The sequence below is a fragment of the Phoxinus phoxinus genome, assembly GCF_949152265.1.
Source record: "Phoxinus phoxinus genome assembly, chromosome: 6".
Taxonomy (NCBI): domain Eukaryota; kingdom Metazoa; phylum Chordata; class Actinopteri; order Cypriniformes; family Leuciscidae; genus Phoxinus; species Phoxinus phoxinus.
This window is the reverse complement of record NC_136881.1, coordinates 19,483,485-19,544,432: the sequence shown is the minus strand read 5'-3', so window position 1 is coordinate 19,544,432 and position 60,948 is coordinate 19,483,485. Positions and strand designations below refer to the sequence as shown.

The following is a 60,948-nucleotide window of genomic DNA, read 5'->3' as shown; positions in this document are numbered from 1 at the left end:
TTAGAAGAAAATAAACATAATCCTAGGTATTTATTTGAAACAGTGGCTAAACTAACGAAAAAGAAAGCTTCAAGCCCAGAAGTTTCCAAGAAACACAGCAGTAATGACTTTATGAACTTCTTCACTTATAAGATCGATAATATCAGGGACAGAATTATAACTATGCAACCGTCTAATACAGTATCGCATCAGGAAGTGCATTGTAGTCTCTCTGAGGGAAAATTTGATTCATTCATTGTTATAGGAGAGGAAGAATTTTGCAAACTCGTCAAATCATCTAAATCGACAACGTGTATGTTAGACCCTATACCGACTAAGCTGCTGAAAGAGATGCTTCCAGATGTCATAGATCCTCTTCTTAATATCATTAATTCACCTTTGTCTCTAGGATACGTACCAAAAACCTTTAAGCTAGCTATGATTAAACCGCTTGTTAAAAAACAGCAACTTGATCCTACAAAACTAGTCAATTACAGGCCGATCTCTAATCTGCCATTTCTGTCAAAGATATTAGAAAAAGCAGTATCCTCACAACTGTGTTCTTTTCTTGAAATCTGCGAGGATTTTCAGTCCGGATTTAGACCGTACCATAGTACCGAGACAGCTCTCGTTAAAGTCACAAATGATTTGCTCTTATCATCCGATCGTGGTTGTATCTCTCTATTAGTATTACTTGATCTTAGTGCTGCATTTGACACCATTGACCACAACATCCTTTTAAATAGACTCGAACATTATGTTGGCATTAGTGGAATTGCACTAGCATGGTTTAAATCATACTTATCTGACCGTTATCAGTTTGTAGCAGTAAATGAAGAGATGTCTTATCAATCACAAGTTCAGTATGGCGTACCACAAGGCTCAGTACTAGGACCGCTGCTGTTCACTCTGTATATGCTACCATTAGGAGATATCATTAGGAAACATGGAATTAGCTTTTACTGTTATGCCGATGATACTCAGCTGTATATTTCGAAACCTACCAATTCACAAAATTAACGGAATGCATAGCTGATATAAAAAATTGGATGACTAGTAATTTCCTACTACTAAATTCAGAAAAAACAGAGATTCTAATTATTGGACAAAAAACTTCCACACGTAATAACCTAGAATACTGTCTAACACTTGATGGCTGCTCTGTTAAGTCTTCGTCGTCGGTTAGGAACCTGGGTGTGCTCTTTGATAACAATCTTTCATTTGAAAGTCATGTGTCTAGTATCTGTAAAACCGCTTTCTTCCATCTTAAAAATAAATCTAAATTACGTCATATGCTCTCAATGAATAATGCAGAACAATTAGTTCATGCGTTTATGACCTCAAGGCTAGATTATTGTAATGCTATACTCGGTGGTTGCACTGCACGCTTAATAAACAAACTACAGCTGGTCCAAAACGCAGCAGCTCGAGTTCTTACCAGAACCAGGAAGTATGACCATATTAGCCCCGTTCTGTCAACACTGCATTGGCTGCCTATTAAACATTGTATACATTTTAAAATATTGCTGATCACTTACAAAGCACTAAATGGTTTAGCTCCACAGTACTTGAGCGAGCTCTTAATACATTATAGTCTTTCACGTCTACTGCGATCTCAAAATTCCGGCCAGTTAATAATACCTAGAATATCAAAATCGACTGCTGGCGGTAGATCCTTTTCCTATTTAGCACCAAAACTTTGGAACAGTCTTCCTAACATTGTCCGGGAAGCAGACACACTCTGTCAGTTCAAATCTAGACTAAAAACACATCTCTTCAGCCTAGCATACACATAACACATTATAGACTTCTATAATTTAATGTTAGGCTGCATAGTTTAGAACAGCCGGGACCGGGAACACTTCCTGTAAATCCTGATGTACTTGGTACATCATAAGAAGGATGGCGTCTACGCTAATATTAGTCTCTCTGTCTATCCCGAAGTTTACCGCTGTACATCGGAACCAGGCCGGATCCAGATCTGATGAAGGACCAGCGCCAGGACACGACGACACCGCTGACCTGAAGTGTCAACCAGTCCCTCCTCCTCTCCACTCCGACTTCAACCAACCGGAACTGGACAAATACTCTGATTCATTCTGAACTTCTGACCTGTAATGCTCCGGAATCATAATCATACACTGTTCACTCATTGGCCAGAGGAGAACTGGCCCCAGACTGAGCCTGGGTTCTCCCAAGTTTTTTTTTCTCCATTCTGTCAACTGATGGAGTTTTGGTTCCTTGCCGCTGTTGCCTTACCTTCTGGCTTGCTTAGTTGGGGACATTTAATATTCAACAATATTATAGATCTGCCTTAAAGGTGGATGATGATGAAATTGTTTTTTGTATTATTTTCATGTTATCACTGTGAAGCTGCTTTGATACAATCTGTATTGTAAAAAGCGCTATATAAATAAAGGTGACTTGACTTGACTTGACTAGGTAATGAAGATAGCCTATTAACAAAAATACATTTTATAATATATTATATAAAAAAAACGTATAGGCCTATATAAAATAGCCAATATAAAAAAAAAAATGGCGTCATTGATTAATTTTGCCTGATTGGGGGCTGCTACTATTTGCTTAAGCTTTTTGAACGTAGAAGAATGATAAAGGCGTGATAGGCTATTGGTTTTATGTGGATAAAGGCATATTTTGTATGACTACACATGCCCTTATAAGGCCAAGAAAATATGTCGTTTTAACGACATAACATCTCGTTATTACGAGAAAAAGATGTAGTTTTAAAAACATAAGATCTCGTTATTACGACATAATTGAGGGGGAACAATTATAGGCTTGTTTGAGATGCGCCGCCTGAAATGTATACGAGAGTAGGCGGCTGCAGTGATGGGAGGAGTGAAAAAAGTGCAGGCAAGCCGGACAGATCTCTCTTCTCGTAGTGGATCAGACACCTATGAGATCAAAGGCGAATATCGAGTGATTCACGCTCGTGCACGTGTAGCTAATAAACTGGATGCAATTTAAGTTCTGTAGCTTTTATAAGAAAATAAATATAATGACCAAGACACTCAAAGTTGTTGTTATTACATACCAAAGACGTGTTTATCAATCATTTTTTACTTTAATTACATATGTTTTATATATATTTTTTAATAAATATGACAACAACCAAATAACCCATATAGAGATCACACTGTCAGAGAGTTTGGGAATACTCACATAATTTATACACATAAAAACATGAAATCAGAGTTTTAAATTCAAACATTTCAAAAGAGAACAATACATCACGGTTGTTTAAACCAATGAGCTGTGTCGCCAAGCTGTGTCGTCAGCAAGTCGTTTCCCATCATGCTTTTGATCAGCGCAGTCGGTCGAGAGCAACTGCAGAATCCGACATGTCCGCCTTGCTCTCGCAAGATTTTTGGATATATGTCAGCATGACATCAGAGCAAGGCGGACCGCACTCGGACACTTTTCTAACCGGCATGCTAATGTTAATGCCGGTGATCGGTTCTGCGCAGATTATGCTCATCTCAAACAAGCCTATGTATGTGGCAGAAATGCGTCACCGTACTACGGTGACAAATAGGCGTCTGAATATTTTGTTATTTTTCCACCATTACGGTGGAAACCACATTAAATATTAATTTAATTATATAATATAGCGCTAACAGTAACAACTCTGCACAAACAATAAGTTCTTAGGTTAACCTATATTACCAACTGTATTAAACCAATGCGCTCATTAAACGTGACTGGCGATGTTGTACGTGGATAGGCACGATATTAAATCACTGTAATAAACTACTGTTGCTAACATATTTCTTTCGGTCCAGGTTTATATAAGCCTATTTATTTATTGATTTTTCTTCTTCTAACGTTACTCTGGTATAACGTTGGTGCTGCATGTTATGACCGTTCTAAAAGCTTGCCTTTTATTTTGATAGGCTATATTTACTATTACTTCCGGGTCACTTGGCCAACCTATCTTTCTTTTAAGGTAGTTTTTCAAACGGAGAAATTAAAAAAGGAATTTCAAAAAAACTAAATTGGACTTGGATTCAGAAACCAAAAACGGGAGAACGGCTCTTTTTTTACTGTTTCTTTGTTTTTGGTTTGAAACGACAAACGAAAATAAGGTGGTTTCTCGAAAACAAACTATCAAAACGTACACAGACATTTGAAAAGCTTTTTTTGTGAGCTTTGACAATTCCTTATTAAAATAAATATTTATTTTAACTATCTAACTATTGAGATTTTAAGTAACAGAGAACAACTAAGTATCTACTACTTTTTTGTACAACATACATCATAAACCACTGAAATCAGTTGAAAAAATGTAAACGTTATTTAGTTTTTATCCAGAAAAACCGCAGCTCCCCTGTTTACTGCATTTGTTTAGCCTACAGCGCAGTCTTGCCCTGAGCAATATGGCGGACGCGTTGACGTATTTATTATGTCTATGCTCAAGCCTATCGTCTATGCGCCGAAGTTGTTTCCGCGTCAGAGGGGTAGCGCCAGAGCGCGCACTGTAATTACGTCAGCGTCCACTATTCTCTCATCTGTTATGTTTTCATATGACATTATGTGCCATTCAGAGTACAGTTAATGTTAACGAGTGACTGATTGCGGACGCAGCTAATGTTCAGCAGAATACAGCATCCGAATTTCCCTAGGAACCCCGACAACAGGAGATGACAGAAGACACAGAAGATGTCCATTGAAAAGGTTTGTTTAGAATGTGTAACTGTACATAGCCAGGCAATGACTCTGTGTGAGGTGGGACGCTTCTGATATCGTTCCTCGTTCAGTTTCTCTGATTTAATCTTAAAAACTGATATTCGTTGCATTAACTCGCTGGTGGTTATAACGTTAGTTAGCGAGGCCTTTGAGTATAGTTTGGGTATCAAGTTTACTCTTACTGAACAGTGAAACTGTTACAGATAGCAGCAGACTATTGGCTGCCACTGTTATTATTAAAGGGGAAAAAATAATGAAAAGACTGACCTCAAGAAAATCATTTATTATGTGTTTAAATGGGTAGCAATAATTGTAGTAAATATGGCATTTAGGCGAAAACTATGGTCCACAAATCAGTCCACAGAAGATGTCTTCTTTTAAATGGTTCTCCAAAAAAGGAAAATTCTGTAGTCACCCACGTATTTCTTCAAACTTGTAGACTATATGACACAAGGCTATTTGAAGAATTTTCCAGCTGTTTTTGTCAAAGTTTCAAGCTGATAAATGGACGGATGAATAAACGTATTAAGTGTTTACCATGGTTACATGTACTAACGTTATATAGAATACTGTCTAAAATTAAGAATGGTTAACAATTTCAGTGGTGTGTGGTGGTGTTTTCTGGGCCGACCCTGACCAATTTGCTGCCCTAGGCAAGATTTCTGCCCTAGGCCCATTTCACCCTTGTATTCTTGATTATTTAGCATAGCCTATATATATATATAAATAATACTCATAAACACAATGGCAGGGTGAAATGGGGGTGGTGATATATCTAGCCTATTACACATTACAGCCTAAACACAAATAGCAAGAGCATTACATCTAGCCTTCAAGTCAAGTCCCCTTTATTTTTTATAGTGCTTTTTACAATACTCAAGGCAGCTTTACAATGATAACAGGAAAATGATGCAACAAAGTTTGCTTCTCCTGTACAGCAGATCTAGAAGAAAATAGTGTCATAGTCCAGCTTAAGTAAGTTCAGTGTTGGTTTATTTTTGTTGTAAAAAAGTTATTGATTTAGGGGTAAGCCCACTTTCAACTTTGAAGTCAAGTTTGAAGTCAAGTCATTTTTTTCTGCTCCTTATTTTAACCAATCCAGTGATTTGTTACTTCCCTGACATTTTTTATTGCATGTTAAACACATTTGGCAATGTGAGGGGGACCTCAAACAAAGACACCCAAAACCTTTGGTGTTTCTGGACCTTTCAGAAATCCACACATTTCTGCAATTTTCAGCCATTCTTTTGGTAACTACATTGATATTATGTCAAATAAGAGATACATGTATTATTATTTTTTTGTATGAACAAATAATAATTCATAATTTTATATAATTTTCCTTTAAATGAAAAGATGAGTTTTATTAGCTTGCGCTCAAACCTAATCTCAAGGTCAAACCATTAGCCTTACTGGAAGATAGACTGCCAAAGAATTAAGCATGTGAACTACAAACACTAAATATTTTGTGATTTATTTTACATTCATTTACAAATAAATACATCATAAATTGTTTTGTAGGGAAGATTATTTTCATAAATTAACTTTTTTTTAAAGATGGGCTTAAATGGTACAGCGCCATAAAACGCATGCAAACTAGAGCCAACACAAGCTAACCTTGAATGAACTAGGGCTGCAACAACTAATCGATAAAATCGATAATAATCGATTATGAAAATCGTTGTCAATGAATGTCATTATCGATTAGTTGGTCTGCTCACGTGACGGGGAGCGTGTATTGATGACGCCACTTTCATGACAACACAGTCACACGTGAAATGGCAGAGAGTACAGATCAATCGGCGGCAGAAAAAAGTGTGCGCCACAAGTCTAAGGCATGGGAGCATTTTACATTAAATGCAGCAAAGAAGAGTGTAACCTGCAAGTTATGCAAAGCTGAGCTTGTGTGGCATGGTGGCAAGTACCACAGTGATGCACGAACACATGAAATGGAAACACGTTGGTGTCACGGATGAAGGTGAAACATCAGCACGGTAAGCAAAAACTATATCCTCATATGAAGGTGCGAAAATGGTATAGTCTAGTTTAATTCAATGCTACTGTGTAAACAGCTTTGTTTACTTTTACTAACTTCGGGACAGTCACACTAGATCTATTTTGTCCCGAGCGTCAGGTTGCACAATCAGTTTGCTCGCAACATAAGTGATGGATTAAAATAGCGCTACCGCAGAAATAGGTTAAATTAAATGGTGATTACAAAGTGAAGCACTAAATATAAAGGCAGTTAATAACAGCAGCAGTAAAAGATAAGTTTTTTAGTCACTGTATTCAGTGGTTTTCAGCGGTGTGCACTAATGCATAATTTTTCCTGTCATTTTAATCAAGCCTGTTAGCTTGCTGCATACCTCCATTCCGCTCTCTTTTTATAGCATTTGTCTACTATTAAGTTTTAATTGTTTTTCAAACGCGATCTACTGTGGCTCTACTACGTTCACACGCTTGATTTCATTCTTTCTATATTTAATTTATCAATATATCCTTATAATTCATTTAATTTTAAATAAAAATTAAATGATATATTTGAGATGTTTTTGGTTTATATCTTCACATCTGAACAACATGTCTGTTTAAAAATTATGTTAAAACATAATATGTTGTGTGTATATATATATATATATATATATATATATATATATATATATTACATTAATCATGGTTGTCAACTTGCCATCAGCAATTATCATTAAAAACAATGCAAATATTGATTTACACATAAATTGTTTCTCCTTGCATACTCAAATGCAGTTTTTGTTTTGTTTGTTTTTGCAGAAAGAAACAGCTCACCATGAGTGAATTTGTTCAGAGGAGAAATCCCCCATGCACTCATCAACAAGCAGCCATTGTAACAGATGCCATACTTAAAGGAACACTCCGACTTTTTGGGACTTTAGCCTATTCACCTTATCCCCCAGAGTTAGATAAGTCCATACATACCTTTTTCATCTCCGTGCGTGCTATAAGCCTGTTTGACGCACCCACCGCTAGCCTAGCTTAGCACAAAGACTGGATGTAAATGGTTGCAGCTAGCATACTAATCCAAATAAGTGACAAAATAACGCAAACATTTTCCTATTTACATGTTGTGATTTGTATAGTCACAGAGTGTACAAAAAACAAAGTCACATGAGACACAGACATATTTTAACCGTATAAATACTGGGAACTGTATTCTCTGAAGGCGAAGCACTGCTACTTGGGCGGAGTGATAACCGCAGCACCTGAGACGCGCCGTTGGTTTTGTTGACAGAAGAAACAACGCCGCGTCTCAGGTGCTGCGGTTATCACTCCACCCAAGTAGCAGTGCTTCAAAAAGACCCCAAAAGTTGGAGTGTTCCTTTAATATGTTGGTAACTGACATGCGGCCAATGTCAATGGTGGAAGATGAAGGATTAAAAAAAATGGTCAGCATACTCAACCCAGGATACATTCTTCCCTTAAGGACCCACTTCACAAAATTAATGGAGAGGAAGTACCAGGAGGCATTCCAAAAAATTAAGAGTGCTATAAACACCACCAACAGCAGAATGGCTTTAAAGGGATAGTTCACTTTAAAATGAAAATTCTGTCATCATATACTCATCCTCAAGTTGTTTCAAACCTGTATGACTTTCTTTCTTCTGCTGAACACAAATGAAGTTATTTTGATAAATGTCAGTAACCAAACAGTTACCAGGTCCCATTGACTTCCGTAATAGGAAAAAAAAATACTATGGAAGTCAATGAGACCTGGTAACTGTTTTGTTACTGACATTTTTTTTTTAAATATCTTCCTTTGTGTTCAGCACAAGAAAGAAATTCATACAGGTTTGAAACAACTTGAGGGTGAGTATATCATGACAGAATTTTCATTTTAAAGTGAACTATCCCTTTAACTACTGATATATGGACAAGTGTTGCCACTGAAGCTTACCTTGGCATTACATGCCATTACATTGGGAATGACTGGAAGATGACATCTGTCTGCCTTACCACCATGCCACTCGAAGACAGACATACCGCAAACAACATTGCAGAGTGGTTGGAAGAAGTAGCAGTCAAGTTTGAAATCCCTTCTGAGAAAATTTGTGCCATTGTACATGACAATAGTGCGAACATTGTGGCTGCTGCAAAATTACTGGAAGAGAAACATGGGTGGACCAGTATACACTGCACTGGCCACACCTTGCAGTTGGTGATTAATGCTGCATAAAAGAACACAGGCATTCAAAGAGCTGTTGGAGCTGCAAGATGTCTTGTGGTGCATTTAAAAAAAAGAGGTCTAGCCTGCAGCAAGCTGAAAGACAAACAGAAACAAATGGGCACACCTGAGCATAAGCTTGTTCAGGATGTAATTACAAGATGGAACAGTACATTCTACATGATTAGCAGACTGATTGAACAGAGGTGGCCTGTAACTGCAACTCTATCTGACCCATCCCTCACTCACAGAGGCAAACGCTATCTTGACTTGAAACCAGACCGGTGGAGTCTGCTTGAAGAGCTTTCCACTGCTCTTAAGCCTTTTGAATGTGCCACTGTTTTTATGACTGGGCAGGAATATATAACAGTCTCTTTATTGCCTCCACTTGTGAAAGGGCTCTTGAAGTCCACCGAAGGTGCTGCCTATGATTCAGCTTCAGTGAAGTCCTTCCAAGTCACAGCAGTTGAGCAGCTTCAAAACAGATGGAAAGAAACACTCTTTGATCAGGTAGATAATCCTGTGATTCTCTCCTCTGTTCTGGACCCAAGATTCAGAAGACTGAAATTTCTGTCACCTGACAAATTATAACTGCAGCAGATGGTGCAGCAGCAAATTACCACTTCAACCATAAGAACCGTAGCTGAACCTTCAACATCTTTGCTTGACTCACTCCTTGAGTCTGGAGGCAGCAGTGACGAAGAGAGCAGAGAGGAGAAAGCTGAGGAGGACCTCAACACTCAAATAAGAAATGAAGTCCTGGCTTGCTTTGTTGAGAGGCCCCTAGCCAAGGAAGAAAATCCTTTGGATTGGTGGAGAGATAATAAAGATAAATATCCCACCTTGGCAAAATTAGCTAAATCCTACTTGTGTGTCCCAAGCATCTCAACACCATCTGAGCGTCTGTTCTCTGCTGCAGGTAACATAGCTTGCAAAAAGAGAGCCAGCCTCAGCCCGGATTATGTGGACATGCTGACATTTTTGCATTCCAATTCAAAGTTTTTGGAAGAGTGAATAAGAAACATGTTCTTATGAACAACACTGAACAGTGACAGTTTTCCTCTTCTTCTGCATTCTACCTCAGTATCAAACAGTAAATTTTTTTGTTTGTTTGTTTATATGGGGTGTGCATTGGCACTGCCCTCACAATTCGATTCGATTACGATTCACCAGGTAACGATTCGATTCAATTCGATTCTACGATGCATTGCATCAAAATTCTACTGCACACAACAAGGCAAATTTTTCATCAGTCATGAGGCAATACAAGCAGTCATGTATTGAACAACATATTTTATTGGCTGCTATGTGTATTATCACTCTCCTGTATCTTTGACATAAATGTCATTAAACAAAATAAAATTGAATGGTACAGGGTATTGGATATGGCATTTTCAAACCTGAAAAAGAAAACATAAATCACTGCTTTCTAGGGCTGTAATCTCCCAGTCTATTAGTCGATTATTGGCTTGACCAAAATTAAGATTTTTTGCCGCGTTCATTTCATCAGTTTTGCCGTGTTCATTTCATCAGGTGGAAAGCACTAATTATTAAATGGGGGTGTTTTCAGAGCACCCCTGTTTCACAGGTAACAGTCTGTCTTCAGAACACCCCCCTTGTTTTCACTTCTTTTGGATTAGCCCAACCCACCGGAGAAGAGAGACAGATTGAAGAAGGCTACTAGAAGGTTTGCTGAATATTATTTATTTAATTGAGAGCGTTTAATTCATAGTCAGTCCTCCTCTACCATGTCAACAAAGACATCGGTAGTGTAGCAGCATTTTTTTTTTTTTAGAAGACGGGAAAAGGTTTGTAGTTTTATTTTTCAGTTATGCACTTTATTTCGTTTTTGCTCTTGATCTGGTTTGTTTAATAAATATTTTTTATTTTATTAAAATGGATGTGCCTTTTGTGTTTAAGAGTAAAAGCTTTATGTTAATAGTCTATTCGTGTCTCAGCCGTGAAGCTGCGCTCCTGTGTTAAGCATCATCTTGTCTAGTTTCCCATTAACTTCATAGAATCTGAAATGTGCCCAGATGTCCGCTTTTCCAAGCTTTGGTCAACTTAAAGCTGCAGTCCGGCACTTTTTTGGGTTTAAAAATATCAAAAAATACATTTTTGAAAAAAAACGTAACCAGACAGTGTTCAAAACGATCTGCTTGCCTTACCTCGATTCAAAACGGTAAGCTTGTAATAATGATTTTAATTCTAGTGGTACTGGTGGATTTCCGCGGGAATTTCGAGCATGTCTTTGCGTCATTACGTCACTTCTGTACACATAGAGAAGGAGTCTCGGCTAGTCGGCTATTATAGCGTGTGTGGATGATGGTGGAGATTTAGCTTAGCACTTGGTATGGCGGATCCCGAAAGTTTAAAGCGACAATCACGAGTGACAACTGGAGATTCACCAGTTGTAAAACCCAAAGACTTCGGACTTCAGAAAAAATATATTTTTCACGTTTTGACGTGATATAAGCAATCGTTAGATTTAATCAGCATGCTATAGCTACTGCAATGCTTCCCCCCACCCCCCGAATTTGGTCAGAACAAAAGTGAATGTTACTTACTTGTTCAGATGACATTTTTCGATGAAAATTCTAATGTTGACACTTTCAAAAAGTATACTCTGAGATTGCTGATGACAGTACAGTATCCACAGCGACGCGGCAGCGACAGGTTCTCCTCAATACATTGTGTTCATCCGTGCTGTTTCATGCCGATTTACTACCCACGCACAGTTAATAATTCCGCGAATAACTGCAATTGCAGATTTTGAACAGAGATGGCGACAAAGAGGAAAAACGACGGACTGCAGCTTTAAACAGTGACATAATCGATTATTGCACTTTGCCGCATCGATGCTGAATCGTGCATGCCCCGCATTGCGATGCATCGCTGAATCGATTATTGTTGACACCACTATTTGTTTATTATTTATAATTTTGATATTTCAATAAAATCTGTTGCTTAATATGTTATTACAAACATGTTTGTGTCCTAATTTCATAATGTGAAGTTTATATGAGCACAACTCAATATTTTATTTAGTTTATTTATTTTTTGGATATTTAAAGAAGTTTTACTGTTTAAAAACTGGACAAACTTTTGTGTTTTAAGGTTTAAAATGTAAAAATTAAAGATTATATTAGTAAAACTCAATGCGTGGCTTTTGCACTTTTTAAAGTACACTTTTACACATAAATACCCTGATTTAGAGTTTTATTTAGTTATAATAAACAAAAAATCTAATTGAATAGTAAAAAAACAAAAAAAACAAACCTGATTAAGCGGAAAAAATAATCGTCCGATTAATCAATTATCAAAATAATCGTTAGTTGCAGCTCTAAAAAAACCATAACATTTCTCAATGTGGGCACAACGGAAATTACTATGATGCTTAGTCCACAGTATATTTAAGCTCCTTGCATGTCTGTGTAAACATATATTATATTTTTAAAGGAAAACTGTCTTTTTTTCACCTTTACTGACTGTGGAACCATTTAAGCCCACCTTATGTGTTTCAATGAGGAATCCCTCAAATTACAAAGTTTAATCAACTTTGTGAGATAAATTGTTTGAGTGTTTTTACCTTTTTACCTCTACTAACCTTTTACCTTACTTACTACATTCATTTACAACTATATTTAGATATGTCAACAAATTGCACACATTAATTCAAATGAGATGGGGCCCATTTTGTCCTAAAGTCCCTTATGTATAAACGGGCATATCTCAGGAGCTGAGCTGAGTTAAAGGATTAGTTCACTTTTAAAATAAAAATTCTGTCATCATATACTCAGCCTTAAGTTGTTTCAAACCTGTATGAATTCCTTTCCTCTGCTGAACACAAAGGAAGATATTTAGAAGAATGTAAGTAACCAGACAGTTTTTGGTTCCCATTGACTTCCATAGTATATTTTTTTCCTACTATGGAAGTCAATGGGAACCAAAAACTGTCTGTTTTTTTTTACTTTATATATATATCATAAAGTTGTGAGGAGAAGTTGAATTTTCTCTGAAGTTTAAATGAGTCCCTATGGACCTCTATTGGATATATGTGGTCATTGCACTGTCTTTAACTATAATTCCTAAAGTTTTTCCACAAACCTGCAGATGGCAGTATTCTATCCCTAACACAGAGCAATGTCCAAAAACCATTTAGATTTAATTAAGATCATTTAAGTGATTTTTTCATTAAAAAAGAAATAATAATTAATGAGCTATAATTCATAATTTATGGCGTAGTTAAGTAATTGTGCAGTAAATACGTAAAAAAACTTCAAAATATCCACAAAAACACACTAAATGTATAGTTGAGAAGTAAATTAAAAAAATTATATAAAGTTTGTCATGTAAAAAAATTATATTTCCTTATGCAATCATTCTGTAAAAGTTTTGGGTCTATCGGACACCAAAAACGTAAACCCTACTTGAACACTGATTAGGGGTTAAAAGTGGAGTTTCCAATCTAATTATGCTTTTACACAAATGTTTGACTCGGGTAGATTAACAAAAAGAGCCTAGGTTCGATTTTGGCGAGAGTTACCCTTTAATGTTATATAGCCTATGCAAGAAATTAATTAAGCACAGGTAGAATTACAGTAAATTAATATGGGGAAGAAAAGGAAAACCCGAGCTTCTTTAAGATTCACTTGAAGAATAGTTCCCTGAAACAAATGAAACCTTAAATAGCAACAACCTTGCTCCAGCCGAAGACTGCAAAAGGCATTCTGCAGGCACAGGTTCAAGCGTTAACGTCACCGTTTCCTTTATTTTTGGACAAATCTATGGAATTTTGCCTGCTTAAATGATCCCTTAAACAGGAATGAAACCATAGTCTATGACCAATGGCAACAGTCTCTCCATCCACGTCATTGTCTATAATATAAAAGAGATAATGAAATGTACAATTTAATTACCCATCAATTAGAACCATGCACTAAACCAGTGTTTTTGAGGGTGAAACACTGCACCAAAGCCTGTAAGGTAAAGTACACACACAAAAATAGTAACCTGTGGGGAACACTTTACAGGGCTAACAAATAAATTCTGAAATAAAATGAAGATTAAAATAATAAAACATGAAACATACATGAACACAGTAGTAAACAGCTGAATTTAATAATTGCAGTGGCATAATTCCAAACAGAAGTCCAAATGGCAGTCAGTGATTTAACAGGACACAGCTTTGGCATTACTGTTATTTTTGTTAGTGGATAATGCGAATAAAAACCTAACTATAATTAAAAAAAAAAGTTTTTGCATTTATTTTGGATGATGAAGTGTACTTTTAAAATCGAAAAGTCATTTTTATATAATTTTTTTATTATTTAGTGTTTGTTAGTGTGTTTTTAGCAATGCAATACATTTTCATACTGATTCTGTGCTGTCCATTTTACTTTAATTAGTAATCACTTGATTTTCCGTTTGATGGCCTTGTATAATCAAGAGTCGGAGCGTTGCTTTTGGGGAAGTCTCGTGCGGCCTAACAAAATGTCGCAATCCCAGCGCCAGGACATTTTTGGTCTCAAAATGTAAAAACTGAGATAACCACAAATTACAATGGCTAGCCCTGCAAATATATAATGTTTTATGTAAAAAAACAAGGTATAAGAAGCTAAGGTCTGAAAGTTTATAGTCTATGGATAAAGGCCGTTGTCACCAAGAAGAATCCTCGAGAAAAGCCTAGATTAAAAATAAATAAAAAAATCTCACAATTGTGACAATGTGACAATTAACATAGCCTACTCACCCTCACAATTTTTCTTCTCCTCTTCAGAGACTTCTATGCCAAACTGCAATAGCTCCTTTCCTTTATTAATTGAGCGGTAGACATTTTCCCCAACTCCATTTTGGGGAAAATGGAGTTGGGGATGGCAATTCAGCCAGTCTGACTTTTTGCGGGCTTTAAGCAGGGAAACATAAAATTAGACAAAACCAACAGAACTTGCCATCACACGTGAACAAAGAAGAATCTATAACATCATGCCGCGCATTTACCTGAAAACTGTGTCCTCCAAAAATGCTCGACGCTGGAAATCGTGTTCTGAAGTTCTGTCAGAAGAACAGGGCCATTGCTCAATATGCGTTCTTGTCTGTACTTGTGTTCTTGTGGACTTGTGAAACGTCATCAATCGCTGCCCATGTACTGTTCCAATTCAAAGTTCACACAGAGCCCCGTCTACAGAGAGCCTGGCCACTCCCTATTAAGTCCTCTATCGTACCGAATTTTAGTTGTAGTTTCACCAGAGTCCCACTGGGGGCGATCGCCCGAGTGCAAAATAAATGGGAATCTATGGAGCTAGACGACTAAATTTCTCTTTCACCCGATTGCCGTTGAGAAATCTCAGATTTGATTGTAGGTTTTGCAAGTTCAACATGGGTTATAGGTCGAAAGTTGAATAAACGAGTACTTATGTCTTTTCGATTTCTCACAGGTTGAGTTATTGTTGCCCATAACACGCTAGCATTCTGCTAATGAACGCTGATTGGTCAGTGAATGACTGATTACGACCAGAGATACCACTTGATGGCGTCGTGGCATCCGAAGCGGGACCAGAATGTCTTAGCAAAAAATCTTCTAGCACGTGTATTTACCTGTCAGCTGTGTTGTTGATGCCTCGAGAGAAAAGAAAGTGCAGAGCGCGAAAGCACCAAAGTGACTGAAGGATTGCCGTAAAGCAGTATCTAGTCGTACGATGTGTGAAAATATATTTTCATTGACATTTTAAAGGACTTTTTAAAGCAAATAACTGACTCTAAAAAATCTAACACCCAGCAATGTGTAATTTCTTTGCATCTCCTTTCGAATACAACAAAACATTATATCCTGAGAAAAGTGGATTTTAAAGGGTATAGCTCCATAGACCTCCATTCATTCTGCAATCGTCCTGTGAGCGCCCTCATATGGAACCAGAGTGGAACTGCAACCAGTTCAGAAGCCATAAGTTTACTGAGAGTGGCAGTTCTCCCCTTATTAGACATTCTCTGCGCACGTTCTCCTCAAAACATTGGATTCATCTGCACATTTAATTCACGTAAAGTTGATAATTCTGCGAATAACTGCAATTGCAGATTTCGAACAGAGATGGCGACAGAGGAAAAACGGCGGACTGCAGCTTTAAGTAAACTTAATTATAATAAATGTGACAAACGTACTCGGTTACTAACGTAACCTCGGTTCTCTCTAGGAGAGGGAACGAGTACTGCGTCGAAAGAACGCTACGGGAAAGATATTTCTTTGTCGAGATTGAAGCCTAAAATTAATCCTTAATTTTGTAATATTGTAAAACGCTTTTCTGAAGCATACAACCTAGGCGGAGCAATACAGCTCACCCATTGGCTGCTCTGCCAGAAAAGCACAGCCTATGCGAGGCCAGAGACGCTGACCAATGAGGACGCTTCGCGCCCTTCTGCGTCACCTCCCGCCCAAACAGGCGTGGCCTAGGCCTATAAATACGAGCATAGCTGTCTAACACGCCGATTTTCGTCAATGAAGCGACGCAGCGTGGGCACGCACGGCCATGAGACGCAGTACTCGTTCCCTCTCCTAGAGAGAACCGAGGTTACGTTAGTAACCGAGTACGTTCTCTTACGTAGAGTTCTCTCGTACTGCGTCGAAAGAACGCTACGGGAACCCTATGCAAACCGCCGTGCGTGCTCTTGGATCGACACAGACACCTAAGGGCGCGCGCGCCCTGGTATACAAGTGCCTACCCCAAGAAGTATAGGGAGAGCGGCTAAAATAGCATCATCCCTTATAGTAGTGCCTCTTAAGGCATAATAGCATATATATGTAAATATAGATATATATGAGGGGTAATAGCATGCTCATGGGACACATTGTCAGTGAGTGATGCTTAAACATTGAAGTGACCTGGGCCGCAGCGCGGGGCAGGAACACTTATACATATTAACATTGAAATGACCTGGGCCGCAGCGCGGGGCAGGAACACTTATACATATTAAACATTGAAGTGACCTGGGCCGCAGCGCGGGGCAGGAACACTTATACATAGTCTTCTAGACCGAGAGCAGTTTAGCCTGCAACGCAGGAACCTCTAGGTTATAGAACCTAATAAATGTAGACGGGGAGGCCCAGCCTGCCGCCATACAGATATCTTGTAACGAGATTCCGCTATACCAAGCCCATGAAGAGGCCATGCCTCTCGTGGAATGTGCTCTGATGCCCAAAGGGCATTCCAAGCCTCTAGATGCGTAGGCTAGCGCAATGGCGTCCACTACCCATCGAGACAGACTCTGTTTCGTTGCGGCTCGTCCCTTGGAGCGCCCGCTGAACGAAACAAAGAGCTGCTCCGTCTGTCGAAAAACAGCGGAGCGGGACACGTAAGCTCTTAATGCCCTGACCGGGCAAAGGGAGCTATTTCCGTCCTCTGAGGCCGGCAGGGCCGACAGGGAGATGACCTGAGCCCTGAACGGTGTGTTGAGGGACTTAGGCACGTACCCATGCTTCGGTTTCAATACGACTACAGAGTCGTTTGGCCCGAACTCCATACAAGAAGCTCTCACTGAGAGCGCTTGCAAGTCTCCCACACGCTTCACTGAAGCGAGAGCCAAAAGAAACACGGTCTTGAGAGACAGGTGTTTCATGTCAACTGAGTGAATAGGCTCGAAAGGGGCCCCTTTCATAGCGTTCAACACTGTAGAAAGGTCCCAAACGGGGACTGAAGGAGGCCTTGGAGGGTTTAACCTCCTGGCGCCTCTCAGGAAGCGGACCACCAGGTCGTTCCTGCCTAGTGAACGGCCAAGCGTTGGATTAACGAACGCTGATATGGCAGCCACATAGACTTTGAGCATGGATGGGGTTCTTCCCTTGTCCAATAGCTCTTGCAAGAAGGAGAGAATCTCCGGTTCTCCACACTGAAGTGGTGACAGACCTTGATCTGAACACCATCCAGAGAACACCGACCATTTGGAAGCGTAGAGCCGTCTAGTAGACGGAGCCCTAGCTTGTTCGATCGTGTCTAACACTCCTCTTGGGAGGTTAGTGGGTACCCGTTTATGGCCCATACGTGTAGGGACCAAAGCTCGGGGTGAGGATGCAGAATCGAGCCCTTGGCCTGTGAGAGGAGGTCTCTCCTCACTGGAATCGGCCACGGGGCAGTACTTTTCAGTCGCATCAAAGCTGGGAACCAGGTCTGATTCGTCCAGAATGGAGCAACTAGCAGTACTGAGCATCCGCTCTCCTTGATACGCTCCAGCACTTGAGGCAGGAGTGAGACAGGAGGAAAAGCATAGAGCGGGCGGCGGGGCCAGACTCTGGCCAGCGCGTTCGCGCTCTTCGAAAAGAATTCTGGGCAGTTAGCGTTTTCCTGGTTTGCAAACAGGTCTATTTCCGCTCTGCCGAACGTTTTCCACAGCAGACGCACTGTCTGTGTGTGTAGGGACCACTCTCCCGTAGGAACGTTGTTCCGTGAGAGTCTGTCCGGGCCTACGTTCAAGTGGCCTGGCACGTGCATTGCTCTTAACGAGCGCAGGTTGTGCTGGGCCCACACCAGTATGCGTTCCGCTAACCTGAATAGGTTCCGGGATCTCACGCCACCCTGGCGGTTTATGTAGGCTACTACCGACATGTTGTCCGAGCGGACCAGGACGTGGTGTCCTTTTATCCGGGGACAGAAGCGCCTCAGCGCAAAGTCCACTGCCATCTTTCCAGGCAGTTTATGTGCGGTAGTTTGGCTCGCTCTGCCCACTGGCCAAAGAGCGGTCTGCCGTCGAGCAGTGCTCCCCAGCCTGAGGTGGACGCGTCCGTGGACACCACCTTCAGGCTCGAGGAAGTCCCCAGGCTTACACCTGACCGGTACCAGTCTGACGCACTCCATGGTGTCAGGGCTGAAATGCATTCCTGAGTGACCTTGAGGCGATAACGACCGTGTAACCATGCTCGGCGCGGTACGCGCGCTCTCAACCAGAACTGTAGTGGGCGCATGCGCAGCAGGCCCAACTGCAGCACTGTTGAGGCTGAGGCCATGAGGCCCAGCATTTTCTGAAATCTCCTGAGTGGCACTATGTGGCCGCTGCGGAAGGATTTCGCCATTTGCAGGGTATTTCGCCTGCGCTGTGATGACAGCTGTGCTGTCATAGACAGTGAGTTCAGATCCAGTCCTAAAAAGGAGATCCTTTGACTGGGAAACAGTGAACTTTTCTCCCAATTGACTCTCAGACCTAAGCACTCGAGGTGATCGAGTATTAGTGTCTTGTGGTGAGCGAGTTCTGACGGCGATTGAGCCAGAATTAGCCAATCGTCCAAATAGTTCAGAATTCGAACGCCCCGGAGTCTCAGGGGTGCCAGCGCCGCGTCCATGCACACTGTAAATGTACGAGGTGCTAGAGACAGGCCGAATGGCAGGACTGTGTACTGATATGCCCGGCCCTCGAAGGCGAATCTCAAAAATCGCCTGTGACGTGACGCAATTTGTATGTGAAAATACGCGTCTTTCAGATCTATTGCCATAAACCAGTCTCCTCGGCGAATTTGCGCGAGGATACTTCTGGTCGTGAGCATTCTGAACTTCCGCTTTGTTAGCGTTTTGTTCAGACGCCTTAGATCTAAAATGGGTCTGAGACCCCCGTCTTTCTTCGGTACCAGGAAATATCTGCTGTACAGACCCCCTTCGCTCTGAGCTTGAGATAAAGGCTCTATGGCCCCTTTGCTCAATAGCTTCGCTATTTCGGCTCGAAGTAGATGTGCTACTTCTGTTTTTACCGTGGTTTCGACTTTTCCCGTGAAACGGGGAGGGCGTCGATGAAACTGTAGCGAATAGCCTCTTTTTATAGTCTCTAGCACCCATTCTGAGACCCCGGGTAGTCCTTCCCATGCATCTGCACGTGTGACTAGGGGTTGAATGTAATCTGGGCTCTGGTCGCGAAATGGCGGCGACACGAGAGCAACCGTGTGCTGTAACATGGACGCCGTGGCGTCTGAGGCGGGGGACATGTTTAACACAGTATGCGTCCCGCGCGCGCTCGACTCTCTGAGTTGAGAGAGAGCACGCGGGGCGAGCCCTACGGGGCTCGTTATGTTTGTGAATAAACGTGGGCGCTTGGTAGCGGGCACATTTATAACACCGGGGACACTGTGTTTGTGTACTGACTGACCGTTCGTTAGTTTAGTTTTTACAGAAAACCGCGGAACGTGCAGTGTGTAGTGGTTGTGGGCACTTGGCAGTGGGTCACGCTCACTACATGTAAAACACAATCGGCATGAGCCGATTTTATGTGTGCAGACCCTGTGTTGTTCAGGGCTGTGCTTGCACGGGTTGAAAAACCGGGCTCTGGTCGCGAAATGGCGGCGACACGAGAGCAGTCGTGTGCTGTAACATGGGCGCCATTGCAGCGTGATGCGGGGGCGCGCTTAATCGAGCGGGCAGCCCGCGCGCGCTCTCAGCTCTCTCAGCTGAAAGAGAGAGCGCGCGGTGCGAGCCCCGTACGGCTCGGCATGTTTGAGAATAAATGTGGGTGCGTGAACGCGGGTACATTTATAGCACTGGGAAGTACTGTCTATTAGAACTGACTGACCGTGCATTGGTTTCGTTTCATAGAAACCGTGTGACATGTAGCTTGTAGTGATTGTGGGCGCTTGAAAACGGGCACGCTCACTACATATAATGCACAATCGAAATGAGTCGATTTATGTGTGCAAGCCCTGTATGTGTAGGGCTGTGCTTGTGTGTACGAATGGGCACTAGGTCGTGGGCATTACGGATACACACATTACATCATCGGCTGTGGCCGGGACACCGTGTAGCACAGAGAGTACTGTCTATCAGAACCGACTGACCGTACATTCGTTTCGTTTTTACAGAAACCACGGGACATGCAGTGTGTAGTGATTGTGGGCACTGAAAAGCGGGCACGTTCACTAACTTACATGTGAAGCACAACCGACATGAGTCGATTTTATGTGTGCAAGCCCTGTATTGTGTAGGGCTGTGCTTGTGTGTACGAATGGGCACTAGGTCGTGGGCATTACGGATACACACATTACACCATCGGCCGTGGCCGGGACACCAGTAAATACATTTTCAGATTTACCTGGGGCGTCGTGAAAACGGCGTCTGTGTGCAGGCAAACGGGCATTGATGCCGATTTGGTGACTGCAAAATACACTGGCACGGTCGCGAATGTTGGGACTGTGCGAGCGAGACATTTTAGTGAAATCCGGCCGCGGCGGGATTTTAACACTGTAGCTTTCCTCGAAGCAGAAATGCGCATCCTGGCTGAAAACGGGGCTTTCCGGGACTCCGCGATTTCTTCGTGAATTCAGGAAGAAAAAGGCGCGGGTCGTGAGGACGGTAACGTACGTTCCTCTGCAGAAAAGCAGCCATCCAGCCGGTAAGCGCATCGATGCTGGTCTTTCTCCGTCGACGCTCACGAGCGGCGGGGGAGGGGAGATCCTCGGAGCTCGCCCATCCCTCGCTACCCGAAGCGAGGAGAGAACAGCAGTCGTCCTCCACAGACACGGCTTCATCTTCCTCGTCCATGACGGACGCGGCGGCACACAGCGGCCCTCGTCCGTCGGTCAGAGAGTCGAGCGAAGCGGGCGGAGAAGCTAGCGGCAGCAGCGGCGAGCACCTCGTGGTGAAGGGAGGTTCCGGGCTCCGCTGAGCACGGCGCTTTTCACGGCGCGGCACTACAGCGGGCGGAAAAGATGCAGCTTCAGTAAATGAACGCCAGGCGAGTCCGCAGAGTCACCGTAGGCATCAAATCACAGTGATGGCAGCCGCCATCGACGAGAGCTGAAGCTGCGTGATACTCACAGGCAGGAAACACAAGCACGTGGTCCCCGTCGCTGAGCGGGGCTCTACACGAGCCACAGGAGGTGCGAGAGATCTTGAGAAAGACGCTCGGCTCTTTTAGTGTGGAAAAACTGTGTGACGCGACGGCGAACACACACACAAAACACACACACATAATGTAAAGGATATTCCACGCCGGAGAAGCGCAGCAGGGAACGGCGGCTGAAGGCGGCGATGACCAGCGGCTTCAGGTAAGGGCTCGTCCTGCTGAGGTGCTTGTTCCAAACGGCTGTGGCGGCTCGAATCAATCCAGCGATGCGTGCAGCTTCGTTGAATTTAAGAAAATCGGCGTGTTAGACAGCTATGCTCGTATTTATAGGCCTAGGCCACGCCTGTTTGGGCGGGAGGTGACGCAGAAGGGCGCGAAGCGTCCTCATTGGTCAGCGTCTCTGGCCTCGCATAGGCTGTGCTTTTCTGGCAGAGCAGCCAATGGGTGAGCTGTATTGCTCCGCCTAGGTTGTATGCTTCAGAAAAGCGTTTTACAATATTACAAAATTAAGGATTAATTTTAGGCTTCAATCTCGACAAAGAAATATCTTTCCCGTAGCGTTCTTTCGACGCAGTACGAGAGAACTCTACGTAAGAGAACTGCCTTTTATAGTGTTATTTCTTTGTCAGTATTCTGTCAGATCTACCTTTTTGAATGGGAGCTGTTTGTTAACTTTTCCCTGTAGTATTCAAAAGTCAAATCACCTTTATATAGCATTTATACATACATATTGTTTCAAAGCAGCAGTGATAGAGTGATACAGAAATAACAGGAAGATGATTAAATGATAAAAAACAGAGTTCATTTCGGCTGTACAGCAGCTCTAAAAGAAAACAGTGTCATTGTTCAGCTGAAGTCAATTCAGTGTTGATTCAGTTTTGTTGTAAAGATCATCAATTATTAAATTAGGTAATTTAATCTACAAAGCAGTTCTACAGAAAACAGTGATGTCAACATCCAGGTCAGTTCAGTTCTCATCCAGTTGTGTCAGTGCAGTCAAATCAATACTATTGTTGAATATTAAGTGTCACCAACTAAGCAAGCCAGAGGCGACAGTTTTCATAAGTAATACAAAATTACTATAGTTAAAAACTTACACCTGCTTGTCTTAATCACAGAGACAAGAATGCTACTGTGTGAAGTAAGTGTGCCAAAGAGGAGGATGAGGCTTTGAGCACATCTGGATACATGCAGACTATCCTGGCTGACCTCTGTTGAGCTGGTGAGAAGCACACAGATAGCGTGATATACTGTAATGTAAAATCAAGAGTGTGAGAAAATTAGTGCTGGGTAACAATTAATTGAATCCAAAAAATGTTTTTTTTGTGTTTACATAATATATGTGTACTGTGCATAATTATTTTATATATAAATACACACACATGCATGTAAATGTTTAAGAAAAACGTGTTATTTATATATAAGATATTTATAATATAAAAATATATATATACATGCAAATATTACATGCATGTGTGTGTATTATATATATATATATATATATATATATATATATATATATATATATATATATATATATATATATACACAAAATAATTATACAAAGAACACACACATATATTGTGTAAACACAAACTTTTTTTTTGGATGCGATTAATCTTTGCCCAGCACTACGTTTCAGGAATTGAAAAGATGGATGCTGTGTTAATTATGTTAATTATTTTTAATGCGTTCAATGCCAAATAGTAATCATAAATAGTAACTCATTATTTTCTCACCCCAAATATGTTTTTATTGTAGGAGTTTTTTTTTTTTTTTTGCCTGTCCATGTGCCAATAATGCGTCGTCATTGGTTGCTGGTTGGTGCTTGTGGCTGGGTGCTACTCATCCTTATGTTCGTCAGCAAGTTCATCAACTTCAGCTTCAGAATACCAGGTGGTATGTGTTTATCACATTATGTCAGCATTTCCGTGTAGAGAAATTGGTTTTAAAGTGTCTACCTATGTTGCATTTGTCATAATAAGTCCCACAATATGCATTTAATATTCACTGTCCATAAGGCACTCTGACAGTTTCTCCTCAATATATTTTCAGACTTTGGGGGCAGGACAGACATGTTTGTTTGGACCATGCCTTCTGTTACGACGAAACTCCCTTCTGTTCAGTGGCCAGACAAGGGAGCATCACAGCCATATATATTGGTGAGTCAGTTTGTCTGTGTACATTGGGTTCGCTTATTTGATTTATTTAACAACAACTTGAATTGTTAAGAGTTATATATGATGTGCATGTGTGTTGATTGTGTTGTGACTATTAGTCCTCAGTTAGTCCCTCTGTGGTGGACCCCATAGACTGGCAGTCAGTGAATGAGAAGCGTTTGGAGCTGTTAACAACTGTTTGCAGAAATTCATCTCTTTGGAACCTCACCCACACAACTGTGCGCAAGTTTGTCTTGGACCGTATTTTTGTGTGTGACAAGCACAAGATTCTCTTCTGTCAGACACCCAAAGTTGGAAACACACAGTGGAAGAAAGTTCTAATTGTCCTCAATGGTGAGAAATGTCTTCAGGTTAAGTAACATTTGATAAATCAAAAACTAACCATAATAAACCAAATTAGACCTGTAAAATTACCCTAATTCAGCATCCTATCATAGGCATATTGGAAAAACTGTATATCTTTCTTGAACTTCAACATTTCTTGTGTTTCAGGAAAGTTCTCGAAGGTTGAAGCTATTCCAGAGAACATGGTTCATGACCATGAAAGAAATGGCTTACCTCGCCTGTCCTCTATGACTGACAAAGAAATCCATCAAAGGTTTATATAAGTTCACTTTACAAAAAATTATTGTTTCTTGGGATTGTTTCTTTTTTTACTAAACAGGGATCAACAGTCAACATTATTATTGATTGATTGAGTAGCTGGCCAGTCATGTTAGTAGTTTAGATTCCAACATTTTCGGTGGGCTTGGCAAAAAAAAAAAGAATCATCAGTCTTAATTTTTTTCTCCAACTAGCCTCAAACTGTCTGTTTCTTACACTGGCTCCAGACCAGTGGGCAATCCTTATTGTTGAGCCCTACTAAACTTTATCAAACTAAGAAAAACAATTGGTACAAAACAAATTACAGGTCTGCAAACATAAATTGTGTGTTCATACAAATGAATTACCTACATTTTGGTGCTATCTCCTGCTTAGGGCTGGGCGATAAAATGGTATCGGTATTTATCGACGGTACACCATTGTCAGTAACGATATAAATTTTTTCCGATATTCACCTTATTTTCCACGACAACAAGGGTGACGCCATTACGTTCGTTTTGTCATCTTACTTCCGGCTGAGAAGGACTTCAACTTCCGGCTGAAAGGATCTACGCTAGTTTCTAGATGTAATTCTATAGCTGTAACGGTGAAATATGTTGAGTATTATATGCTCAGTTAGGGGCTGCCATAACAATTGGATCAGGAGGAGAGAAGAATTGAACCAACGCTGTTACGAACATAATGTAAAGCGATCGGAGTGTTGTGGTGCACTCTACGATTTACACCCACCATCTAAAGACGAGGAGCACCTGAGACAATGGCGGAAGGCGCTAAACTTGAAGTGCCCACCCAAGCGCGCTTTTGTGTGTTCTTACCATTTTATGGACAGGAAGCCGACTGACGAACACCCTTACCCCGAGAAATGGCTCGGCTACGATGTTCCGGTAAAGAAGTCCCGCCGGGTGCTGAACAGGTTGTCAGATTCAGGTAAGCTAACTTACCTAACTGATAGCTATGTGCTTGCTAGCCTGTAGCTATGCTTTCCTGTAGCTCAGTGGTAAGAGCATTGCGTTAACAACGCAAGTTTGTGGGTACGATCCCAGGGGATTGCACATACCTATGTATAAATGTATAGGATAATGCAATGTAAGTCGCTTTGGATAAAAGTGTCTGCCAAATGCATAAATGTAAATGTAGCCTAACGTTAGATTTGTGAAGTCCATTCTATGAATACATTTAAGATCAGTAACGAGCCGTTAACAAAATACAACAAATCTGGCATGATTACCATTGTCCACCTATATATGTCATATTTCGTTTACTTTGTGATGTGAACATAAGGGTCTGAAATAAAGAATGAATGAATATTCATGATAGTACAATATATGATGGTACATTACAGTCTTACAATAGCTTATTCCTGAAAGCAGGCCAGCTAGCTCATTCTCATTCAGATATTGACCTACGTAGAGTTAGGAGATTGTGTTTATACTGTATCGTTTTTAATGCATCTCTCTTTTACACACTGTTATGTGTAAGTATGAGTGCCATCATAAATTAATTCTCATGATCTATTTGAATTACAAATGTAAAAATGTTTATGGTTATATTATTTCCATAGATGCATCGATGACCGTCAGGGATGCAGTGGACAACTGTGAGGAGGATCACATCCACATACCCCAGACCTGTGATGCAGAAACACAATGGGAGGATCCAGCTGTCTCTGACCACAACTACGCGTCAAAATCTCAACTCAACCTGAAGCCACAAACATCTGAAATGGGAACACAATGCGTTGAGCCGGCGCCATTGTACATAACTCTGCTGAGAAATGACCACCTTTGTCAGCTCTACACAGGGTTGACATTAGATGCATTCCATTCAGTTGCCACCTTACCAGTTCATACACCAACAGCTTTCAGCTACACACTTGGGATCAGCTCCTGATGACTCTGATGAAGCTGCGTCTTAATTTATTGCAGGGTGATCTTGCTGAAAGGTTTGGTGTTTCTCAGTCCATTGTAAGAACGGTGATTTCATGTTGGCTTGACATCATGGAGGAGAAGATGAGGTGTTACATACCATGGCTTCCCAGGGAGACAATCCAGGCAACAATGCCTCAGTGTTTTAGAGAGCAATTTCCAAACACAACATGTGTGATCGACTGTTCAGAGACACCCCTTTAAAAGCCACGCAACCTCGACTCGAGAGGTGAGTCCTACAGCCATTACTACGGCCAGAACACCATCAAATACCTGGTCTCCATTGCACCATGTGGACTGATCATGTGCATCTCACCAGCGTATGGAGGAAGGTGCAGTGATAAATTCATAACTGCAAATTCAGGGTTCCTGGAATACCTTCGTCCAGGCGATGAAGTAATGGCAGACAGAGGCTTCACTATTACCGATCTCCTCTCTGAAAGGAAGGTGAAACTTGTCCTTCCAGCATTCACCTAGAGAGGCATGCAACTCTCTGAAGAAGACACCACTAACACTAGGTGCATCGCCAATGTACGTGTCCACGTTGAGAGGGTCATATGTCGACTTAAAAACTTCAAAGTCCTCTCTCAAACGGTTCCAATTAACCTCACCCCTAAATAGCTAATTCTAAGAATTTGTGCAGCCCTTTGCAACCTTCGTAGCGACATCATTTCTGATATTGAGTATGAATAAATGTTTAATTGTTGGTGCGTTCCACGTCTGTCCATACTTTTTGCTTTGGTTTTGCTTTAACTAATCAGTGTAAAAGTTTATATTTTTATAAACTTTTACAGTGTGACCAGATGTTACCTGTTGTAGTTATTTTTATAAACTTTTAGTGTGACCAGATATTACCTGTTGTGAAGTTATTTTTATAAACTTTTTATTTTTATAAACCTTTACATTGTGACCAGATGTTACCTGTTGATGTTACCTGTTGTGAATAGTTATTCTTATAAACCTTTACAATGTGACCAGATGTTTAATAAACCTTTACAGTGTGACCAGATGTTTAATAAACCTTTACAATGTGACCAGATGTTACCTGTCAGTCATTTATTATAAAATCATATAATGTGAGCTCTGTAGATTCCCGTTAAAACTTAAAGGGTTAGTTCACTTTAAAATTCAAATTCTGTCATCATTTACTCACCCTCAAGTTGTTTCAAACCTGTATTAATTTATTTCTTCTGCTAAACACAAAGAAAGATATTTTGAAGAATGTCAGTGACCAAACAGTAGTCTGTACCCATTGACTTCCATAGTAGGAAAAAAAATACTATGGAAGTCAATGGGTACAGACTACTGTTTGGTTACTGACATTCTTCAAAATATCTTTCTTTGTGTTCAGCAGAAGAAATAAATTAATACAGGTTTGAAACAACTTGAGGGTGAGTAAATGATGACAGAATTTTAATTTTAAAGTGAACTATCCCTTTAAAATACTTATGAAAATTAAATGGTGAAATTTATCTACATGAAGGTCAGTAGAAGGTGTCTCTAGCTTCTTGAAAACTTCAAACACTTCTTACAACTGATTTTATACAACTTATTTAATCATTTATATTTTCTAAAACACAAAATCACAAATTTATCTTGTTTAACACAGCCAATTTAAAATGCATCCCATCCCAATTACCTAATATCCTATCTTTAAAAGGTTAGTTCACCCAAAATTTAAAATAATGTCATTAATGACTCACCCTCATGTCGTTCTAAGCCCGTAAGACCTCCGTTCATCTTCGGAACACAGTTTAAGATATTTTAGATTTAGCCAATCCGCGTTCACGACTCCACAGTGACGCTGCTGACGTTTTTACAGTGTGCGTCTCCCTCAGTCTATAAATGAAGCTTGGGCGCACAAGATAACACGTCATCAGCGTCTTACGTCAGCAGCGTCACTGTGGAGTCGTGAACGCGGATTGACAACAGACCCGGAAGAGAATACAATGCTGAATAAAGTCTTATTTTGTGTTATTTTTGGACCAAAAAGTATTTTTGATGCTTCAAAAAATTCTAACTAACCCACTGATGTCACATGGACTAATTTGATGATGTTTTTATTACCTTTATGGACATGGACAGTATACCGTACATACATTTTCAATGGAGGGACAGAAAGCTCTCTGACTAAATCTAAAATATCTTAAACTGTGTTCCGAAGATGAACGGAGGTCTTACGGGCTTAGAACGACATGAGGGTGAGTCATTAATGACATTATTTTAAATTTTGGGTGAACTAACCCTTTAACCCTAATTATTCTCATTCCTGCTTATTTACAAATCTGCAAGTATCTTGTGGAAACCAAAAGACGGCCTGCCTGAAACTCATCTGACACATGAGGGAGCATATACCTCAGACGGTCTTCGTTTCGGAGTCACCTCCTGGGCCTTCCCGGGAGCCTTTACTTAAAAAAAGAAAAATTTGTGAATTTTTTTGTGTGAATTTTTGTGTTTTTGTCAATTTCCCATTAATATCCTATGGGGGTCATTTTTGACCAATGACCACAAGTCATTTTTTTTTACGACCACTTAGCATGCTCGGATCATGACCTCAATGTTTTTTGTGTGTTCACATATATAATGCCATAAAAGTCACCAAGTTTCGTAACATTCCGATGAAGCTGTGATTTGTAAAAATTCAAAACATATTTTTTGTAATCAAAATTTATTGGTGTGTATGTGTATAAAAGTGTCTTTGTATGTGTGTGTGGGTGGGTGTGTCTGTTTTGCACTCTTGATGTTGTAGAGTGTAACCCCTCTCCTGCTGTGTACGTTTTTTTAGCATTGTGGCCAATTTATAGATTGTACACAATCTACAAGATGTGTGGGCATATAAGATTGGTTACACTGTGATCTTGTTGCACACTGAAAGAAGGCACGCGCCGAAACGCGTTTGTGCAAATAAAAAGACTATTTATGCATAATGCGGCCTCTCTCCTGTTCTAAATATTCCAATTATTCAGGCCAGCACTCTTAAAGTTTACTTTAATCACTGAGTGAAGCCCGCTCCTATTCCCATTTAGATTGTACACACAAAAATTCGGAGAATGCCAAGCTGCACTTGCACATAGAAGCCCCGTGGACCATTTTCCTGCAGCTGAGGTGTCCCCTCCACCATCTTCACATCATGACTTCTGAACAGGTCCTCTAGAGCAGGGGTCGGCAAGTAACTTTGGCCGCGGGCCAATATTTTTTTTATCCAGTAGATGGCGGGCCAGCTACATGGAATAGGCCTATTGGTTACGGTGAAATCACAAAATATAATGCATACAAACGTGTCCCTACTACTTATATACAACCACCGATGAGCATAATCGGTTTTGATGAAGAAAAAAAAAAAAAGAAAAAAAACGATACAAATGCAGATTAGAACCCAGAACCTTTTACAAGTCAAGTCAAGTCATCTTTATTTATATAGCGCTTTTTACAATACAGATTGTATCAAAGTTACACACTTGACGAAAGTTCTACCACTGGACCATTTAAGCACACGAGAAAATGCCGCGAATACATCTTATTAACGATAAATTAAACCCCATGTAGGCTACTATTTAAATCGATTGTTGGACATGTTATTGTACATATATCTGATTTAGTATTGTATTACCAATGGACTGTACAACTTTTGAACTTTATTCCTTTTTTTAAATTATTATTTATTCTGGACACAAGAGGGCTGCGCGGGACTGTTTTTTTTCCGTCCCGCTCCCACAAGGTTAAATTCAGCTACCGCTTAAAATACTTAAAAGTAAAAGCTTAAAAGTGTTCACCTGCGTTAAAAATTTAGATCTCGTTTTCAGAATCTCAAATCTCAAAAACAAGTCGTTTTTCATTTTTGGTTTTAATTTGAAAAATAAAAAACGATTGAACGAATGATACACGGCAGTGATGCGCGGGTCAATGTATAAACAACCCGCACCCGACCGACGTTTTCAACTCGCCCGCAACTCGGACCGCAAACAAAAGAAAGAAAATATTGACCCGCTTCCTGGCCCGCATATTGGGCCATAGACGTAGGAACTAGGGGTGCGCATTTTTCTGAATGCTGTGTTTTGTAATAAAGGCTTGATTTATTCATTTATTTCGTTTCATTTTCTTAACAATTAAGATGCTGCATGTGTTTATCCAGTCTAATCGACGTGTGCGTCTCTCGGAGGAGGTGTCTCTCCTCCGAATTTCCCAACAAAATCCCCCCCGCCCGCTCTCAGAAAATACATAAAACTGCATTACAAACACGCTCAACATTCAAAAGGTAAATAAGGATTTCCCACTGTCATCTCTGACTGAGCTCGTGCGTCATCCTCGTGCAGTTATTCAGACAATAAGTGTAGACCTATGTATTTCATAGAAAATTGTGTCTAGTACTATATAAATTACAATGGTTTAATTGGCATCTTTATTTCAAACGACCCGATCGACCGCGACCCGAATATCATTAAAAATATTTTTGGATGACTCGTAACCGCGGGTGACCGCAGGCACTCGTCGCTCATTTTGGATCATCCCGCGCATCACTGATTCACGGGGCCTATTTGTAAACCGTTATAGTAAAAAAAAAAAAAAAAAAAAAAAAAAAAAACGGACTTCCAAAATAATCCGGCGGGCCAGAAAATATTGCTGGCGGGCCAGTTTTGGCCCGCGGGCCGCCAGTTGCCGACCCCTGCTCTAGAGTCTCATCACTTTTAAGGAGAGGGTATTTGATCTCCAGCAGTTGCTCTGAGTTCAAAACTCCATCGGGGCTTGCTGACAGTCAGAGCTTGCTTGCACACACGACTGTGCCTCTGCGGCTGACTGTGAACCCACAACCCTCTAGCCACTGTATGGCAGATGCCTTGCTTTCTAAGCCATGGTGAGTGGCCATATGCATTGCCATGGAACCTGGGGTAGAGGTGCTCTCTGAGAAATGTCTGAGGGTTGACTGATGGGGACCTTCTTTGCAGTGCTTGGAATGATTCTAACTTTACGAGAGTCATGCCACAAGTGAGAGGAACTCTGTTCAAGAGATACACGCTCCAATTCAGATCAATGGCCACGGAACTGTCATAAAACAACATGCACCTCTGGCAGATGTTGGTGCCATCATGGTCAGCATGTGGTGAGGATGTAGGCTGTTCTGGCTCCTGTGTCTGAGCAGCACTCAGACATTTGTGTAGAAGGCTGCTTCAGTCAAAGATGCTTCAGACTCTCTCTCAGCTCACCCTGGGAGCAAAATGAAGGAGTGGGAGGCAGAGGGACATTGTTGGGCATTACCTCTGACGTCAGTACATCAGTGGCTCAGTGGTGGGAAAAGGTGATGTCCATTAACCGCTTCAGGCAGAGGTTCATCTGGTTCCCCACATTCCAGAGCCGCTGCTCATCTGTGCAGGCAATGCACAGATATTTCAAAACTTTCACTGTTGTCTTATTTAAAAATCATTTATTATTATAAAACTTAATGTTTACTTACCTTATTCCTTATATCAGGTGATAGCGTAATTAGACTTAATGTTACACTTGTACATGTAGGCCTAGCAAATTTACCTTTACCTTAACATTTTCATATTCAGTGCATGCATATTTCTTTCCTAGCATATTTTACCAATTCCAAGTTGTTCCAATTTTTAAGGCGAGACACGGCAGGCAAAAACATCGGTTTTTTTTCACTGGTCAATTTTGAGATTTTGGCCTATTTGTCTTCAATAACATGTCTTCTTTCAGACTTGTGGTGAAAAAAAGTCCAAAATACACATTTAGGTCTTTATTTCACTACACTTTGTCTATTTCACCTGTAGATTTCTCCGAAATTCAACAAAAGTTGGCGTTCTAAATCAACGCGCTGCTCCGCGATCTCTGTGTTCTTCCTTTAATCACGCACATGTCTGGAAAGCTCTCTCTTCTGTACAATGCTGTCGGATCCAAATATGGTAATTTCCTTTTAATCAGCAACCAATCGTGAAAGTAAAATGGGTATTTAACCCTAAAAGCGAAATCTCATTGGCTGATGTCAATTTCTGACAACGTGATTGGTTCAGATGCATCACGTGACGCGCTCTGACATTTAGATGTGTGTTTTTGACTGTTTTTCTGCTCAGTTAAAGGCCATAAATGCTGTGTTTATAAGTTTTGATGTGATTTAGGTGGTTTGTATTGTTGTTGCTAATTATTTGATAAGATATTGTGTCAGTAAATAGTTGTTTCTACTAAAAAAGTATGATTTTTACATTACAAATCTTTAAATGCCTTTTTCTCAAAATGGTTTTTTTGTCATCCTCCAGTAGAAACATCTCAGCCTATGTAGCACCTATGTACACCAAATTTTCCAGTTATACACTTAGCAGTATTCTGAAGATATGTTCAGAGGGATTTGTTAATAAATCATTCCTGGCCTGATTTATGGGACATTTTAATCCCAAAAATATGGCGAAAATCGATTTTTTAAGGCTATGGACAGTATGTTTTGATTTCCTAGGTAATGAAAGCATATATCCTGAAATCCCTCTGAACATCTTTTTTCATCTTGTGTGTAAACAAAATTAAAAAAGAATTTTGCACCTAGCTTTATCATATGTTCAGATCTATCTACCGAAAATATATGCAAAAGTGTGCATATTTAATGAGATAATACCTAATTTGCATAATTAAACATACAAATTTCAAAAACTTGTAATACATTTTTTTTATGAACTTGTGTAAGTAATCAACTGAGGAAGTTTCATGGTGATATCTATTATTTTTAAATTGTACCCTATTCACCTGTAGTGTCTCGCCTTAAGTGACATATAATTGTTCATGAAGACTGGAAGTAAAAAACGCCTTTTATTCAGATGTGCATAAAGAAAACCTGCTTAATAATTATGTACATCTAAAATACACAATTAATAGTAGTTAAGATTGATGTGGTTTGGAATTGGTGAAATGTGCCATCAGAAAATCAAATTGCATAATAATTATCCATGCACTGTACTTACCTGGACATTCACTTACCTTACTCCAATGTACAATTAAGAGATTTGACAAGATACTTAGCCTGCCGATGGTCATCAGGTCATCAGCTGTCAGATGTCACAAACACATGTTAATATACTTAAAAATATACATTTATAACATTCTTATGTTAACAACACAAACGTTGCAAGATATTATAGTGAATAATACTTACTAATAATGTGTGTGATAGTCTTACCTTCCATAATATAGAGGCTGCGTGGCTACAGGATCTTCCCAACCCAGTGATGCACGAACATCCAGTAGTCTCCATTGATCCCTGGTTACTAACTAGCACCCACGCAGAGTGGTTTGGACTGCTTGACTGACTGGGGTGCACATTTGCTTTTAAAAAGACGAAATCACCCTCACTGTAAGAGTACACGACCCACTTTCCCACTATGTAAATATTGATAGGCCTCAGTACTTTTATAATTTTTCATTGCTGCTCCATCAACTCCTTCTGACAGGATGAAGTAGTTAAATATATCCCCATAGCCATAGGTTACCTCTGGCCACTTCTTCATATCGTCTACCCACGTTAACAATGACGATGGGTGGGACAATATCAGACCATCTGATCTTCGTACAAAGTTTTTTCCGTGCTCCCAATTTAAAACATTTATGGTATTAACGTTATTTGTCATTTCGCAAATAACAGTTAAGTTTTTGCAAGCTATAAACATTCTTCTAGCTACCGGATGTGCCGTGTCAGTTTAGCGGAAGTCGGATGTCAAAATGTGGAATGTTAAAAGTGGGCGGGGCGGAATCAGGTGAATAGTGCTCATATTTCCATTCAAATGCGCACGCGCTGGCGCGACCACCACATCAAAATGGCCAGCATAAAGAAGCATTCAAATTTCTCTGTTATTAACGGATCAAACAGCACTGACGTGGAAACCAGGAGACACATTGTGCCATGAATTAACTAATTATAGGCTTTAAAGGGACACTTCACCCATTTGCATTAAATGGCTGGTTCAGAATTTTGGACATCGGACCTCATTTTCAAGTTAGCCTGGTTGTTATTCATCAGTGGAGACACTTTTTTTAATTTTTTTTTTACTTTGCTCCGGTTACTTAGTACTGCGCCAAAATGTAAACACAGAACAGAAGCGCACTACAAATCGGGACGTCTAGCTAGCTAGTAATAGCCTTGAACAACGGTATTGAAAAACATTTGATTGTAAACTAAGGAATTCTCTACGGCATCTCCAGCATTGTCCAGCACGTCTAGCTAGCTAGTAGTAGCCTTGAACAACGGTATTGAAAAACATTTGATTGTAAACTAAGGAATTCTCTACGGCAGGGGTGCCCAATCCTGCTCCTGGCGATCGACTGTCCTGCACAGTTCATCTCCAACCCTAATCAAACACACCTGAAGCAACCAATTAAGGTCTTCAGAGCACGTCAGGATCACTTGAAAATTAAAGGCAGGTGTGTTTGATTAGGATTGAAGATGAACTGTGCAGGACAGTCGATCGCCAGGAGCAGGATTGGGCACCCCTGCTCTACGGCATCTCCGGCATTCGAAAGCTGCTGTCTCTACAGACATTCTTTCTCTTTCTGCCCTTTTAGCATCCATCTCGATTAGTTCTTTGTCTGTGTATTCCGGCTCATACATGTACGATTTGTTGAATAAAACACATCCCTTGTCTTCATCGTCTCCAAAGTCTGAAACATTGGCATGGCTTTCAAATGTGGCCATAGTCCTATGTCCAATGTTGATTTCTTCGTGAAATATACTCTGCTTCTGTAGTGATGAGTGTCAGCGGCAGGTAAATACACTTGCGTGATTGTCATGTGGACTGGCTCTCTCGTTTGCCTAGGTAACTTAATATCACTCTGTCACTGCTGTAGACTGTGCTAATAAATACAGGGAACAAAGTAGCCTATAACTATTGCAATGCGATGAAAGGGTAGTTTGATTTCTAACATTATACTCTCAACAGACATTTACATCGACAGTCTGGCGTAATAATTTATCTGATTTTGGTGTACTGTGGAGTGGGTAAAACTGTTTTTAATTGCAGGCTAGCAAATACCATTGACTCGCGCTAACCTAGCACCGGCGAACTATGCAACTGTAAGGACTAGATGAACATTTTTGAAAACTGTCTCCACTGATGTATAACAACCAGGCTAACATGAAAATGAGGTCCGATGTCCAAAATCCTGAACCACCCCTTTAAGCTTTGTTTCGTTAGAAACCCAGTCATATTTTTGAATGGTCAATGGTCATGCATTATTCCCTCATTTTCCCCTGTGGTGTTTAAAGAGTCCATTTGTCCATTATTTATTTCTAAAGAAACACGACAATGTATAAAAGGCTCCATTACCTTGTATCTTATGTTATGGCCCCTTAGAAGCAGTTTTTGTAAAAATAGGCTAACGATTGCGTCATAACCACTCGACTCTCTGTCGCACAGTCGAGAAATTACCGTATAGACAGGCGTAGAAGCTCGCAAGCAATCGGGGAGACGTGGAGGCATGAAGTCCGATAAAGTCAAGAGAGAAGCCCATAGAGAGTCATAAAGTTGCTTCTGCTGCTAGCTCATGGACAGCTAATACTCACGCTCTCCGTCTCGGCGAGATTCGGAAGGGAAAGATTCAGATTTCTCTCAGCACAGCTACTAGAAGACTTACAGCTGTCAGACAGGTTGCTCACGTCACATCTACGTCGTCAAGCTCAGTTTGAGCCTGCGCAGTTCGCCCAGGTATGAGGAAGTGAGTGCTTCTAATGGACTTCACTTTTCTCCGTTAAAACCTATGGGGTCGCTGTGTCCAGTTTATATACTGTCTATGGTTGAAATCTATGGGGTCGCTGTGTCCATCTTATATACTGTCTATGGTTCCAAGGCACTTCAGTGGACCTTTAAAATCATAGCAACTAGTGGATAATTACAAAAACTTTAATGGTTTCAGTAACAAAGTTTGCATGTTATGGTTGTTAAACAGAAAAAGTATAACTAAAATGACAAATATCTGTAAACCTCACCTTGTTGAACTCAGCAGGTGAAATATGGAAGGAGGACCTTTAGGATCAAGGTTGACTTTTGTGTTGCATTAATTTTAGAAATGTTTTATAAATATCTGACAATGTTGATAAGCAGGGGCATTGCTCTGAAACATTACATACATTTTTTTAATTAATGAAATGAAACTCGTCCATCCCTCAGGACGTAATTGTAATATTTGTCTATTAATATATTCTGTTTTCACCATTTTAATACATAGTTTATTATTATCATCATACAAAGTATTGAGTAATGGGGTATGACTACATTCTCTCTGATTAATTTGATATGTATAATTTAAGAATTGTACGGATTGCTGTTTTCACAACTAATGGCAAGTATATTTTGGCATGTTTTGTTGTATGTCTGATCAGATACTGTTAACACCTGAAATTGTATTATTTCTTTGGTTCACAGATTGAATACCTATTTCAAGTTCTTTATTGTCAGAGACCCATTTGAGCGCCTCATATCTGCGTTCAAGGACAAGTTTATGAAGAACCCAAGATTTGAACCCTGGTATAAACATGACATTGCCCCAGCCATCATTCGCAAATATCGAAAAAGTCACCAAGATGATGTTGAAAGTGTGGGTCTTCAGTTTGAAGACTTTGTTCGATACTTAGGTGACAAGCCAGGAAGACAGCACTTGGACAGGCAGTTTGGTGACCACATTATTCACTGGCTGACATATGCTGAGCTGTGTGCTCCTTGTGATATTTCCTACAATGTCGTGGGACATCATGAGACTCTGGAGTTTGATGCTCCTTATATTCTAAAAGCTGCTGGTATTGCTGACCTGGTGTCATACCCCAATATCCCACCAGGGATAACCCGCTACAATCGCACCAAGGTGGAACGCTATTTTACTGGAATCAGCCAACGAGATGTTCGTCGCCTCTATGCTCACTTCCAGGGAGATTTCAGCCTTTTTGATTACCAGAGACCTGCCTTCTTATTGGACTGATGTAGAGATGTCCTGATATTTTTAGCCTATTTTTTATGGATCTCTTGGACCTTTTAGCTTACTGATAAAAATGTGGTTGCCTCAAAAATAGAACTCAATTGCCTGCCCTACATGATGGAGTATATATTGTTCTTTTGCACTTATCTGAGACATAATTGGTTCCTTACACATACAAATATATGTATTTACACAATGTTTGGATTTGGCTTGGTCAGGGATCTGCACTAGAGGGTGACTTCAACCATAAATTACTAGGATCCAACATTTCAACAGTAAAGTTTATCATTCTGGTTTGTCTTTAGTTTGTTTTTACTACTTTTCACTGTTTTTAGAGTCTAAACTTGATGGTAATTTCTGTATTTGCCATATAATTAAGTGCCATAATATTAATCAGAAAAGTTTTATGGATTTCATTAACTGCTTTTCAGACAAAGTATATACTATTATATTATATTATAAAATAGTATTTAAAAAAAGTTAAGTTAAAATGTTGACAATATTTTTGGACAACTTGTGGGGTTTTTCTTTTTCTTTTTTTTATACCAGTTTACTTATGGACTCATTTACCAAAATAAAGTGTCCTCTCTATCACCTCTCCATTAATAAGAATATTCATTAATAATAATATCAAGAATGTTCAAACCATTTTATTCTTAAAGTATGGTAGTACTTTTGAGTCACTATATTTTATTGAGAGGAGTACCTTACTTCACTCAAGCTGATTAAACCATCTCTACCATCTGATTGAGGTATGTTAAGACAAAAAAATCCACTAGATTTCACTGTGTCAATCAACAGCACTTGTCACAACACTTCCTCAAACATGGATTTTAGAAACAAAAAAATCACTCCTGTCATGTGAACAGTTTTTGGTGAAATTTTTCTTATATTTTTTTGACATATTACACTGTAAGAGCCCTAACTTTATAAAAATTATGTTACTTGGTGCCATGAAAAAACTTTAGTATGTTTTTAATAATTTTTCAAAAACATGCTCAACCAAACGGTCGATTTGGCACATAACGGTTAACTGTCACCCCCCTTTTTGAGAATGGACAGTCAAATGCACTATTAAAACTGGGTTGTAAATTCAAGAATGCTTTGGAATATAGACCTAAATTTGGTCTTGTTTTAAAGAAAACACTCAGCAGATTATGAAAAAGTAATGGAAGTTTAAATTTACATTAAATCAAATATAGCCTACTGTACTTAATATTTTTTTCTTTTATATAAAATATATATTTTACAAAATATTGTTTTACTATAAAACAAAGCCATATATCTAACCAAGTTGTGTTCCAAATTTTTAAGTTGATATCACAAAAATTTTACTTCCCATGAGATTTTGTTTAGACGGGTGACACATTCCATTTAATGTAATTGCATGCATTCTGCCTAACAAATTAAATGGACTGCATTTATATAGTGCTTTCACAGACCCAATGGCCACCAAAGCGATTTACATATTGCCTCACATTCACCCATTCACACACCGACGGCGGTGTCAGCCATGCAAGGCGGCATCCAGCTCGTCGGGAGCAGCTGAGGTTAGTCACTATATAAATAATAATTGTGTGGACTCAGATAAATAAAGAAGATTCAATATACAAAAATATTTTATTTTGATTGTTTTTAAATAAATTAGTATTATAGTTCATATTTTCATAGTTCATATGAAAATGTGTATACATTTTTTTGTACCTTTATATGGATAGTTCACTTTAAAATGAAAATTCTGTCATTATATACTCACCCTCAAGTTGTTTCAAACCTGTATGAATTTCTTTCTTCTGCTGAACACAAAGGAAGATATTTTGAAGAATGTCAGTAACCAAACAGTTAACTGGTCCCATTGACTTCCATAGTATTTTGTTTTCCTACTATAGAAATCAATGGGACCAGTTAACTGTTTTGTTACTGACATTCTTCAAAATATCTTCCTTTGTGTTCAGCAGAAGAAAGACATTCATACAGGCTTGAAACAACTTGATGGTGAGTATATGATGACAGAGTTTTCATTTTAAAGTGAACTATCCCTTTAAGTGCCATTTCAACCATGAGGTCGATATTGGGAAATGCAAAACATTTTTTTTTCAAATGCCTTTTTCTTGGTGGGGCACTTAAAGGGTTTGTTCAGTTTAATTTTGGCCTATATAATAGATCAGCCTTTATCTAGAAACTAACCTTATATACACTATCAACGTTAGAATACTCTTAAAATATGTTTCTATAAGCTATACCTTTAAATCAGATTATGACTTTCAGAATAGCTCAATGCCATGATAAAAGTAATTTTTGGTGGGAAAATGTTTATCCCCAGTAAAAATATGTAGATCCATAGTAATGCACTGTTGCTGTGGATAATTTTGTGCTCAATATTTGCATATAGTGGTATTAGAGGAATATTCTAGGTTCAATACATTATGATTTGGGATATAGTGATCTTAGAATATATATTTTTTTTTAAAGTGCACTTAAATGAACATTTGCCTATCAATAAAAGGTCAAAGTTGAACTTACAGGTTCTATAAAAATCCCTTGGTATTTGGCAGTTCTTTAAAAAAAAAAAAACTTTCTTGTGGTCAAAAGCCATACTGTCAAGGTTCCTTTATGAACCCTTTTTTTAAAAATATCTGAGTTCTGTGGTCTTAGAACATGTTGATCATGCAGAAGAATGAAACTTTAATTTTTTTTACAGCTTCTAAATCAGGCCTTCGACTTTACACATCGCATAATTTTTCTTATTTCACCTTTTTCTTTTCTTTAGACATGATCAAGTGGTGCATATCCTGCTGCCCGTACTTCAAACTGTGTAATGGTTTTTGTGCAAGACAGACATTTGGAGATGCGTTGTGTATAAAGTTTAGACAAAGTGCAAATAATATCAGAGCTTTGATTCATTCCTGGATGAGTATGACCCAAAGACAGTCCCTTGTCTTCAGTGAATCAATTCAGAAAGACAGTCACATGAGACATACAACGCATACTCAAAATGCTGTTTGTTTGTTTGTACGTGATTTCTGTGTCAGTTTCATCCTTATGTTTGATACATTTTACACCTCTGCAGTATTTACAGGAACACACTACAGGTCCACTGAAGCCAATTTGTTTCCCACGGGGATTCCCAAGAGGGAGCCACATAAGAAATCCTCTCATTTATTTTCAGTGTCCATACTGGAAAATTCCATACCAAAATGTCAAATAAATTATTACTCCGAGAGCCCTCCACAATTTATGTTTGTTTTAACATCTGGATACTCAATATTGATCTTGTGAATGCATGTTTTACATAGTTTATTGTACAGGTAAGTTAATCACCATTCTAAACTAATGATACATTAGCAAATTAACACATAGTTCATCCATAGGGAACAAACTGAAAACGCTCACTCTGCCCCCCTGCTCCGCACTAGTGGACCCGCACTGTTATGAATGCCCATGCGGCCGTACACATTTTACTTTCGCATTATAATTACCAATTCGGGGGCAGCAATTGCTTGAATCGTGGATTATTCTTAATGAAAAACACAAAAAATAGAAAAACACAACTAATCCTTTGGACTTGCAGGTTCCCTGTTGCATTGTGTTTATATCCAATATATTCGCAAATAAGCGCTTTTACATTTCGCTTTGAAACCAAATCTTCCGCCATGGTCTTGTCAGTCAGCTCCTCACTCTCGTGATAAATTAAATCTGACTCCTTCTGCTGTTCTGTGCTGCCACTCAGGTTCAACTCAAGTTGAATTGAGTAGACGCGTTCAGTTTTTAATTGTAGTGTCTGTTCTCAAACTGAACTGATTTTTTTTTAAATTACTATAAAAAAAAATCAGCGGTGGGCTGCTGTGGGCAGGTGATGTAACCGGTGTTGTGGCTTAACACCGGTAACACAGACTATTGCAGCAAGCCTAGTGTCCACCTTAAGAGATAATCACCATATTTATAATGAAACCATCATATTTAAAAATATGATAATCATATAATAAAATATGATTATTGTTGCTACTGTAAAGCTTTATTAAATTATAAAGGGTTCTCATTCAATGCTTTCTTGAAGAGTCTACTTTTTAAAATAGTTTTGTTTCTGTAATTTTAAAATGAACATTTTAATGATATTTTTATATATTTATTGTTCATATTGTTCATTGTTAAATATTTATTGTTATTTTCACAGTAGGCTACTGTAGCTTTGCAGGTAAGTTTCTTCAAGTGTCTTGGAGATGTTGTTATATTTATCAAGCCTCTGAGAATGAATCACAAGAACACTGCCAATAATTGATTTAAGAGTAAAAAAGAGTAAGAGTAGTAATAAGAGTAGTAAAAGCGCTATATAAATGAGATGATGAGTAAAAAAAATCTTGCCTCAAAGCTGCGCTTAAAAGTTGGTTATCAAGCATCTCAGTCGTAATTTAAGAGAAGTGTAGGACACAATTTTAAGTGCCAGTCTTAGAGATGATTCACGACACTTTGCTGTGCCACAAACAGGATTTTGGAGGACGACATAGGCATGGACATAGATATACATAATAAAGGCTAGATGTCTTACGGCGGAGTCTCTAACATCATCACCGGCGGCCATTTTGTCACATGCAAGCTTTCTGGCGGGCTCTGTGGTACCTGATGTAAGGTGAGTGATCTGCACGAACACAAATACTCATATCTCGCTTAAATCTTGACGGATTTACAAAAAGATGACTTGACTTGACCTGCTAGAACTCTACGGCATGGCTGCTACTTCTGGGAACTATTGAAAGGCTCCACGAGCCACCATTGCTGTAAAAAAAAAAGTTCCATTGTAGTGAATGGAGTTGTCGCAACTCTCTCTCTATATCGCTCTGAGTAACACGAGGCGTCGTAACCTCCATATATGGTTATTTCGGGGTGGAAACGCATGTGCGCACAATATTCCGCTGACTGGGATTTATAAAGTGAATACTGCGCAGGTTCTGGCGTACGCTCGGTTTTATAATTCTAAATATGTTTGCGAATGCCATTTTTGGCTTTCGGGCGCACATACACTTAAGGATCCTACGCACAGTTTTATAAATGAGGCCCCTAGAATCAAGGCCTGATTACACCAATCTTTAAACAAGGAGAAACATTTGTGCCGAACAATTCGGCCGAAAAAAGAGGCATATGTGTCAATATAGCAACCTGGGGAAAATATTGTGTCAGATTATTAATCTAAGATTGCAGAAACCCACAAAATTCTGGATAAAAGTCAAATTCTATTTCTGCCTAAACACAGATCATCTGACCACATTTACACCCTCCACACGATAATTAAAGGGGTGGTTGAGTATGATTTCATTTTCTAACTTTAGTTAGTGTGAAATGTTGCTGTTTGAGCATAAACAACATCTGCAAAGTTACAACGCTCAAAGTTCAAAGCAAAGGAAGATATTTGCTTTTAAAGACAAGGACTACAACAAACGGCTGGTAGGGACTACACGACATTCCTCCCGGTTAGTGACATCACCAACCCTAAAATGTGCATAAACCCCGCCCCCGGGAACACGCAGTCCATGTTGAGAAGAGGAAAAGTTGTTGTAGAAGAGCACATTTGTGAGTCAGCTAAAACTTTAGCATCCATCTTTTCACATGCAATAGAAAGTCACACTGTGTGCATCTCACGACAGTTCATATACGAGCGATTTATAGATTATCATGTCAGAATATCCTAATTGAAGATAGTTAACTCCACATCAGCAACATAAATTCATCAACAAACCATTCAGAGACGTCCTGTTGCATTCTACATGTTGTCACTTATTGAGTCTCTCCATCTGTTTGACTCCGTTTTAACATTAAAGACGTTTTAGTGTGTCTGCATGAGGTAATCGCAGCTGCTCTTGAAACCCTGCCCTCTGCAGCAGCTCATTTGCATTTAAAGGGCCAGGCACAAAACGGTGCGTTTTTGCAAACCCTCAAAAAGGGACAACTTGAACATGCTATATAAACATATCTGCAGGGTATTTTGTGCTTAAACTTCACACACACACTGAAGTCACTGAAGTCAAGTCATCTTCATTTATATAGCGCTTTTAACAATGTAGATAGTTTCAAAGCTGCTTTACAGAGATAAACGTATAATTTAAGGTAACAGATTGTTTTGGCTTTATAGCGGTTCTTGAATAATGTTATTTTCCAGCTAAAGTTAGTTTTGATTGATTCACTTCCATCGAAAGGATAATTTGTTATTAAAATAGGGGCCGCTAAGACGACACCGTTCTCTCTACACAGACTTTAAACGCGAACCTGTGATAAACACAGCTCACGTGCTGTGATGAAGACTCAGAGGCGTTCGGATCCATGAGCAATATCTTTAATGATGAACACAAAACAGACAGAATCAAAGACAGCACAGGGCTGTGGAATATACAGGGGGCAGGCCAAACTCAGAGTGGTTACCAGCCAAGGGTCGTGGGCAGGCAGCAAACGTTCACAGAGTCGAAGGGGATACAGGCTTGAATAGAGGAACCAGGAATACACGGGATATGGAGAATAGCTCAGAGTAGCACGTTGTGGCGGTATCAAGACCTCGCAGGGAACAAAGGGAACCGAGGTCCAGATAAAGGGGAGCTAAGTGGGAACAGGTGGCAGTGATAATGGGAATGAGACAGGGATAGAAGGAGGTGATGAGTGACGGGGGTAATGGGAAGTGAAGTCCTAGAACTCAGGAGAGAGTGATCTGGTGAAGCCAGGAGGAGGCGTTGTGGAGTGCATCGTGACAGAGCCCCCCTCTTGCGAGCGGCTCCCGAAGCGAGGACCTGAATGGCGACGGGGTCTTCCACGGGCAGGACGATCAGGGTGATTCTGGTGGAAGGTGGTGAGAAGAGCCAGGTCAAGAATGTCTTGGGACCTTTCCCAGGAGCGTTCCTCCGGACCGCACCCCTCCCAGTCAATTAGGTACTGGAGGACCCCTCTACGGCGCCTGGAGTCCAGGATCTCTCGCACATGGAAGACCTCCTCGCCTCACCTCCTCTCTCCTGGGTGCTGCAGCGGGTCTGAGGAGAGAGACATGAAAAGTGGGTGAAATACGGTAAGTGGAGGGAAGAGCTAACCTGTAGGAGACAGGGGTGATTTGTTTCAGGATCCGGAACGGTTTCCAATGAAACGTGGAGACAACTTCTTGTAAGGGAGTCGGAGACGTAGATCGCGAGTGGACAACCATGCCCACTGGCCCGGTCTGAAGATGAGGCCGCCTCTTCTGCGTCGGTCAGCCTGCTGCCTGAACCGTCGTACAGGACGCTGGAGATGGATGTGGGCGGTGTTCCAGGTCTCCTCACTCCTCCGCAACCATGCGTCCACCGCAGGGAGATCCGTAGGCTCACCAGACCAGGGAAACAACGGAGGTTGGAACCCGAGCACGCACTGGAAGGGCGTGAGACCTGTCGACGGCTTGCGGAGAGAACTCTGGGCGTACTCTGCCCACACAAGGAAGCGACTCCAGTCTTGTTGATTTCGGTGGCAGTAAGTTCGGAGGAAGCGGGTGAGGTCCTGGTTAAGCCTCTCCACCTGTCCGTTGGCCTGTGGGTGGTAACCAGAAGTGAGACTGACATTAATGTTCAATTGACTGCAGAGAGCTTTCCATACCCAGGAGGTGAACTGGGGTCCTCTGTCAGAGACGATATCCTCGGGCAACCCATACAAACGGAAGACATGGTGAAGAAGAGCTTCAGCGGTTTGAAGTGCTGTGGGTAGGCCAGTCAGGGGGACGAACCTGCAGGCCTTGGAGAATCGGTCAACCACTGAGAGGTTGGTAGTAAAACCCTGAGAGGAAGGCAGATCAGTGACGAAATCCACTGCAATGTGGGACCATGGCCGTTGAGGAACGGGAAGTGGCTGAAGAAGTCCGGCCGGCTTTAAGTGGGAGGCCTTTGCGATGTTGCATGTGGAACACTGATGAATGAATTTGAATTTGTCTGCGTGAAGAGTGGACCACCAGAAACGGTTACTGACCAGCAGTTGTGTGGCCGCAATCCCGGGGTGACCAGCGCTGGGTGTGCAATGTACCCACTGAAGAACACGAGTGCGAAGAACCTGTGGTACGAAGACTCGGTCAGGAGGGCATTCCGGAGGGGTTGGATGATCCCCCTGTGCTGCAGAGATTTCAGTCATGATGTCCCACTGAACAGAGGTACAATAAGGGTAGACGGCAAAATGTATTCGGGCTTGGTATGATCGGATTTACCATCAAACTGGCGGGACAGGGCGTCAGCCTTGCCGTTCTTGGATCCTGGGCGATACGTGATCTTAAAGTTGAACCTCGAGAAGAAGAGAGACCACCTCGCCTGTCGGGCATTCAGACGTTTTGCTGACCTGATGTACTCGAGGTTGTGATGATTGGTGAGAACAGTAAAAGGCAGACGAGCACCCTCCAGCCAATGTCTCCACTCATCAAAGGCAGCCTTCATGGCCAGAAGCTCCCTGTCTCCCACATCGTAGTTACGTTCAGCCGGAGTGAGCTTACGAGAGTGGAAGGCGCAAGGATACATCTTGGCAGGACTACCGTGTCGCTGGGACAGAATGGCGCCGATTCCGGAATTTCGAAGCGTCTACTTCCACGATGAACTCACGCTCGGGATCGGGATGATGAAGAATGGGAGCCGAAGTGAACTTCTCCTTGAGCCGTTCGAACGCGGAAGAGCATTCTGGAGACCACCTCAAATGTTGTTCCCCCACCTGTAGGAGGGATTTGAGAGGTGCCGCCGTGGTGCTGAAATTCCGAATAAATCTACGGTAGAAATTGGCAAAGCCCAGGAAACGCTGCAATTCCTTCACGGTGGTGGGTCAAGGCCAATCAACCACTGCTCTGACTTTACTGTCTGCTATGCTATGACTCCCTCAGCACTGATGACATACCCCTGGAATGCGATTCTGGACTGGTGGAACTCTGGACCTTGGCATACAGCTGGTTGTCGATGAGGCGTGAAGTACGGCTCACACATCCCGGACGTGTGCTTCGAGGGTCTCAGAGTAAATGAGAATGTTGTCGATGTAAACAATGACTCGCTGGTTCAGCATGTCACGGAAGATCTCATTTACGAAGGCCTGAAAGACAGAAGGACTGTTAGAAAGCCCGAACGGCATAACCCGGTATTCGTAGTGCCCGGTGGTCGTAGAGAAAGCCGTCTTCCACTCGTCACCCTCTCGAATACGAATCAGGTTGTAGGCGTTTCGCAGGTCCAGTATGGTGAAGAACTTGGCAGTGCGGAGCATCTCCAAAGCTGCGGGGACCAGTGGCAGAGGATAGCGGTCCTTGACCGTGATCTCGTTGAGACTGCGATAGTCAATACAAGGGCGGAGACCTCCATCCTTCTTCTTGACAAAGAAAAACCCAGCAGAGGCAGGAGAAGTGGAAGGAGTAATGAAGCCCTTAGCGAGTTGTTCTTCAATGTAAGACTTCATCGTGTCGGTCTCAGGTTGGGACAACGGATAGACCCTCCCACGGGGTGGTTCAGCTCCAGGAAGAAACTCAATGGCGCAATCCCAAGGTCGATGTGGAGGAAGTTGAGAGGCCTCTCCTTCACTAAAGGCCAGAGCAAGATCATGGTATTCAGTGGGAACCCCCAATAGGTCAGGATCTTTGGAGTGGCTGGAAACCGTTTCAGGACCTAGGACCTTGACAATTAGATAAACAGAGAGATGACCACTGGATTACCTTCCTCTCGGGCCACGAAATGTGGGGGTTGTGTTTCTCCAGCCAGGGGAAACCCAGAATCACAGGGTGCAGTGGTGAATTGATGTTGAAGAGTTGAATGGTCTCCGAGTGCTGAGTGCCGACATAAAGGGTTAACTGCTGAGTGATATACTGTATCTTGCCTGATCCCAGGGGTCGTCCGTCTAATGCTGCCACTGCCACCCGGGGTTCACATGGATAGAGAGAGAAATTATGAGCTTTAGCGAAAGCCAGGTCAATACAATTTCCTGCTGCCCCCGAATCAATCAATGCATTTACATTAACAATCCCTTTATCAGAGCAGAAAGATACTTCTAAAATAAGAGAATTGGGAGAACGAACACAGGAACTCGCCTCAGTAGAGTCTCTCGAAGTGGTTCTTACGGGACATGTCGGCCTCATGTGACCAGTTCGGGCGCAGTAAAGACAGAGGTTGTTGCGCATTCTTCGCTCACGCTCCTCAGTGGTTAAGCGCATGAAGCCGATTTGCATGGGTTCAGCCTCAGAACTAGCGGAAGGATTTAAAATGACCCGGTGTTTGAGCGGGGTGCGCCGCGCTCGCATCAGATTATCTAGGCAAATGGTTAAGTTCATCAGCTGATTGAGCGTTTTAGCCTCATCCCGGCAAGCCAGTTCTCCTTGTAAATTGGAATTCAGGCCCTTGCGGTAGAGTAGTTTCAGCGGATCCTCCTCCCAGCCTGTCTGAGCAGCGAGAGTGCGGAAGGTGAGGGTGTAATCCGCCGCGGAAGATCCTCCTTGATGAAGAGACAGTAGCAGCTCGCCCGGTTCCTTTCCGCCGGCTGGATGCTCGAAAACCTCTCTGAATTGGGCGAGAAAGTCATTATAAGAGGGAAACACAAGGTGACCACCTGCCCAAAGCGCTGTCGCCCACTCCAGAGCCTTTCCAGTCAGTAGCGAGCAGATGAAAGAGACCCGGCTGTAGTCGTTTGCAAAGAGGTGGGACTGCTGGTTAATATACAGAGTGCTTTGCAGAAGAAAACCCTTACACGTTGCTGACGAGCCGTCGTATTTGTCGGGTAGTGACAAACGAGGATTATTAGAGGAAGAAACGTTACTCACACTGGACGGTGGTTGATCCGGAGGTACAAAGGTTTGAGCAGCGGCGGTGGTTTGAGTCGTGAGGGACCGCATGGATCTCACCAGTTCCTCGGTAAGTGAAGTTAATTTCTCTAGCTGCTGTTGATGAATGACCAGTACGGAAGCTTGATTTGTGACTTCTGAGGTTAGACGATGCAAGGTTGCTGGATCCTGTGTAGGCGAGGTCTTCTGTGATGAAGACTCAGAGGCATTCGGATCCATGAGCAATATCTTTAATGATAAACACAAAACAGACAGAAACAAAGGCAGCACAGGGCTGTGGAATATACAGGGGCAGTCCAAACTCAGAGTGGTTACCAGGCAAGGGTCGTGGGCAGGCAGCAAACGTTCACAGAGTCGAAGGGGATACAGGCTTGAATAGAGGAACCAGGAATACACGGGGATATGGAGAATAGCTCAGAGTAGCACGTCGTGGCGCTAGTTGGCACTTTAGCACTGCGTTGACATCGGGTCCAGGCGAACAGAACACATTGACACGCTATACAAACAAATACAGGCACCCAGTCACACTAATGATCTTCGCAACTTCACTGTTACGCTAATTTCTGTAGTCACTGTGAAGCTGCTTTGAAACAATCTGTTAAAAGCGCTATATAAATGAAGGTGACCGGACTTGACTTGACTCTGGAATTCTACCAGCACCTGAAGCGCAGTGATCCGAGCTCATACCAGGCTGAAGCCCTGCAGTGTCTGGAGCAGAGTCTGCACAGTAGCGCAGCACATTTTATGGCATTATCAAATTCAGAAAAAACATAGCTTGATAATTGTGGTAGATTATTTCCCCTAGGCACCTAACTTAAGTTTACCTGGGTCGTCTCATGAGTTTATATATTTACACATCTGTCTAGTTTCCCCTTTTGTTATATTCGGAAATGATTCACTGACTGACTGACTTTGACCAAAGTGCTTGTAAACATTGTAGATTTCAAAAGCATATAAATGTTATTCCTGCAAGGAAAGGAATGTTAGTTATGATTAATTTAAAAAAAAGCAAAATATGTAACAGCCTACCACAAACTAAGAGAGTCAGCCAGTGGACTGTACGGTACCTATACCCAATAACTTATTTTTTCGAGTTACCAAACTTCCAAATTGCCATTTTGGCCATACCCAACCATTTTTTTCTCTTCTCTCATGAAATGTATATTTGGGACCACTTATAAAATACTTATTGGAAAAATCTTTACCAAAACTTTCCAACAAACTTTTTAAAACAACAAAAAGACTGCCTAACCTCACATTATAAATAAACAAGTGGTCAACTGTCTCTTCAATTCCACAAAAAAGACATTCTTTACCCACTGCTGGATTCAGGTGTCCCACGTGTCTGTTTGTAGCTATAGCACCATGAATAAGTCTCCACTGTAGGTCTACGTTTCTCAATGGGAAGTTTGTACAGAGACCTCCAGGATCCTTTAAAGTCTGGTCCAAACACTTCTGTCCACCTCCCTGCTTGTACTTGTTTTAAAAGTGTCTGTTGGGCAACTTTAACACAAGTAAAGTAGATTACTTTTTTACTTATTTCACGAAACTGTCCCATCTCCGGGGTCTTAAAAGTTAGCAATGTGTCAGCATCTTCATGGTTTTCCTTTACTGCTGCAGATACACTGATAGATGGGAACTGATAGTTTCTCCTCCAATCTTGAGCTGGTTGAGTTTCCAGTGTCTCCCTGCAGGTTCCAGGCAACGCTCTCTGCAACTGCTCCAACACCTGCTGCAGAAGACGTAGAGATTGAATACCCGTTTCACCCTGTAGTGCTGCAGCCGTTTCCCATCCATTAAGGTCTCTCAGATCTCCTATCCTCTTGAGTCCAGCTCCCGCCAGGCAGTTCATCAAGCTTCCTGATGACGGAGTTCTCATTTGTATCAGTGGATTATAAAACAATGGCTCTCCCATAATCCACTCCTTTGGTTTTGAAAGATCTCTGTTGACTATTCAAGTGATCAAGCCAAGATTTCAGCATAGACTGATAAAACACTCAGGGTTAAATTACTTAAAGGCACACCGCATAACTTTTGGCCACTAGGGGCGCTAGACCTGTAACTTTCACGTTGAGCGCCCCTAGAGGACACAAGCGCCGCAGCACTGTCGCAAAAGTCAAGAAGACATCCACGATCCCTCTCGCGTTTTCTCTTTTTTGCCTCCTCAGAAGCAGTTTTAAACATTTTCCTTGCCTCAGCCATGGCCAGGAGTCGAGCAGGCGAAAAAATTGTAGCAAAAGTGTTAGCTCCTTGAGCATATCAGAGCTTGTGGTCACGTGACAATCGTAAAGTGATTCATTCTCCAGGTAACATGACCTGGCCAAATATGGTGTGTCTTCTCCAAACTTACATAGGCGGTATTTCAAGAGGGCAGCCCCGCTCGGAGCATTGATAGTGTCAAGCGCTGTATATTGACCTGAGGAATCATTTAAAATAACTCATATGCTTCCAATCTTTAGGTCACAAAGTCCGCGGTGTGCCTGTAAGTCCAGGGGCCTCATTTATAAAACGGTGCGTAGGATCCTTACTAAAAGTGTATGTGCGCTCGAAAGCCAAAAATGGTGTGCAAAAAAAAAACATTCAGACTTATAAAACCGTGCGTATGCCAGAACCTGCGCAGGATTCACTTTATAAATCCAAGTCAGCGAAAGACATGTCATGCGTCTCCTCCCCGAAATAACCATATGTGGAGCTTACAACGCCTAGTTTTACTATGCATATCCTCATCTGCATATCATTTGCATATGATTATTCATCCACATGATAACATGTTTAACGGTACAAGACATTAGGAAAATATGAAATACGGATGTGCCGTCACATTACATTTATACAAATCATTTAGTAGCCTATCCATGCCTTGTTTTTGAATAAATAAATCAAATAGTGTAAAATACATTTCAGAGAAAGTTTTTCTCAATCTTTTCCACTGACCAAATAGTATTTTTTATTGATTTATATTTTTTGATGTAAACATAGATAGACCTTGTTGTGCATTATATTTGCACAATCTGCTATTATCATGATAAGCAATTATCTCTGTAGCTAAAACATTAAAACACAGAAAAAGGAAAAGTGTCAAAGGAAAAGTGTTCAAAAGCATTGCATCCACAACAAATATGTATAGGCTATTTATATATATATTAACTTTTTAGTAAATTTCATGTAGTTTAAGTGTTTAACTCCATTTATGAGAATCGCATATTTAATCAAAATGTTTATATCAGAAGTAAAACACAGTTTAAATCATTATTTTATTTAAACTGTAATTGTGAACATGCACTGTAGCCTATTTATGATTAGGACTCATAATGAAGATTTATAGTTCTCTTACGAGAGTTCTCTCGTACTGCGTCGAAGACGCTATGGGAAAGATTCTTTCTCGAGTTATTGAAGCCTAAAAGTTAATCCTTAATTTTGTAATAATTTAAAACGCATTTCTGCAGCATACAGCCTTAGGCGGAACAGATTGCGCGCCTATTGGCTGCTCTGCCAGAAAAGCACAGCCTATGCGAGGCCAGTGACGCTGACCCAATGAGGGCGCTTGAGGAACACGCAGCTATCGCTCTCGGTGATGGCGGCTGCCATCATTGTGACATAATCCCTATCGCGACTCTGCGGACTCGCCTAGCATCGTTCGCCGAAGCTGCTCCTCCGCCCCCTGTAGCGCCGCGCCGTAAAAAGCGCCGCGCTCAGCGGGTCCCGGAACCCCCTCCACCGCGAGAAGCTCGCCGCCGCCGCCGCTAGCTTCTCCGTCGGCTTCGTTGGAGTCGCTGACTGATGGACAACGGCCGCTGCCCGCCGCCTTGTCTGTCATGGAGGACGATCAACAGCCCGTGTCTGAAGGGTATGATGACTGCTGTTCTCTCCTCGCTTCAGGAAGCGAGGGATGGGCGAGCTCTGTGGACCTCCCCTCCCCCGCCGTTCCGGAACGTCGAGGAGGAAAGGTTAGCATCGAGGCAGAGCTGATGCGTCTGCTCTCACAGGCCGTGTCGAGCCTCGGCCTCGATTGGTCGACGCCCGACGAGCCTGCATTCAACCGGCTGGATGGCTGCTTCCCCTCCGGAGACCGCGCTTCACCGCCCTCCAGACACGCCCCATTTTTTCCTGAGCTTCACGAAGAGGTGGCGAAGTCCTGGAAAGCACCATTTTCAGCCAGAGTACGTACCAGAGTACGCCTCGTCAGCATTCTCCATTGTGGACGGTGCTCGAGACAGAGGCTACCACGCTCTCCCTCCGGTCGAGGAGGCCGTAACGGCTCACCTTTGCCCACCCTCTGCGGGACGGCGGGCTAAGGGAGTCCTACCGTCGAAAGCCTGCCGCACTTCGTCAGCTCTGAACGGCCGCGTTTACTCCGCCGCTGGACAAGCTGCATCGGCGTTGCATACAATGGCGGTGCTTCAGATCCACCAGGCCAACCTCCTCCGCAAGCTGGACGAGGAAGGCCCGGGCGCGATCAACGTGCTTGACTTGCGTAGCGCCAAGGACCTCGCTCTTCGCGCTACGAAGTCCGCCGCACACGCCATTGGGAGGATCATGGCCTCAGCGACTGTTGCAGAGAGACATTTGTGGTTAACGCTCTCTGAGATGGCGGAGTCAGAGCGCTCTGCGTTTCTCGACGCTCCCGTCTCGACGACCGGCCTCTTCGGATCATCCGTCAAGGTTTTCGCGGATCGATTCGCTGAGGTACAGAAAACGTCGCAAGCCATGAGACATTTCCTGCCCAAGCGCTCCAGCTCCGCAGCAGGCCGCCCTAAACAGCCGCCCGCTCGAGCTCAGCAGCGCCCCGCGCCCGCCGCGGCAACCCAGCAGCAACAGGCCCGAGAGAGACCACGGTCTCGCTCTGCCGGACGCCGCCCGCCGCCGCGTGGGCCTCGGCCTAAGATCGCAATCAAGCCCGAGGCCTCGGCGCCATCCTAGCCCGACTAGGAAAAAGACGGTGTTCGGGTCCCGCTGCGGCCGGACTTCCACCCAAGATTCCGGCTCGTACAGCCCCAGCAATAGTGTTTGTACCAGTGTATACTGCAGCCAACAAACCGGCGGTAAAGCCCGTTTGCCTGCACACAAACGCCGTTTTCACGGCAACCCAAATAAATCCAAAAAAGAGTTTTATATCTGGTGTTCCGGCCAAGGCCGATGGTGTAATGTGTGTAACTGTAATGCCCACCCAGTGCCCATTCGTACACACAAGCACAACCCCGTTCAACACAGGGTCTGCACACATAAAATCGATTTAGGTCGATTGTGCATCACATGTAGTAAGCGTGCCCACTACCCAGTGCCCACAACCACTACACACTGCACATCCCGCGGTTTCTGTAAAAACGAAACCAACGCACGTTTGTACAGCAAATATTTCCTGGTACCAAAGAAAGACGGGGGTCTCAGACCCATTTTAGATCTGAGGTATCTGAACAGAGCGCTTATGAAGCGAAAGTTCAGAATGCTCACGACCAGAAAAATCTTCGCGCAGATTCGCCGAGGAGACTGGTTTATGGCAATAGATCTGAAAGATGCGTATTTTCAAATACAAATTGCGTCACGTCACAGGCGATTCTTGAGATTCGCCTTCGAGGGCCAGGCATATCAGTACACAGTCCTGCCGTTCGGCCTGTCTCTAGCACCTCGTACATTTACAGTGTGCATGAACGCGGCGCTGGCACCCCTGAGACTCCGAGGCGTTCGAATTCTGAATTATTTGGATGATTGGCTGATTCTAGCTCAATCACGTTCAGAACTCACTCGCCACAGAACCCTAATACTCGATCACCTCAAGTTTTTAGGTCTCAGAGTCAACTGGGAGAAGAGTTCACTAATTCCCAGTCAAAAGATTTATTTTCTGGGAACGGAACTGAACTCGCTGTCTATGACGGCACAGCTGTCATCACAGCGCAGACTGAGCATCCTGCATATGCTGAAATCCTTCCGCAGCGGTCGCATAGTCCCGCTCAGGAAGTTTCAGAGGATGCTGGGCCTTATGGCCTCAGCCTCGTCAGTACTACAGCTGGGTCTGTTGCGCATGCGCCCACTGCAGTTCTGGCTGAAAGCGCGAGTACTGCGCCGAGCATGGATCCACGGTCACTGTCGCCTCAAGGTTGATCAGGTGTGCATGACAGCCCTGACACCATGGAGTGCGTCAGACTGGTACCGCTCAGGTGTAAGCCTGGGGACTTCCTCGAGTGTGAAGGTGGTGTCCACGGACGCGTCCACCTCAGGCTGGGGAGCATTGCTTGAGGGCAGACCGCGCTTTGGCCAGTGGCCAGAGCGGGTCAAATCACTACACATAAACTGCCTGGAAATGTTGGCAGTGGACTTAGCGCTGAGGCGCTTTTGTCCTCGGATAAAGGGACACCACGTCCTGGTCCGTTCGGACAACATGTCGGTAGTGGCCTACATAAACCGCCAGGGGGGTGTAAAATCCCGAAACCTATACAGGTTGACGGAGCGCCTCTGTCTCTGGGCCCAGCACAACCTGCGCTCACTGGTCCGTTTCCTGAAAGGAGCCAGGAGGTTGAATTCTCCCAGACCTCCTTCAGTCCCCATCTGGGACCTTTCTACGGTATTGAATGCCATGAAGGGTGCCCCATTCGAGCCTATACACTAAGTTGACATGAAACACCTGTCTTTCAAGACCGTGTTTCTTTTGGCTCTTGCTTCAGTGAAGCGCGTGGGGTATTTGCAGGCGCTCTCAGTGAGAGCGTCATGTATGGAGTTCGGGCCTAACGACTCTAAAGTAGTGTTAAAACCGAAACATGGGTACGTGCCTAAGTCCCTCAACACACTTTTCAGGGCTCAGGTCTTCTCCCTGTCGGCTCTGCCGGCCTCCGAGGACGGAAGTAGCTCCCTTTGTCCGGTTACGGCATTAAGAGCTTATGTGTCCCGCTCTGCTGTTTTTCGACAGACAGAGCAACTCTTCGTTTCGTTTAGTGGCCGTTCTAAAGGGCGAGCCGCAACGAAACAGAGCCTGTCTAGATGGGTGGTGGATGCCATAGCGCTGGCCTACGCATCTGAGGGCTTAACATGCCCACTGGGCATCAGAGCACACTCTACGAGGGGCATGGCCTCCTCGTGGGCCTGGTATGGTGGAATCTCGTTGCAAGATATTTGTATGGCGGCAGGCTGGGCCTCCCCGTCTACATTTATAAGGTTCTACAACCTAGAGGTTCCCGCGTTGCAGGCTAAATTGCTCTCAGTCTGAAAGACTAAAAAATGGTGTCCCTGCCCCGCAGGGCGGCCCAGGTCATCTTATGTTTTAAGCATCACTCACTGACAACGTGTCCCATGAGCATGCTATGACCCCCCATATATATCTATCTGTTACATATATATGCTATTTTAAAGGGATGATGCTATTCTAGCCACTCTCCTTATAAAACTCTCTGTGAGTTGTTGTGTGTAGGCACTTGCATGCCCCTGAATCCGAGCACGCACGGCGTTTTACAGGTGTTCCCGTAGCGTCTTCGACGCAGTACGATAGAACTCTCGTAAGAGAACGTACTCAGTTACTAGCGTAACCTCGGTTCTCTCTAGAAGAGGAACGAGTACTGCGTCTCAGTGCCGTGCATGCCCACTCTGCGTCGCTTCAGTGGCGAAATCAGTTTGGAGACAGCTATGCTCGAGTATTTATAGGCCTAGGCCACGCCGTTTCGGCAGGACGTGACGCAGAGGGCGCGAAGCGACCTCATTGGGTCAGCGTCACTGGCCTCGCATAGGCTGTGCTTTTCTGGCAGAGCAGCCAATAGGCGCACAAGCTTTTCCGCCTAAGGCTTTATGCTGCAGAAATGCGTTTTAAATTATTACAAAATTAAGGATTAATTTTTAGGCTTCAATATCTCGAGAAATAATCTTTCCCGTAGCGTCTTCGACGCAGTACTCGTTCCTCTTCTAGAGAGAACCGAGGTTACGTCAGTAACCGAGTACGTTTTACTTCATCTGCCGTTAGATATGCGTCAGTTTCACTAAACGGCCCAACGCGCTCGCTGGCACGGACATTTAAAGGGCACCTATTATGACATTTAAAATGCTCCTAATGTTGTTTAGGGAGTCCCCAACAACAGTTTTACATGCATGCAATGTCAAAAAACACTTTTGTTGTCGTATAATATGCATTTATTTTTACCTGATTTGCTCACTGACTCCCAAATGATTCGTTCAACGACTCGTTTTCCCAAACCCCTCCTCTGCGCGACGCTAATCTGCGTTGATTGGTCAGATGACCCAGCAGTGTTTACAGAGATAATACTTATTGTTTAAAGGGATAGTTCACTTTAAAATTAAAATTCTGTCATCATTTTCTCACCCTCAAGTTGTTTCAAACCTGTATTAATTTATTTCTTCTGCTGAACACAAAGAAAGATATTTTGAAGAATGTCGGTAACCAAACAGTAGTCTGTACCCATTGACTTCCATAGTAGGAAAAAAAAATACTATGGAAGTCAATGGGTACAGACTACTGTTTGGTTACCGACATTCTTCAAAATATCTTTCTTTGTGTTCAGCAGAAGAAATAAATTAATGCTGAAGACCTAGAAGCTAAACGGTGCTTACACAACAAACTAAATAATTATTAAGCATGCTACATAAAACATAAAAGCAACAATTATTAATAACACTTACAGGTTGTGATACGGAGGAGGAAGCTGATGCAAATACACTTGGAACTGAACCTTCCTTCAATATCAGCCGGCTCGCGAATCCAAGTTTGATTGCATTTAAAAAGCAATCGTCTTCAAAATGGCGCGAACAAAGCACAAGGCTCGGACTATACTTCTGTGGTATAGTTGTATATATGAATTGTAGCCACTTAGTCTTCAAATGCTTCTGCTTGGGCAGATGAAAAAAGTTGGCTTTTGAGTCGCACTTCAGAACACAGCGTCTCGTCGCCATGATATTTTCCCTGGCCTTGGAGCGCAATAAGTGGGCGTATCGTATTCAAATAACTTGACAAGTTGACGTCATCTAGTCAGAGAAAAAGCTTCGGTCTTCTAACGATTCATAAAAATGACTCCGAGTCGACTCTTACTTTTGAAAGACAATAACTTTATATACGGTGCACTTTCATATTTCAAACTTTGCAGGATGTTTTTGTTCACTTAGATCTATGTTACACACTACATGAAAGGTACATTTCAAAATTCCATAATAGGTGCCCTTTAAGATGTGGATCTTTCAGGGCCTGTTTTGTGCGTACGCAACGATTATAAATGAGGCCCCTGGACGCAAACTCTGACCCAGGCGTACGAACGTTTTGGAGATGGAGCAGTTTGGCGACACCAATGGTGCTGGAGTTAAATGTCTTTTTGGTCACTTTAGACAGAAAATCGAAATAAAATTATATATACAGAAAGATAATACAGAAAGATAATACAAATATAATTTCACTCACCAAGCCTATGCTTGAAGCAAATATCCACACCTTAAATGTCCGCGCCAGCGAGCGCGTTGGCCCGTTTAGTGAAACTGCGCATATCTAACGGCAGCTGAAGTAAAACTGTAAATCTTCATTATGAGTCCTAATCATAAATAGGCTACAGTGCATGTTCACAATTACAGTTTAAATAAAATCATGATTTAAACTATGTTTTACTTCTGCTAAACATTTAGATTAAATATGCCATTCTCATTAATGGAGTTAAACACTTAAACTACATGAAATTTACTGAAAAGTTATTTATATATATATATATATATATATATATATATATATATATATATATATATATATTCAATAAATAGCCTATAAATATTTGTTGTGGATGCAATGCTTTTGAACACTTTTCCTTTGGCATGCTGTGTTTTAATGTTTTAACTACAGAGATAATTGCTTATCATGGTAATAGCAGATTGTGCAAATATAATGCACAACAAGGTATATCTGTTTCCATTAAAATAAATAGATTAAAAATACTATTTGGTCAGTGGAAAAGATTGAGAAAAACTTTCTCTGAAATGTATTTTACACTATTTGATTTATTTATTCAAAAACAAGGCACGGATAGGCTACTAAATTATTTTTATTAATGTAATAGACGGCACATCAGTAATTCATATTTTCATAATGTCTTGTACTGTTAAACATGTTATCACATGGATGAATAATCATATACAAATGATATGCAGATGAGGATAGGCTATGCATAGTAAAACTAGGCGGCGTAAGCTCCATATGGTTATTTCGGGGAGCAGACGCATGTGCGCACAATCTTCCGCTGAGTGGGATTTATAAAGTGAATCCTGCGCAAATTTTTTTTTTTTTTGTAAGTCTGAATATTTTTTTGCTCACTCTATTTTTGGCTTTCGGGCGCACGTAGGCTACACTTTTAGTAAGGATCCTACGCACAGTTTTATAAACGAGGCCCCAGATCACACGAGGGGAACAGGGAATCACAACAGTAAACATGACTGAGAAACTACAAAATAAAAGACACGAAAGCATGAACATGAAAAAAAAAAACTAAAACAAACATGACAAATGCTTTCTGAAACGAGGTTGTGTGTGTGTGTGTGTGTGTGTGTGTGTGTGTATGTGTGTGTGTGTGTGTGTGTGTGTGTGTGTGTTCTAGGACTATCATTTTGTTTCTATTGTTTTAATACAATAAAAAAAGATTAAAAATATGGATAATTAGACTGTCACAGACATATCAGACACCATGCCCAAAGTTCTGGAAATTCACCATGTACATTACTGATGTATCTCATTACAGATTTGTATGATCAGTTATGGACATTGATAGTATCAGACATCTAATACAATTATTATTACAAATAATCAGTACATGTCTTTGAATGTATAATAAGTAAAAGACACATTTACAGCTAATGCACTTTTTAAATATATATATTTTTTTATCCCTTAAAAAAGAAGTCAACATAATAAATAAAATGAGACATTTAACCAAATGCAACTCAAACATGTTTTACCATTTATTTTCTTAACATTACAGACATAATATACAAATAAATATATAAACAGACACATTTTGAATTCAGATAAATGTTACTTTTAAAAGCATGTTGATGTATTTTTCATACTTTTTAATGAAGTAGGCAATATCATTTTAGTTATCTTTTTTTATCAATGGCATTATAAAAATATATATACTCAGCTTTTTCAAAAGGATTTAAACAAATATTATCTACAAGGTCAGCAAAGGAATTAATAAGAGCATTACACTTTTCACACATGCCCACACAAAAGACAAATTGCCAACAGCTGTCAGTAATGCAGGTTTTGTTAACTTTACACTTCATGCGAGAAAGAGTGTGTTTCTGTTGGTGAATACACTGGGATTGTAATATTGTTCATTTCATGTACCCTGACTTGTTGAGGTGAATTAACTATAGTTATATAGTCATATTCTCTGTGCATTACTTTCTCACAGACATTCTGCAATCCATCTGTTTTTGGAATGTGGGCTTGGTAGTTCTCTCTCCTGAGAGTGTCTCGTTGAAGTGAACCCGTCTTAGCAAAGGAGTGTGCTAAATTGCTGTTTGTCATGGCAGCAGTTGGACACCAGCAGTCATCTGAATGGCCCAAAATCTTGCACTTGCTTGTGCATGCCCACAGACCTTAATAAACAAAAAGAAGACAATTACCAGTATAAGCTTTTTAGTCAATGAAAACAGACAACATAGAGGTATTATAAATACTTATAGACCATATATGTCTATGCTGATATTAAAATAGGCAGTACATATTTTGTCTCTCAATAAAACCACATTTCTGATATAGGTTATTTGCTATGTCTTTTAAGACTTTATATTATATGCAAATATGCTTTTTTGCTACTAAATTATTATATAGTGGCAACATCTACCTGCAAAAAAATCACAACATGCTTATCCAAAAAGGAGCACTTAAATAAGTGAAGAAATCATACAGTAAAACATGCAGTGCCGAATCTCTCTGTATCTCAAATACAGAAGCAAACTTTATCTAGAATAAAAGTAATTAAATATGCTAATAATACTATAGTAGTTTTCTAATTACTTATTTGGTTTACATTATTTTGAATCTTAATTTCATTTTGTTGATATTTTAGTCTCAGCTGCTCTTTTACATAGACTCCAGAATATTTTCCATTATATTAAAGGTAATTAAAAAATATCCGAGCAAACATAAAACTGGCTTACTATTGCTCTCAGTGCAAAAACAGCATGGAACATCTGTGAGGCCATTCACCTCCAGCAGTTGGGGGTGTCTGACCCCCTAAAGAAAACCATGCACTTTCAAGGACGTGCATTTAATGCATGGAAGAAAAACTTAATGTTTAAAATGCAAAGACACTGTTCAGTTGAATGATAACATTTGCCATTTTTAATGCTGTTAAACTGAATGTACGAAGTAAGCTGTTTGCTGAAAATATAGCCTATAACTTAACTCGATTAATCTAATTAATCAATATTAATCAATTGCGCGTTAAAGTTGCATTCATATTAGGTAGCCTATGTGTGCACATCCCCATTCAACACTCTGACCCCCGTGAAAGCCATTTTGTAGGCTATATAATTTGCACCCTGCTTTACACTACATGGACACAAACATATTAACATACTGATGCTTAGGCTATACCATTTTGAACGTTGTTTTGATGGTCGTCTTTTCTCGGTCTATCCCCGCTTGTATCTGAATCGCTGTTATTGAAGTCGCTGTCTCCATTCCCGCTGTCCTTTCCACTGAATTGAGGGTCTCGTGCTGATATAGTTGAGGTGCATTTCCACATTTGACTAAGTCGCAGAGCATCTTTACCAAAACCAGGAAGCGTGGAATAATCCTATATATAAATATATATATCATCATCAACAACAACAATAATA

General features: G+C 41.5%; 2 protein-coding genes across 3 annotated transcripts in view; one reads left to right on the top strand and one right to left on the bottom strand.

Moving 5' to 3' along the window:
* The first annotated feature begins 4,430 nt into the window (after nucleotides 1-4,430).
* Nucleotides 4,431-37,953, top strand: chst10 (carbohydrate sulfotransferase 10). 2 transcript variants are annotated; one of them, XM_079615973.1, is made up of 7 exons: nucleotides 4,431-4,677; nucleotides 22,813-22,916; nucleotides 23,456-23,593; nucleotides 23,750-23,856; nucleotides 23,973-24,207; nucleotides 24,367-24,472; nucleotides 36,803-37,953. In XM_079615973.1, the coding sequence occupies exons 3-7, from the start codon at nucleotides 23,494-23,496 to the stop codon at nucleotides 37,350-37,352; spliced, it is 1,098 nt and encodes a 365-aa protein (XP_079472099.1). In that variant the 5' UTR covers nucleotides 4,431-4,677; nucleotides 22,813-22,916; nucleotides 23,456-23,493; the 3' UTR covers nucleotides 37,353-37,953. The 2 variants fall into 2 exon arrangements, with proteins under 2 accessions (XP_079472099.1, XP_079472100.1); XM_079615974.1 differs by having other exon boundaries at nucleotides 4,469-4,677; nucleotides 23,456-23,590; nucleotides 36,803-37,644.
* A 21,418-nt stretch (nucleotides 37,954-59,371) lies between these two features.
* Nucleotides 59,372-60,948, bottom strand: part of LOC307000514 (protocadherin-8-like) — a gene marked incomplete at both ends in the record, with an annotated part of 3,993 nt that continues 2,416 nt past the window's right edge. Inside the window, 2 exons of the mRNA XM_079616157.1 lie at nucleotides 59,372-59,700; nucleotides 60,704-60,905. Of these exons, the coding sequence (XP_079472283.1) occupies nucleotides 59,372-59,700; nucleotides 60,704-60,905 (531 nt within the window). The remainder of the gene's footprint in view (nucleotides 59,701-60,703; nucleotides 60,906-60,948) is intronic.

Coding starts and splice junctions, on each gene's coding strand:
- chst10 (XM_079615973.1), top strand. CDS start 23,494: ATGCGTCGTCATTGGTTGCTGGTTGGTGCTTGTGGCTGGGTGCTACTC. Junction 24,208..24,366: donor AGTTCTAATTGTCCTCAATG/GTGAGAAATGTC, acceptor CTTGTGTTTCAG/GAAAGTTCTCGAAGGTTGAA. Junction 24,473..36,802: donor GACAAAGAAATCCATCAAAG/GTTTATATAAGT, acceptor TTTGGTTCACAG/ATTGAATACCTATTTCAAGT.